At 41.4% G+C, this 72,089-nt stretch overlaps 2 protein-coding genes across 3 annotated transcripts in view; both read right to left on the reverse strand.

Moving 5' to 3' along the window:
* Positions 1 to 14,775: 14,775 nt before the first annotated feature.
* On the reverse strand, positions 14,776 to 31,416 carry LOC308106085 (kelch-like protein 21). Of its 2 annotated transcripts, none has more exons than XM_080457102.1 (12): positions 31,360 to 31,416; positions 29,058 to 29,339; positions 27,315 to 27,449; positions 25,903 to 26,094; positions 24,243 to 24,386; positions 22,350 to 22,518; positions 20,945 to 21,091; positions 17,685 to 17,813; positions 17,310 to 17,501; positions 16,800 to 16,928; positions 16,668 to 16,679; positions 14,776 to 15,908 (listed from the first exon to the last, which is right to left on the reverse strand). In XM_080457102.1, the coding sequence occupies exons 2-12, from the start codon at positions 29,325 to 29,327 to the stop codon at positions 15,805 to 15,807; spliced, it is 1,623 nt and encodes a 540-aa protein (XP_080313228.1). In that variant the 5' UTR covers positions 29,328 to 29,339; positions 31,360 to 31,416; the 3' UTR covers positions 14,776 to 15,804. The 2 variants fall into 2 exon arrangements, with proteins under 2 accessions (XP_080313228.1, XP_080313227.1); XM_080457101.1 differs by having other exon boundaries at positions 16,502 to 16,679.
* A 24,286-nt stretch (positions 31,417 to 55,702) lies between these two features.
* Positions 55,703 to 72,089, reverse strand: part of LOC308073402 (ephrin type-A receptor 6-like) — a gene marked incomplete at both ends in the record, with an annotated part of 339,472 nt that continues 323,085 nt past the window's right edge. The window contains 6 exons of the mRNA XM_080412276.1: positions 55,703 to 55,817; positions 57,234 to 57,383; positions 58,636 to 58,829; positions 63,490 to 63,639; positions 65,631 to 65,840; positions 67,627 to 67,688. Coding sequence (XP_080268402.1) covers positions 55,703 to 55,817; positions 57,234 to 57,383; positions 58,636 to 58,829; positions 63,490 to 63,639; positions 65,631 to 65,840; positions 67,627 to 67,688 — 881 coding nt within the window. The remainder of the gene's footprint in view (positions 55,818 to 57,233; positions 57,384 to 58,635; positions 58,830 to 63,489; positions 63,640 to 65,630; positions 65,841 to 67,626; positions 67,689 to 72,089) is intronic.

Below are 72,089 nucleotides of genomic sequence, written 5' to 3' on the forward strand. Positions count from 1 at the left end.
CAAGTCTCTGGGTTTTCTTCAGAATATGTATGGCTCTGATTTACTACGACACTATATCTATTATTACATTGGAGAGAAGTCCGTCCTAATTTTTTTGGTGAAAATCGCACTGTGTTTGCAGGCCCCACGAGGCCCTGGGCTCCCGTCCTCTCCCCTGCGTGAAATGTCGCTTGCGGGGAGAGGTGGCCACTTGTGCCATAGGATAGCTAGGGGCCATGCTCAGGAAGAGGCACCTTCCTGGGGTGGCGGCGGGGCGGCGAGAGGCCCCAAATCCTGGAGGTGGGACGCCCGGTGGTGGTGGCCGTGGGTCCCTTTCCCCCCTCCCAGCGAGAGGGGAGAGAACCATGAAATCGGAGGCCACGCCGGCAATCGGGCCTATGGGAAGAGAGAGGCCTCCGGTCGGGCACGGCCGGGCACCCTGGAGGTCCTCGCCGGGCACAGGAGGATCTGGGCTTTGCCGTGGCCCCCCTCCTTTGAAGAAATTCTCTCCCGGGAGTATCGGCAGCTTTTCCCAGCCCGTATATATGGGCTGGGGCTGGGGACGGAACGCAGGCAGGCCGCCCCGGATGGCGGGCCTGCCGGCGGGCCTGCCGGCGGGCCGCTAGTTGCTGTGACCCAGGAACCAGGCCGCCCCGAAGGCCGTGGAACACACTACATTCTGACAGATTGGCACTCGTAGCCCGCCTCTTGCAAGGGCCCCACAGGCACCTCATGTGCTTCGGTGGACGCTGCTTGCAGCCTGCGGGCCCAACCAGGCGCAGTGGAACCAGGTGCGGAGGGGCCCCGGCCTGTCCTTCGCACTCCACCGCGGCCGACCCCGGCCTAGCGAGACCGAGACGCCCCGTCTGACCTAGTTGTCCTGCCACGGACCGCCCGAGGGCCCCCGCGGTCGGCCTCGCCTCGAGCCCTATCACGGGCTTCGGCAAGGAGATCCGTTTGCCGTGGGGGCGCGAAGGCGTGCTCCGGAGACTCCGTTTCTCAAACCCTGCTTGTGTCGCGTACTCCGGCGACCGACAAAACAGCTGCGCAACGGGCCACGGGCGCCGATCCCCCGTAACATGCCGTCGACCTGGCTAGGGGGCAAAGGAGGAAGTGGCGACCGTCACAGTGCGCGCCGACAACCCCACGGCGCGCGCCTCAGCTGGGCGCGCTGTCGCGGCGGAACAGGAGGCCTACCTGGTTGATCCTGCCAGTAGCATATGCTTGTCTTAAAGGGCGCTGCGGACTTGGCCGTGCAGGCACTGCCAAGTGACCACGCCGGGACAGTACCTTATATGGGTGTAGACCACATAGGTGGCGCACGCAGGAGTTGAGTAAACCAAAGTTCCCGATAGTAGACCCGCAAGGCAAGTTACCTTGATGGGGTTGGGGGCGGGGGAACTTGACATGAACCTGCGAGCAGCTACGTATCTATGCTGGTCGTGCCCTGCGGCCCGGTTGTCCCGTAACTCAGCAGTGGCTGCGCCCGAGTTAGTCAAACGAGATTCACACTGTCCCTACCAGCTACCTAGCCAAACCATAGCCAAGAGAAATCGGCTCGAGCCATAGAGGGAAGAAGACATTGTTCAGCGAGGAAACATGACCCTGCTAATGGCCGTTATAACCTTTGCGGCAGCGCTTGTACAACCAGGTACCTGCGGTCCGTAGGCCGCGGGACCCTCCGACTTATCGCCCGCGGAGGGGCACTAAAGTGTGGGTCCGCGAGACCGGCCGGTGAGCCGGGTCCAACGCGCTAAGTCCATAATAGTCCCAGGGGCGCGCCTTGCCGTTTGTACCACCAGGTCCACGCGGTCCTTCAGCCGCGGCCTGTCTCTTAACTTAACGCCCGTGGAGGGGTGCTTAAGAGTGGGTCCACGGGACCACCTGGAGAGCCGGGTGTCCCCCGTCCCCCGGAGGCGGGGGTCCCCCGGACTGGAGCGAGTACCCAGGTTCGGGGCTCCCTGGGCCGGGTCGAGACCTCCCCGGGGGTCCCTGGCTGGAGAGGCCTGACCCGACCGGCAGACCGGCCGGGTTAAGCCTCTGGAGCCAGGGACCCCCGGTCCACCTCCGCGCCCAGGGACGGCTGTCGGACTGGTGGGCTTTCGGAGCAGCGGGCCGTCAGAGCTGCACCGCGTAGCCGACAAGCCAGGTACAAAAATGTTAGAAAATAAGCAAATAAAAAGCAAAAAAAAAACACGAAGTCAGGCTTCAGTATACACACCCTTTCCTTTCCAAGGATAGGATGATTAAAACATATGTATGTCTGTATTAGCCTTGATGATCGTCTTTCTTGACCGAAGGCTCTGTCTGTATTAGGAACAACTTTGGACAGGTGGAAAACTTTAGTTAAACTTGCAGAGTGGCGCATTACTTTACCTGAGTTACATCTTCTGATACTTGTACTTGAATGATGACATGAAATAATAATCCTGTTTAGTGTTTCACTACCACGAGCAAAGACTACAGCGCATATTAACGGCGCTGATCAACACACACGTTGAAAGGCTAGGACAAAGATACCAAGGATTCGACAGTGATGTCATTATGCAACAAGGAAGTAGGACGCAACGCCATGTTCGAAGTTGTTTTAAAGATAGCAAGGATTCGTCGGCGATCTGATGGGACATCACCGACGAATCCTTGGACATATTTTACCCACTCATTTATATACACCAGTTATATCAAATATTGTCGATTAACGTAACGCTTTGGTTAATGGTTAAAAATTGTAAAATAATCGAGTTAATATCAACATGCACAATGGAAACTCCAAAGCCAATTATAATGTTAAACAACATTAAATGTGGTTTAACATTAGAAATTAACGTGGATTATAGTTGGCAATGAAGAAGGATTACAAACATCTAGAACGTGGATTTATTTTTGTATAGCTGTCCAATGAGCATTGACTGGGATTATACATCATAATCATGGAGGCTATACATTTAGGTAAGAAAGTATGAAAAAAGTCTTATTTAACGCTGGACAACTACAAACGTACTAATGACGTTGGCAAACAATTTTGCGTTCGGGTTTTTCGGAGGCTCGGGTTATGTACGGGTTCGGTTCTTGTATGTCACGGTTCTATACGGGTCGGTTTCCGACAGCTCTCGGTGCTGTTCGGGTCCGGATCTCAATTTCTAATAATGGCCCGGGTCCATTCGGTTACGGGTATTTTTTTCGCGTGTCCATTCGGGTATCGGTTCTTCATATTGGACCATAGGCCGGGTCCATTCGGTTCCGGGTAAAAAAATCACGGGTCCATTTGGGTTCGGGTATTTATATTTGACCCGTGAAGACCTCTACCATACAGCCTTAAATTGTGACGACGCAGATTATTTTTCAAAGAATCACATTTAGAAGCCAAGCTAGCCTCCCTCTGTAGCAAGTAAGCTAGCGCTCTGTCATGTAGCATGCTTCTGTCCTCTGTTTCGCTCACTCTTTGTTCTGCTACGGTGACTCTCTCGTCCTTTCAGCCATGGAAGACTCCAGTCTGTTCAGCGAGGTTTTTGTGTCCTTATAACTATTCTCCTGTCGGAGCTTTCTTATCTCCGTTAGCAACTCAGACTCCCCACCGGTACTGCCGGCAGCCATGGCTTGCGTTGGCCCTGTTATCTTTAGCTGGGTTAGCTTTAGCTGCCTTGTGTTTGGACGCGGTCCTGACTCTTCCGTGTTTCCACTGCTAGAACTCTTCTTCATCGATTTCTTGTCTCTCAACATTCTTTAGCGACCATATCAGTACATTTCCTTCATCATTTGTTAGTTTTTACATTGTTTTTAGGGCTATTTTAATAGGGCTCAAGCCTGGATTTGTCTTAAGGCCAGGCTTATTTTATTCACCTTTCGTGAAATAGTGCACTGCTCTGAGAGACGAGTATGATTAATGACAAGTGGAAGTAAATTTGAGGACTGTGGTGAAGCGGTATGCTATACTTGTGAGGACCCGGTAGCTTAGCTAGGCTTACCTTTAGCCTGGTGGCCTCCGTCGGAGGTCACTTTTTAAACCTATTTTTTATTACTTTTAAGGACATTTTTTAAAATTTAACCTTCAGGGGACTTATTGCCACATCTATCACCTGCACACCCAGTGGAATAATTTATAAATCGGACTTATTGATTACTTGTGATTACTACAAGCCGGCTGCGGCACCGCCGCTAGAATCTTCCCACTCAGAGGAAACAGCAAACGCCCGAAGTAACCCACGGTGTTATCATGACAAGCTGTCTCCTACAGGAACGGAGAATCAAGGAATTGGAGGTGCGTATCACACTGCTACTTGGAATCCGGGAGGACGAGGACCTTATTGATAGCCTGGCTGCTACAGCTACAGGTATAGCCTCCGCTATCCTGGTGGATCCCACGGCTGGTTCTCAACCACTGAGCTTGTTGGAGGAGCTTCAGGACATGGATCCACAGTTCGGTGGTATTTTCTCAGGGGAGGAATTCCCGGAACCTGGTACAAAACCCAAGCGACCCGGTACTAGTATCACTGCAGCGGCGGATTCATGGACTGTAGTCCGCCCCAACGCCGGCCGAAAGCGAAATAGAAACTCCACAAGAGCTGCCTCTCCCCCTATTCCTCTGGCGAACAGCTTTGAGCTACTGGGCACTCTGTTGGAACAAGGTCAGTCCACCCCGAGGGCAAAGAGAGTCAGGGGCAGGACCTGGGGCAGTACCATGCCTCCACCCGTATTGCATGGAGATGTTGGGGATGTTGACCCCTCGCCAAACAGCGAGGTGGTAGTCCCTGACCACCGCGGACACGTAGGAGATGTTGGGGATGTTGACCCCTCGCCACACAGCGAGGCGGTAGTCCCTGACCACCGCGGATACACGGGTGCTCACGTTGGGAATGAAAACCCCTCGCCGCAGAGCGGGGTGGTGGTTTCCAACCGTTACGCACGACCTGGCGCACGCCCTGCGCGCCATGTGCGGCCCCGTCCTCTGTACACCCGATCCCCTCCGCCTCCCCCACCACCACCACCTCCCCCACCACCTCCCACACCACCACCACCACCACCTCCCCCACCACCTCCCACAGTGTTAATTATCGGCGACTCCATGGTCAGAAACATCCAGATTCCCAACGCCATAAAGTACTGCTATCCAGGTGCAAATACACAATTTATTCTTGACCGTCTCCCCATTATTCTAGCCGCTATCCCATCCACAATAAAGCAACTCGTCCTGCATGTGGGAGTAAATGACCAACAGTCGGTAAAAACGAGGAATAACTTTAAAAACATCCTCGATCTTCTCCTTGAAAGCGGCAAACAAATCTTCATCTCAGGTCCAATTCCGTTGCTGCGCAGGGGGAGGAGCGATTCAGCCGGCTGATAGACTTGCATTATTGGCTTCAGGCGGTTTGTTCCTCCTGCGGCATTAATTATATTCATAACTTTCACCTGTTTTGGGCACGTACAGACTTTTACTCACGTGATGGCCTGCATCCAAGCATACAGGGAAACAATTCTTTATCATTTCATATACAGCGCATTCTGCACTCAAACGCTGCCTGACTGGGGGACTGTTGCAATCCTGCACCCCCTCTCACTTTTATCATCCCTGTTATAATCACACATTATAACAATCCTTCGTTTGTGCGCCTTCCAAGGCATGTTTCAAGGCCAGATGGGTTTAACAACTTTAATTTAACAGCAGTTACCCTGCAGCCCTCTCTTACTGCTAGACCCACATCCAACACGCTGCATCCATCTGAGTCTATCCCAGCTCCCACTTTAACGCCACATACTTTTAAAAATAGAAAAGGCCTGGGTATAATGCACCTTAATATTAGAAGTATTTTAGCAAATGAAAGGTTAGATCACCTAAAAATTTTGGTATCACAAACTGACCCTGATATTTTGGTTTTAAGCGAAACTTGGCTAAAGGAAGGTGTCTCTGATTCTGAAATATCTCTAATTGATTTTAACTTGTTTAGAATAGACAGAAATGCCAGAGCTGGTGGAGTGGCCATTTTCATTAAATCACGCTTCTCAGTTACTGTTTTGAAAACCTTAACTATGCCAAATTACTTTGAATTTATTGCTCTTTTGGTTAACCTGGGGCCAAATAATTATATTACTGTAATTGGGGCTTATAGACCTCCCTCTGCTAACTCCGGAGCTATTGATAAACTGGCAGAATTGATTTCTAAATATAGTACCTCTGAAATTTTATTTTTTGGAGATCTAAATTATAACTGGTTAACAAATGCTTCTGACTGTCTGAAGGTCATATGTGGTAATCTAAACCTAGCCCAACTGATTACTGAGCCTACCAGACCTAATCTAAATAATATGTCACGATCAACCTTAATTGATTTAATTTTAGTAAATAAGCCTGATAAGATTACTGCTTCTGGTGTCTTTGATCTAGGAGTAAGTGACCACTGCCCAATAGCCTGTATTAGAGATACACATGTAAAGAAAGCTCACTCAGAAATTGTAATAAGGAGAAATTTTAAACCTTTTAAACGAGATGGCCTTCTTATCTGATCTTCAAAATAGTAGCATTGCTATTCTAAACATCATGGATGTAAATGTAGCACTTGATCATTTTATACAAGTTTTTAACTCTATTGTAAATATGCATGCCCCTTTCAAAAAGCAAAGAATACAAGCTAGGACTAATCCTTGGTTCACTTCAGGATTATCATCTCTACTTCAGGCAAAAAACAAGACCTGGGTTTTAGCCAAGAAGTCAGGAAACCCCTCTCATTGGCTTGCTTTTAGGCAACTGAGAAATGCCTTCACATCAGCTGTAAGGAAAGCAAAATCGGATTATTATCTAGATGCTATACTTCGATGTGATTCTAACCCAGCTAAATTCTGGAAAACTGTAAATTCAGTCAGAGATAAAAAAGGTACCTCACTACCTGCACATGTAAACGTCGGTCAGTGTGTCTTTTCTGACCTAAGCGATATATGTACAGTTTTTAATGAACATTTTGCTGCTGCAGGTCACCTTTTTGAAAATGAGGTCATAGCAAATGAAAACTCTGGAAGCACACATGTGGACGTTGTGAGCCATGTCTCTCACATTGAGAGACATGACTCTCATTTCTCTCTGAAGCCTTTTATATATAATGATATTTTTACTGCCTTGCTCTGCATTGATCCGAAAAAGTCAACTGGGGAAGACTGTTTGGATCAATTTTTTCTTAAATTAGCTGCTCCATTAATTTCTGAGCATATAACACATATTTTTAATCTCTCTGTGTCAACATCTCACCACTACACAAAGGTGGAGTTGGAAATGACCCAAATAATTATAGGCCAATTTCCAAGCTTTCCTGCTTAGCGAAAACTCTGGAGTCATTAGTAAATAAGCAGCTTAAAATATTTTTATCAAACAACTCTGTATTAACCCCACTTCAGTCGGGTTTTAGAGCTAAGCACAGTACAATCACTGCCACTACCCTAATTGTAAATGATATTGTTTCTGCTGTAGATAAAAGAAAACATTGTGCTGCAATATTCATAGATTTATCTAAAGCTTTCGACACAGTTGATCACTCATTACTCTTAAATATACTACACAGCACTGGGTTTGATAGAAATACCTGCACTTGGTTTCAGAGCTATCTGACTGAGAGATCCCAGTGCGTGAAAGCTGGGAGAGCCCAATCAGGGTTCTTACCAATTTCCAAAGGCGTCCCTCAAGGGTCAATTCTGGGCCCTATTTTATTTACCTTATATATAAACAACATGGCTTTGTCTCTGGGTAGCTGTCAAGCCCATTTTTATGCAGATGACACCATCCTTTATTGCATTGCTGAGTCTGTCCAGCTGGCAACTGAAAAATTGCAGTTGTCATTCAATGCTTTTCAGGACTCCCTTAAAGAGCTGAAACTTGTACTTAATACAGGAAAAACTAAATACATGCTATTCTCTAGGGCCAGGGAAATAGATTATAATAGCCTACATATTACTACCTCAAATGGAACCATCATAGAAAGGGTTACTGAATATAAATATCTTGGAATCTGGCTTGACGAAAAATTAACTTTTAAATATCATCTAGAAAATCTTGCCTGCAAGCTCAGACAAAAATTGGCTTCTTCTACAGGAATAAAGCTAGTTTCCCAATGACCTGTAGAAAAAGAGTCATTGAAGCTGTTGTTCTCCCTGTTTTAGACTATGGTGACGTCATCTATAGGAATGCTTCCCCTTCTACCCTCAAGGTTTTAGATTCAGTTTACCACTCTGCTCTGCGCTTCATTTCTGGTGAACATTTTAGGACCCATCACTGCATCCTATATGACAGGGTAGGTTGGCCATCCTTGGCTGACAGGCGAAACAAACATTGGTACCTATTTATTTTTAAGGCAATTGATGGGACTTTGCCATTATACATAAACTCTTTGATGGAATGGAATCCTGGAGCGCATGGGACACGCTCAAATAACTGGCTGACGCTAAAAGTCCCTAGGGTAAAAACTGAACTGGGGAAAACAGCCTTTTGCGTTAGTGCCCCAACTATGTGGAATGACCTGCAGCTGAAATTTAAGATCAGTTCGCCCATAACATGGTCAATTTAAATCTTTGATTGCAGATCTACCCACAAATGTCTGTAACTGTTTTTAATTTGTTATTGATATGAATATGATGTTGTATATATTTTTATATATGTTGTATTGATGTTGTACTGTGCTGTATCTCGACGACACTGCAAATGAGGGCAACCTCAATGTCTTTCGAGAATAAATAAAGGTTTGAATGAATGAAAAAATTAGTGGACATGCAGTATGTCAGTGGTTCTCAACTTTCGTTGGGACCCCCAGGGGGGTCCCCACATTATTGGGGGGGATGATTAGCTTAATGTGCAACATTGTTTTCTCACTCAACAGTTATCAAACCAACATACAGTATAGGGCATAGCAGTGGCGGATATTTTGTGGTGCCACAGATCGAAAACCCATTACATTTTCCCATAAAATAAAAATACTTACATTAATTATTCTAAGCCTGGAACCAAGCCACGGAGAACAGTTGACTTAACTGTGTATTAAAATATATATATTTATCACAGACTATATTTATTTAGGCTTAAGAGCTTAAAGTGAGCTGAAGTGTATTTAAATGTTTGTTTTTTGTCACTGTCCTGATCATGATTATTGTGGGATCGCTAAAGCGATCACACTAATGTTATTGCCACTATTTATTGTGGGATCGCTAAAGCGATCACACTACTGTTATTGTCAACACCGTTTTTTGACGGCTAACTAGTCCTTCATACTTTTAGCTACAAACTCCGTTCCAACTCTTCAACGTTCGGCCTACTCAGGACATGTCGGCTACCATTTGAATTTTTGAAATAATTTGTACTTTTAGAGATATTTCACTTTTTACTTCTAAAAAACTCCCATTCATTTCAATGGAGAAATTCATACTTTTAGATAGAAACTCCGTTCCAACTCTATAACGTTCAGCCTACTTAGGACATATTGGCTACCATTAGAATTTTTTGAAATAATTTGTACTTTTAGAGATATTTCACTTTTTAAATAGTAAAAATACTTAAAAGTTGATAAAAAGAGTAAAAATACTTAAAAGTTGTAAAAATTTGTAAAAGCTACTTTAAAGTAAATACCTTGAGTAAAAATACTTAAGAGTACTTATATTGAGTAAAAATACTTAAAAGTACTCAAAATGAGTAAAAATACTTAAAAGTTGAAAAAAATAGTAAAAATACTTAAAAGTTGATAAAAAGAGTAAAAATACTTAAAAGTTGTAAAAATTAGTAAAAGCTACTTTAAAGTAAATAAAGTGACTAAAAATACTTTAAAGTAAGTACCTTGATTAAAAATACTTAAGAGTACTTATACTGAGTAAAAATACTTAAAAGTACTCAACATGAGTAAAAATACTTAAAAGTTGAAAAAAATAGTAAAAATACTTAAAAGTTGTAAAAATTTGTAAAAAATACTTTAAAGTAAATAAAGTGACTAAAAATAATTTAAAGTAAATACCCTTTAGAACCTTTCAAACCTTTAGAACCTCTTAAACCTTTAGAACCTCTTAAACCTTTCAAACCTTTCAAACCTTTCAAACCTTTAGAACCTTTCAAACCTTTCAAACCTTTAGAACCTCTTAAACCTTTCAAACCTTTCAAACCTTTAGAACCATTCAAAGCTTTAGAACCTTTAGAACCTTTCAAACCTTTAGAACCTCTTAAACCTTTCAAACCTCTTAAACCTTTCAAACCTTTAGAACCTTTCAAAACTTTAAAACCTTTAAAACCTTTAAACCTTTCAAACCTTTAACTCTACTAACACTATCAATACTCAATACCATCAACATTCTTAGCGATCCCACACTGTTTCTTCAGGAACAGTACCTTCTAGTTATTTATATACTATATTCCCACCGTTTTTTGATGGCTAACTAGTCCTTCATACTTTTAGCTACAAACTCCGTTCCAACTCTTCAACGTTCAGCCTACTCAGGACATATCGGCTACCATTTGAATTTTTGAAATCATTTGTACTTTTAGAGATATTTCACTTTTTACTTCTAAAAAACTCCCATTCATTTCAATGGAGAAATTCATACTTTTAGCTAGAAACACCGTTCCAACTCTAGAACGTTCAGCCTACTTAGGACATATTGGCTACCATTAGAATTTTTGAAATCATTTGTACTTTTAGAGATATTTCACTTTTTAAATAGTAAAAATACTTAAAAGTTGATAAAAATAGTAAAAATACTTAAGTTGTAAAAATTAGTAAAAGCTACTTTAAAGTAAATAAAGTGACTAAAAATACTTTAAAGTAAATACCTTGAGTAAAAATACTTAAGAGTACTTATATTGAGTAAAAATACTTAAAAGTACTCAAAATGAGTAAAAAATACTTAAAAGTTGAAAAAAATGGTAAAAATACTTAAAAGTTGAAAAAAATGGTAAAAATACTTAAAAGTTGATAAAGAGTAAAAATACTTAAAAGTTGTAAAAATTATTAAAAAATACTTTAAAGTAAATAAAGTGACTAAAAATAATTTAAAGTAAATACATTGAGTGACAATACTTAAGAGTACTTAAATTGAGTAAAAATACTTAAAAGTACTCAAAATAACAATACAGATACTTTAACACCTTTCAAACCTTTAGAACCTTTCGAACCTTTCGAACCTTTCGAACCTTTAGAACCTTTAGAACCTTTAGAACCTTTCGAACCTTTCGAACCTTTCGAACCTTTCGAACCTTTAGAACCTTTAGAACCTTTCAAACCTTTCAAACCTTTAGAACCTTTCAAACCTTTCAAACCTTTCAAACCTTTCAAACCATTCAAACCTTTAGAACCTTTCAAACCTTTCAAACCTTTCAAACCCTTCAAACCTTTCAAACCTATAACACTACTAACACTATCAATACTCAATACCAGCAACATTCTTAGCGATCCCACACTGTTTCTTCAGGAACAGTACCTTCTAGTACTAAATATATCATACAAATTAGAGGTGCACGATATTGTTTTTTTTAAACCGATAACTTCCTGCTCCTCAAGACCGATACTAGATAATAAATAAAAATATATAAACTAACATTTAAAAAAATCATAAATATATATATTTAAAATGTATATTAAAGCAGCTATGTGTATTATTTGGCGTTGTATGTGTTACAACCATAGACTGTATAAAAGAGATGGACAAAGCCTGTCTCTCTTCCGTATCGGCCTCATTGTAAATATGTCAGGCTGGCCCCTTGTAATGGCATGGGATGAACAGAAGTGACGTTATAGGGCAAGTAGGGGGTGTTGGTCCAGTTTGGGAGGCCATGGAGCCTGAAAGGGTCTGGGTAGGCCGGCTTCATCGCTCCTCCTCCTCCATGGTACCATGGTCATCTCAGGCTAATGATGGAATAATGTAATGTTAAACACTAAGACAAAACCTTACCCTTAACCTTACATACATTCTCATTACACTTTACAATAATAATTGAATATTAATAACATGAAAAGCAAGACATTAAGTAGGCTAATAAGGTCCCAGTTAATAACAACCAAGAATGTGACTTAATTGAAAAAGTGTAGTAAAGCAAACAAATGCAACTAACTGCATAGGTGAAATTAACCCAACAAAATATAAAAAGGTTTGTTTATTTCAGAGCTACTTCTTTTTGGAAAAAAACATGTTCAATGCAGTTTGAAATATGTCAAACTGAGTTACAATATCAAAACAGTGAAGGTAATCCATGAAATATGGCAACAGAATATAGGCAAATGTGTTAATGGAACGACAAGACAACTGTGTCCACACACTAATGTACTTATCCTGAGCCTGTTGTCCATAACAAAGTCTCTAGACAAAAAACTCTTTCATATGTGTGCGCTCATGACATTTTAGATTATACAGCTGAGTAAAACCCTTTCCACATTCACTACAAGGAAAGGGTTTCAATCCTGAGTGCACAAGCCTATGTCTTTGTAAATGATGTAAACGACTAAAAGCCTCCCCACACTGATCACAGGGATAGGGTTTCAATCCTGTGTGAATACTCTGGTGTCTATTTAAGATGGACGATTGAGAGAAGCTTTTGCCACACTGGTCACAGTGGTATGGTCTCTCTCCAGTGTGACCTTTCTTGTGTTGATTTAATATAGATTGTCTTGAGAAGCTCTTCTCACACTGGTCACAGTGGTATGATCTTTCTCCAGTGTGAGTTCTCTGGTGTCTTTTAAGGCTGGACATTAAAGTGAACTGTTTCCCACACTGGTCACAGCAGTGGTGTTTTGGTTTAGCCAGACTCCGTTGTCCCTTTTCTGCTGGAAGGACAGGGAAGCCAGGCAGAAGATCCAACTCTGGATTGAAAACAATGAAAAACGGGAGATAGGTGAGAATCAGAAACATGCAGTAATGTTGGCGTTTACAATTGCATTAAGTTGGTATGCATCCGCAATCTCCAACCTTCCTAATTGGTGTGTTTTATGAAGAAAATCATTCAAACATAACAGTTTGTCACAACATGGTCATTTATCTTCTTTTCTTTGGCCCCTTTATGATGGCTAATTTGAAACAAAACTAACTACCATGACTGAATAATAATACATGAGGCAGACATACTGTATATCCATAATGTCCTAAAATGAATACAATTTGACTTAAAAGCACTTGGATTCTATAGTGATAGTGCATACTGTGATATATCAAAATAGACAACAGAAAGTGTAGGATTGAGAATAAAGGGAACATTGACACTTTCTGCAGTAAAACAGGAGGAAATATGTCACAGAAAAAGTAACTTACCGAGGTGGTCTTTGGGTTCCTCCTGTTCAGCAGAATTGTTCCTGGTGGGCTGGAGAGAGTTCATCTTCACCTGAAGTCTGGAGTCCACAGTCAGTTCTGGTTGAAATGATTGATATCCTGGAGGAGTTGTAGATTAATGACAACAACACACTCTTCTTATACTAGAGAGCGTGGGGTCCCCTGGGCCTGGGAGAACAATAGAACCATCTACCCACCAATCACAACCTAACATACACACATGTTGTTATATTGACATTCATCCCTTTACAGGGACAGACAAGTCAGTGGGGGGCCCTTAGAACTTCAAAAGGGTTGTGCACTGAGTTGATTGATTGGGCCATTAATAGTGTCACACTCGTCAGTGCTCTCTCTAATCAATCAATGAATACATCAAAGACAGCAAACACTTTAATACCATTCAGAGAGGGGGGGGTGGTGGTGTACACACACAGATCTGAAAAGCTACCTAGTCTGCCTTTAAGTTATCTGACGCTATTCAGCCTCATAGTATGTGAGATGAGCTGTGGACAGAAACCCAGACAGGGGGAAAATATGATTCCTTGCATTACAATAGGGCTTTGGGGCTCGGGCCCGGACTATGTTTCTCAGCACCATTGACCATTGGTTGGGTGACATGCCATTTAGTTGCTGTTGGGTGGAAACATTGTATGTCCAAAACCTTTACTTTTCAGGAAATCTAAAAAAAATAACCTGTGTTCCAATGGATCCAATGTAGGTATTATTTAGTCACAGATCTACAAGCTCACGTGTTGCATCATGATGCATTGTGAGTGTGTACATCTGCTAATGTTGCTACTTTTGTGACACAGTGGTATGACAAAGTAGGGCATTTGAATTTCCCAGCACCATTGATGCCAAAATGTAATGGACCTAATGACCTTCAGTGGACCTTAATGGAAACGAGCTCTGAGCTTATCTGGGTTATCCTTGTAGCATTATTTTGTATAAATCTGTGCCACCGTGCCTTTTTTTTGACAAACTGACAAATTGATTGAATAAAGTATTCAATCAATACATTTATTAGAGCTGGTTCCATGAGCACACACATTCAAACGGGAGCGTACCTATGTTCCCTTAAGCTCGCATCACCAGTCTTTCCACCTCGGAGGAAAGCCTGGTCTGCGTTACTAAAGACCCATATGATCCGGTCTAGGCCACGCCTACTGAAAAAAAAAAAAAAAAGAATCCTCTTTCCGGATTCTGCCCATCCGGTTTTGCGGTGCCGCTTTGTTTTGGTTCCCCAATCCCTATTTAAATGGAATAGAATTTCCCCGTGGGATAATACAGACGCTAAATAGTCTCCGGATAGTGCACGCACATTTACATTTTAAAAAATAAGCTAAACTATGCCGCATCAAGGATTTTATTAGGACGGACCTATTTGGGGGTGAGACGTCTTTCCGGTTCTGCCCATCCGGCCACTTTTTTTTTTTTTACTTCCGCTCCCGACCGGGTCATATACCCGAAAAGGAATGCTGCCCAGGCTAATGTTCCCTCACAAGTTAAAACTAACACGAACCCCAACCCTAACTCTATCTAACTAACCCCAAGCCTAATCCTAAACTGAGAGAACATAGGGCTGAGGAAACATAGGCATGACCTCATTCAAACTGCCGTTATTTGAAATGGATCATTATTATTTTAACCGGCGAAAAACAGAGACCATTTATGGGATACGGAATTTAACATTTTTATTAGAACGTGTCCCATACAGTGTTTTTGATGCAGCAAACTATTACAACATTTGTTTAACTAATATAGATATTTTCATGGCCAACTCCTAAAAAAAGATAAGGAAAAAAAACCTGTTCACTAGGGGTGTGCCGATACACTAAATTCACGATACGATACGATACACGATATTGAGCTCACAATATCGATACGATATATGGCACTTTTTTATCATGAAAATATATGGGGGGAAAAAAAGCAAATGCAAACAAATACTTCTGTTTTTGCATTATTATTATTGCAAAAAAGCGTTAAAAAAAATCGAAAAGATACCTATCGTCACGAAAACGTATCGCGATATATCGTATAAGTATATCAGCTGGGTCAGCTTGCCATAACTCCAGGACAAGAAATATGCCTGAGTTAAGTATAAGTACAGTATCTGAGATTAATACTTTTTTGTTCCGTTTTAAGCATTACTGACACTATCTACATGAATTAAGTATGGTATGAAAATTTTCTTTTAATTTAACCAAGTATCCTATAATAGCATAACTAATTTACGTCTTTTTATATTTATGTCTGACATTTGTAACAACAAAACCGCTTGAAAATTGGCGGAAATTAAATTCAGCAAGTTATGATTGTGTGCATAGATCTCCTGCTTCAATAGACATACATTGGGCATGAGTGCATTAGGAAGCATGGCTAGACCCAGCACGACGACGCTCCAATGAACAGCAGTGGCAAATGAGGTATCTACGTGTATTTATCTGTGGGGTTTGACACCCTGGAATTGCTTTCTGTCATCTTCCCCACAGTTCAGAGGTACGGTATCAGCTGTGGCAGGTTGGTTGGCCACGTGTGCATCCATCCTCATCCTCAGAGACACACATATGAGATGCCTGCTGTGACTGGTGGGCATCTCCCCCACAATTTCCCATGTGTCTGTCTCTTCGTAGTACCGCTCAATGGTGTCGTGATACCTGCATGGAGAGAGACCAGTAACCATGAACAATGTCTGGTGTGGATACACAGCAGTGGTGTAAAGAAACTAAGTACATTTACTCAAGTACTGTACTTAAGTACACTTTTGAGGATTTTTTACTTTACTGGAGTATTTCCCATTTTCTATACTTTTACTTTTACTTCTACAAATATTGTACTTTTACTCCACTACAATTATTTGAAAACTTTAGTTACTAGTTACTTTGCAGATATAAATTATGATATTATGGAACATACATTAACCACTTTAGCCCTATTTTATACAGAGGCTATTTGAAAATAGCTGATCTACAAGCTCACAACGCATCACGATGCGACGTGTTGTGAGCTTGTAGATCTGCTATTTTCAAACATTTTAGTACTTTTACTTTTGGTACTTTAAGTATATTTTGATGCCAATACTTTTGTACTTTTACTGAAGTTAATTTTGAATTCTGGACTTTTACTTGTAACAGAGTATTTCTATTTTGCAGTATTGGTACTTTTACTTAAGTAAAGACTTTGAGTACTTTTTCCACCCCTGATACACAGCCATTTTATCCCAGGCTTTCATGGAGGAGCAGCCTCTTACCTCTTCAAGTCCTCATAGTACAGCCCTCCTACTACATATATCTTTCCTTCGACAACAGCCACGGCAGGACAGTGGCGTCGCTTTTTCATGGGGGCACACGTGGTCCACTGGTTGGTTTTGGGGTTGTAGCACTCTACATGACTTGTGGCATATGTTGAAACCTCACCAATCTCACCACCTATTAATACAAATGAAATAAAAAGGATAGTGGCTGTTGGTGGGCGCCGTTATGTGTTCACAAACTAAGTCGAAGTGAGTGTATTATGGGACTAACAACCAATAAGAACAGGAATTATACCTATAACGTAGATCTTCCCGTTGAGTGTACAGGCAGCTGGTTCAGTACGTTTCATCTGCATAGGAGCAACTTTTGTCCACACAGATGATTTTGGATCATACGCGTACACCTGTGCCATTCCATCACCATCTAGATTGAATAAAACACAATAATAACACATCTTTGGACATGCAAGTGATACGTTTTGGTTAAAACTAAAAGTGTTTTGTTAAAACATTTAAATCTCTATATTGTAATGGTAAACATTGCTATAGTGTTTGTTCAGTAACAGGGGTCTCCCTATTTCTCCAGCTCTTTAATAAGCAGTGTGTTTGTACACACAGACCAGAAATCTTACATAGTCGAGCTTTAATACTTATGTTAACAAAACAATATCACTAACCCTACCTTTAACCATTATGCTTTACATACATTTAATGCAAAAAACTAAATAAAAAACAACACCACCACAACCTCTTGAAACCCAGCAAGCTGAAAGCTATACTGTAGGTGCATAAACATGCTCCATACCAATAACATAGATCAGTCCATCTAGTGTGACTACAGCAGGACTGGCAATGACAGTTTTCATATCTGGCATTCTGACAGACTCCAGGAGCTGCCAGGCGTTGGTTTTGGGGTTGTAGCGCTCCACTGTGTCACTCATATCGATATCCCCGATGCCACCCACTGCAAACACATAGCCGTCCAGCATCACCATGCCTATGGACCATGGTGGCGCGTGGAAGAAAAAGAAAAACAGGATTCAAATTGATGACTATGGTTATATGCAGCCTCAGTGGTGGAAAGTAAGCACATTTACCCAATTTGAGGCAACAATCCTTAGCAGCTTAGCAGTTATTTCAAGACAAAGTTAAATTGAACGTCATGGTTTGACAGTCTTACTGAATGCACAGCGCGCCTCATTCATGGGAGCCATCTCCAACCATGAGTCATGAGAACGGTCATAGCACCACATCTTCCTACTGACTGATTCATCATCGAAACATCCTCCAGCCAAATACAAAGTAGAGCCTATGTTGGGAGAAGAGCAGAATTAAAACAACGAGTTATGCCTTGATTGTTAAAGAAATGAAGATTTTCAGAGCTCAAAATCCATTGCAATTAAAGATAACATGACATCTTTACTGTGGTGTCACCACTTAACAGTCCTAAACAACTGTATTCTGAGCCCAGCTTAAATCTGTACACGCACTACATTTAAAAAAATAATAATTTGGGAATCTGGAAGCGTCACACTACACGACAGGATACTATCAGGGCTGCCAAGTCCCACCCTTTGAGAGTGAGAGTCAAGCAATTTAACCTCTTCTCACGCCACACTTGCCATTCACACACAAATTTCACTTCTATGTAGTATTTCCATAACTTGCTGCTTGCCGTTAACGCCGTAGTTCGAGGGCAGGCGTGCTTTCAAATGCCACCACAAACTAGTCAAAATCCAAAGCACTGTTTCCATTGGCTCATCGTCCCGCGACTTATTTTCAAATAGCCTCTGTATAAAATAGGGCTAAAGTGGTTAATGTATGTTTCATAATATCATAATTTATATCTGCAAAGTAATTAGTAACTATGACAACATACACACTAGCGCGCTGCACGGTTATATGATATCAAGGCGATGAAGATACTTAAATATTAAATGTATTTGTATTACATAAACTGCAGACCGTCTGCCACTCTAAGTTCTTTTAGATTACCTTTTACTAAAGAACAGGAGAACTGTCTTTGTCCTTTTGATAAAGATTAACTGCAGGTGCGGTGGTCTCGAAAAACATAAAGATAGGCTGACAAGGAGACTCGCTCACTGCATGAAAGTATAGGAAAAACTCCTTAGACGAGACTTTCTTTATTTTATGATGCCCATAGTGTGCTCGGTGCTCAGTGAATTAAAAAGCAAAACGTTTTCAGTCCTCCCAGGACCTTCGTCAGTGCTATAATGTATATAATTATAGCACTGACGAAGGTCCTGGGAGGACTGAAAACGTTTTGCTTTTTAATTCACTGAGCACCGAGCACACTATGGGCATCATAAAATAAAGAAAAACATTTTCTTTAAGTCTCGTCTAAGGAGTTTTTCCTATACTTTCATGCAGTGAGCGAGTCTCATTGTCAGCCTAAGATTACCTTTTACAAAATGATGTCCCTTTCTCTTCTGGTCGATTTTCCAATGAATGGATGAGGCATCGCCACGCTTTTTAGTCTCATTTATTTGCAGAAACTAAATTGTAGGATCATATTAAAGTAGGTCTATGCCACCCATCTTAATAATATAATGTAAATAGAGTAGCCCACTAAATATAAATGTTAGAGGTGACTGGGGAGTCACTATATGACGCCTCATCTTTCAAATTAATTAACATGCCTCATCTTTCTAATTAATTAACATGCAAAGGTGCCTCATCATCGTCTTGGGTCATCTTTCTGCTATTGCAGCTATTGTTATGTAAGTACATCAAATGACATGTGAATGCATATGAGGTGAGTCACTATAACGCCTCACCATCGTCTTAAGTCATCTTTCCAATGCATTAACATGCTAAGGTGCAGCTATTGTTATTTAAGTTAATCAATTGGATAGAGGCAAGTCGCTATAAGTTAAAACAAACACAAAATCAAGACCTTGAAACTGCTTGAATTAAAGAGGCCCATAATCTCAGAGTTTGAACCTTTGAACCTCTGAACAAAACAAAGACATACCATTTATTTTTTGATATTATTGTTCTGTTTCTAATCTTGTTACAGTATCACAGAGAAGAAATATGGTGTTGAGCAAAGTTGCTTTTCATTATGTTAAGAGTTACTGATCATGCTGATGCTGTATGTTATTAAAGTATTTTTTGTATTCATTGACATTTTATAAATAGGCTGAATGTTTTTCTTTGTTACAATCATTTTAATTTCTACTCGTTGTGGTCAATTTTTAACACTGGATATAAAATAGCCGGAAACAGTTTTTTAAATTGCAAAAATAATTGGGTGGAGAGGCTGCCTCAATAATGACAGAATAAGACTGAATAATGACATCTGACAGTCAGTCTAATCCTAATGTAGACTTGGACCCGGTGTATTATAATATTTCTAGCAATTGATAATATTTCTGGCATGTTCCCTATTCAGAGTAAAGCAGAGAGAGAGCACGAGGAGGCCGACAGTGCAAGGAGAGCAGCTGGCATCACAACAGTCTTAATGTTAATTTAAATTGAGATATTCCTTTAAATCGACGTTAAAAAAGGGTATGCGGCTATAAGCATCCCCTCCTTTAAGTCTCACTCCTAACTTTTCCTGAAACTTGGCAGCCCTGGGATACTCTTATAAGTTTCTCTCATGAGAATATTCTAAACATGCACACACTACAAGATTTTAAAATGATGGGGCATCACACGCATCACAAGATTTTATTCAGATTATCGGGCTTGCCGGAACAACCCAAACGCAGCATCTCGAGCCATTTAATCCCATGTGATCAAATGCAGAAGTAGCTGACGTAATACCATGCCACATAGCAACAAGCCTCAGCTGTCAAACACACCCACCACTCAAAAAAAAGAAGAAGCTCAACACATTCATTTCACGTTTGTCTCCTCTCGTCTCTCTCACGGTCGACTCACCTGCAGTGTTGATTTCGTCGACTAAAACTATGACGAAAAATGTTTGTCCGCTCCCTTTTTTCTCTGACGAAAACTACATACAAACTAAATAAAAACTAAGCTATGATGACTAAAACTACGACTAAATATTTTGACAATTCCGTCAACAAATAAAAACTAGACTAAAATGTTAGGGAGGGACTAGTGGAGAATTTTTATTTTATGTTTGGTTGCGCTCAGGTGTTGAGCTCTGAAAATAGCAGATCTACAAGCTCACAACGCGTCGTGCTGCGACGCGTTGTGAGCTTGTAGATCTGCTATTTTCAGCATGCAACCAAGTGTAAAATCAGCCATTACGACGCCATCAAGGCACCGCCAAAATACATTATAGTCGACTAAATCAACTGTAGATTTAGTCGACTATAATTTTACATTTAGTCAACTAAAACGAGACAAAAACTAAAACATTTCAGATGACTAAAATATGACTAAAACTAAAAGGATTTTATTGAAAAGACTAAATCAAAATTTGACGTCAAAATCAACACTGCTCACCTGATACAACCAGACCAGACAAACACACATGTGAGGGCAGACATCCCAGAGTCCTCCATTGACGTGTCAGGGGATCAAAGCATGCAAGGCTGAGAGGCAGGTCCTCATCGTCAGCGTCTCCTCCCACCATCACTATCACTTCACGCACTGGGTAGTCACAGCACAGTGAAAGATTACCATGGCACAAATCACCAGTCGTTAAATGAATCCTGGAGAAAATTGGTCTACATTTGAAAGTTATAGTTAAAGCTGCACTATGAAACTTTCTTGTTCCACCCCAGATTTGAATCGGGGTCTCCTGCCTCCCAAGTGCTGACATTTTTACCACTGAGCCAATAGAGCCTGCCTGCTTGCTCAGGGGAGGAATTAAATTTTCGTGTCAAACCAGAAACAGGATGGTGTTTAAAGTTGTGTCCAACATAGACACAGGATCTAAATGTCTCAATAGAAGAGCAGGGAGACCAAATACAACCACCCCAGTTGTATAAATTATAATGTATTAACATATTCGACCATACAGATTGTACAAAATAACATTTTATTCAGTTAAAAAGGTGACATAATATAGCTTTAACTAAAACTCAAAAATCTACATCAAAGCTTGAATTGTAAAATAATAAAATGATGCAATACTAATTATGAATCCCACCCGAAGAGCAAACTAAACTCTTGACAAATCCCAAAAATGCCACACCAAAAATAATTAAAATAAATGCTATAGAGCACCGAAGTCTGACGTCACTGCCACTAGAGGGCACTGTTCCACGGGTTTGTGGCTTTATTTTTTGTGTTGAAATACCCATTTGGGAATCTTAGATCACGTCATATAAGAACTGTGTTCCAAACATAAACACACCACCCTGGCGTTTTTGTCAGGGGGGTGGCTCTGCGTCGTTTATGATATTCATTCATATTTGATACAGGCTGTTTCTGGCAAAAATTGAATGAATTCTGCCTTAAAAGTCTTAAGAACTACTACTTCCGGGTCTGAAATCACTGTCCCCTCAGCAGCCGCGTTCATGGGAAATGTAGTCTTTGGGTTGTTTGACTCGTTTCTAGTGTTTATATTGTGTTACTCTTTGGGTAAATGTGTACATTTACACCTTCAGTCGATGCTTCATATCCATATGAGTAAAAACGCCAGGGTGGTGTGTTTATTTTTGGAACACAGTTCTTATATGAAGCGAGCTAAGATTCCCCAATGAGGATATCAATACAAAAAGTAAAGCCATGAACCTGCAGAAAGCGCCCTCTACTGGCAGTGACGTCAGGACTTCGGTGCTCTATTGACTAATCGAGGAATTTGTCTTGGCACTGGAAACTCCTCTTTGGATAAAAGCGCTATATAAATGCACCATTTACCATTTACCAGTAACAGCATGCATGCGTGTGTGAGGCAGGGTACCTGTGGACCAGCGTTGCTGTGCTCTGTGGCTGAAGGGCAGCAGATTGTGGTTCTTGGCCTCAGAGAGGAGCCTCTGACAGCCCTGGGATTCTTTCACCACGTCCAGACACTCCATCACATCATGGACGTAGGAGGGGCTGATAAAAGGCAGACGGATCTGTTCCAGCACCTAAAAGAACAAACAGAACATTGATTATATATAGACTCATCTGGAGATTCGGTGAACAGCATTAACCACTTGAACCCCAGCATCCACACTCTGGGGAGGACATTAGACAAACATAGCAGATCTACAAGCTCACAACGTGAGCTTGTAGATCTGCTAAATTTGAAGAAGGGGTTTGGTGTAGACGGAAAAAAATAACTGTCCAAGTACAGAGCCAACTCAGGTCCAGTTTAAGTGGTTAAACATTGTCTTCAAATCTCTGCTTCAGGAAAAGGTGAGGAAACAAATATGTACATATGCCACCATGTAATACTTGGGGTGTAGAGTAAATCAATATATATTGAAAAATGTTGATCAATCAATCAAAATGAGCAAAAAACTATTGGAATCATGACCTTAAAATTGAAAATCTAAGTAAGTAAGTTAAAGTTGGATGAAGTTGAAACTCTAATTGCTATCAAGAGCTTGAATGGTGGCACCTTCTGTTGAAAAAAATGCAGACTGCAGTGGGTAGCTTGTCTAAAAAAGAATATTGCCCAATCTTTTACACTCCATATACTGGAGATGTGACAAATAAACTGAAGTTGAAGGTAAAGGTAAAAGAATAGCCATGTACCTGTCAAACTACTTCAAAAGAGTGAGAAACGCCCACGGGCACAACACCAGAGGGAGCTCCACTGATCTCATTCCCCTCAGATTCAGCACAAACATGGGGATGAATTCATTCTATAAAGAATACATGACATGGATGCACCTGGGACGTATCATCAGTGTTGTAGCCTGGGGTCATAGGGTGTTTCGGGTCTCGCAACATACACCCTCGCCCAGGTGACCCAGCCGGGGTTGATCAAGCCCCAACTTACGTCCCAGGTAGCTACCCACGGTCAGTCCTATAGGTAAAGACAGGGCCAATCAGTTCGCTTCTCCAGAACTACTCTGGCGGAACTCGGGGGAGGCTCTGGCACGTGGAGGGGCTAGGCTCTGGGTGTGGCCTCCTGGCCGGTCTCCTCCTTCGTCTCACCAGGTCCAGGACCTGAGCGCTGTACCAGATCCTCTGCACCATCCCGATCCAAACATTTCCTTCTGGCGTGATGGTTCCTTGGGCCGATACCATAAATTGGGCCGTCTACTGGTATTAGCTCCACATGCGGTTTGCTTGAATGGCCTTCCTAAAGGCCTCACCATGGGTTTGTTGGGCTTCTTCCTCACGGAAGACACAGGCTGGGGCACTAACCCATACTGCTCCCGGTATGCCTACATTCCGGCTGTCACCCGGCTATCCGGTGGTCACCAAACTATTCCTGGTTGTCACATAGTCTAATTCCTATGAGCCACGGTCAGTCCTATAGGGAAGACAGGGCTACTATTATGTCACCAAAATGTGGAATGCCCTACCACCAGCCATCAACAAGTGTGACTCCATACCCTCCTTTAAAACCGGTTTAAAAGATTACCTGTCTGCAACTTGCAACTGGACCTAGACAAGTCTTCTAGCTTGTCAAAATAAATTACCCCCACACACAGTTTTTCTGTACATATACTTTTATTGCTCCTACAGTAGTATTGGTGATTTCTTGTTTGTGTCCTTGTGTCCTTTTATGTCTTGATGAATTGAACACATCACAAGAAATATAAACACATTTCAGGTCACAACGCGTCGCATTGCGGCACCTTCTTTGGAAACAACTGCTCTAGAAAATCAGGTGAAACGCTGAGAAGGGACTGACCTTTTCAAAACTATGTATGTGGGTGGGACACTTGTTCAGCCACAGCATGGCAGCCTCCATCACCATCTCCTCTTTAAGGACATTGAGATCGTCACTGGCAAGGATCTCCGTCAGTTTGTCCACAGAGAGAGAGAGGAACGCTTCCTAGGGGCAGAAAAAAAGTAGAAAAGTAGAAAAAAGAGACCATTTGATACAGATCTGATTACCGTAACTCAGTGGCACGTTCACACTTTATTGACTGGGGTGGCCCTCTTAGGGCGTGCAGGCGACAGAACAGCATTAATTGACATTTTTGCCTCTCGACTATATCTACTTAAAAAACTAAAATTAGTGTCTTATTGTGTTTAACATTTTTGTAAATAATAGCCTTTTTTCCCTTCCATTTCAAATCATTACACGCAAATCAACGTTGTATATGGAATGAACGGAAGATACACGGATTCATGCAGCATGAATACAATAGGCTAGATATTAAAGTTTAATTGAAAAGATGGCAACATGAGTGTGTGGCAATAGATAAGAATAAAAATAGTTTCAAGCGGACCAAAGTCTGAGGAAGAGCCTGGCCGGCTCGAAACGTTACCACTTGTAAACGTATTTGGGAGCAGCAATTGGTGTGCGGACTCTTTTTTTATTCTCATCTATTGTTACTGTTTTTGGTCTAGCACCCAACCTAGTAGGTTTGGATGTGTGTCTTTTGGCTGTTTTTCAGTTTTTCTTTCAACATGAGTGTGGCACCATTCTAATCTTTCAGAGCACATAATTTATTCATGGTCGGCCATTTTCTATATTCATGTTTTGAATTCATGCATTCAAATGAACCCCATGTAAAGACCATGAGTCATGACTATAACCCGGTTCTTTACAGTGTTGAATTTGAGTAGCCACAACCATAGCCTTTGGCAATGAAACTACTTCTGACCGTCATTTTTGTCTTCAGGAAATGCAAATACTAGTAAAGTAATACTAAAACATTTTAACTTAACCACTTAAACCCCATATGGTTGAGCAGAGTCTCTCAGGGCTCTATACTAGTGTATTTTCTGATTTCTGTTATTGTGGGGAAAGTTTTCGCAGAAAATAGCCGATCGACAAGCTCACAACGCGTCGATCTGCCATTTTCTGAGAAAGCTTTCCCCACAATACGGATGCTGGGGTTTAAGTGGTTAAGTACAGTACTAAAGTAAATGTACTTAGTTACTGTCAAACAAGTTGGGAAATGTATGGAACGGATGCCTCAATAGGCTCAAATTATGCACAGCAGCCATATTGGAAAGAAATTGGGCCGCTTCCTTACTTCCATCACAGGTCTTACCAATTATACTAACGAAGGCTCTGTTCCATTCTGGTCAAACAGTCAGGGTGCTGATATTGTGCATGGTGGCTCACTGGAAACACTCTGCTACACCAGTGGCCAGTGGGTCTCAAATGGTTCCTTGAAGGGGTCCCAAATGGGCTCTAACGGGTGTTTAACTCCTCTGAGAGTGTACAAATGAACAGAGTTATGGGGGTCCTTGAAATTTTAAAGTTTGAGAACCACTGTGGTACACTAAATGGAACAGAGCCTTCATTAGAATCATTGGTAACACCTGTGCAGGAAGTAAGGAAGAGGCCTAATTTCTTTCCAATATGGCTGCTGTGCATAGAGCCAATCTCTGACCTGCTGGTAGATGACGCTGAAGTGTTCCAGAAGGTAATCCATGCTGCTTTTCTCCAACATCTGACAGGAGTAAGCCTCAGCCAAGCAGTGAATGGCTACACAGTTGTTCTCGTCCATGTGACTCTCCATGTAATGACAGCAGGCCTCTTGAACAGCTGTGACATTCAGCAAGTTTGATGCTGCTAGCAGGGCCTAGATCAAATAAACCATTGGTTCTCAAAGTGGGGTCCGGGGACCCCCAGGGGTCCTTGAGGGAGTTCCAGGGGGTCCCCAGCTAAATGATGGATAGTTAGGAACCAAATGGACCCTTATGGGTCTGTAACTCTGAGAGTGTACAAATGGACCCTAACGGGTCCATTTGGTTCCATTTGTACACTCTCAGAGTTAAATGAACATTGATTTTACAATATGAATTGGGGTCCCAGAGATAGAAATGCCATAAAATAGGGGTCCGTAGCCAAACTGGGGGTCCTTCAATTAAAATGGTTGAGAATTGACTGCTAGAGCTGTAAAAATCATCTCTTCTGGGGGGGTCCGTGGCATATCTTTTCAAATAAGTGTCAATTTGGGGGTCCTTGACATGAAAAAGTTTGAGAACCACTGAAATAAACAACATATTGTTACTGTCGGGCAGAAACCTCATATCTCCACAATTCAACGTTTTCTTTTGTTTTCATGAATTAATGCCCTACTTCGTCATACTACAGTGTCACACAAAAGTAGCAAAAATAGGTGATCTACAAGCTCATCTTCATCAGGTCAGTATCAGTTTTAGTTTTGTCCATTGTCATAAAATATAAAATAAAAAACTTCTCCATATTTCAACCTGTGTCGTTTGTTGTTGTTAAATAATACCCTATACTTTGTCATACTTCAGTGTCACACAAAATGTTTTACCAAAAATGTTTATCTGTGGAACAGAGGGGCAGGGCTTAAGCAATTACAGCCTGTCCCTATTGGCCTTGTAAGAGCACCCACCAAGTTTGGGGCGTTTAGCACGCTGGGATCTGGAGTTATGGCTGTTTAAAGCCCAGTCAATGGGAACACAGAGGGAGTGGGGCAATGGTGCGCCGTGGTCCCTGGGTTGGCTATTCTGATGGCAGACCCCTGATCAGGTGGGGTGAGTGTGGTGCGGATCGGAGCAACGTTGCGCCTCGCAGGTCCACATGTTACGTTTGTGAGGTCCACCAACCCACTAGGCAATTTTAATATATAGAAGGATATTGAACCAATGAAAAGTATTATTAAGAGCTTGTGATTAAATAATAACTACATTGGATCCATTGGAACAGACTTTTTTTCCCCTGAGAAAACAACAGTTTTGGACATATACCGTACAAGGTTTCCACCTGACTGTGACGATATGTTTTAAGCAAAAAAGATCAAAATTGAAGATGATCATAATACAATACCTGCACATTTGTTGTGGAGATGACCACCGTTGATGTGTAGGCAAAGGTCAGCAGCATGTCAACCATCTGAGGTTCCACTCCATTGAGGATCACCCTCTCCTGTTTGGACTCCATCAAGTCCATTGTAAACATTGCCTGTGCAGGTTGAAAAGGTTATTGGTTGACTTAGAAGATTTTTTTACTCCTCAGATACTTTTTAATTTAATACCTAAAGAAAAGAAAGAAAGAAAGAAAATAAAGAAAACCATTACTGCATCAAAAGTAAACTATACTATAAAAACTGGTCAAACATTGGCCAAATTGTCAAATGGTAAAAGAAAGAGGCAAAAATGCAGAAAATAGCCGTTCTACAAGATCAAGCTTGAAGATCTGCTATTTTCACAATATTTATCTGTGGAACCGAGTCAAACTAAATGCTTGTCAGGGTGGTGGGTCCCCAGTTCAAATATTATTATTTTGGAGGGGTCGCGGTCTGAAAAGGTTGAGAACCACTGGCTTAGAACAGTGATGGGGCCCAAGGACCACTAGTGGGCCGTGAGGATACTGCAAGTGGGCCCCGAAATCATTGGTAAAAACCCAAGATTTTAATCATTAATATAAATACTAAAAGCAACAAATAAATGGCATAGTATTTTTTTTCACTTTAAGACCTTGAAAATTGGTTTTCATTGTTATACCAATAAAAAAACTTAAAAGTATACTATAACGGAACACAATTGATTGATTTTCACCCAGAAAAGTTGATAACCACTACCTTAGAACTCTTCAAGGCAGGGCTGAGCGATATGATTTCAAATCAATGTCATTATTTTGATGTGATTATTCCAAACATTTCCCTCGAAAGTTTCCCTCAAAGAGTGAAGATAGGAGATTTAGCTCACAACGCTTGTAGATAGGCTATATTCATTATTTCTTTTACACCACCATTGTACAACAAAGTATTTAGATCTTAATTGTACCCTTCCTATACCAACCCAGTGTAGATTCATCGAAAACACACATTACTTTTTTCATTCAGTGTAATTTATCTTTTTATATGAAGAAAAAAACACGCATTAGAAGGCCAATATCAGTCACTAGAACCAAGTACAGGTGTTTAAGATGAATCTATTATGGTTATAATGGTGTGTGAAGTTACAATGGGTTCATATAGGAAGGGGATGTGTCTGATAAAATGAATATCAAATATCTAAATAATGAATCAAGGTACTTAACGCTGTCTGGGGTCCTCACAAAAAAGGACCCCAAAACAACACAACACAACACAAAAACACACACACACACACACACACACACACACACACACACACACACACACACACACACACACACACACACACACACACACACACAGTCATCTGAAACTGCTCTGTGCCAGGGACCCCCATACAAGATAGATATCATTTTAGGGGTCCTTCACATGAAAAAGTTTGAGAACCATTGATTTATAGCAACATATATATTTTTTTAACTGTTAGGATTTAGAAGACATGTGTAGAATCCCCCAGAAGCAAAGATTTGAGTTATAAATGTTCGCTTTAAGAATATATATTCAGAGATGTGGACACTTTTTATGATTTTTCACAAAATAGCAGAACTACAAGCTCGTAGCACGGCACTCGTGCCGCGCTACGAGCTTGTATATCTGCTATTTTTTAATAGCCAAAAGAAATCAAAAAATGACACACAGATGCGTTCCCGGTCTTAAAGGGTCAGCAACAGCAGGTCCATAAATGCATTTACCTCAAAGTAAGAGCTAAAGGAGGCTAGAACATTACGGTGAGAGGGGAAGTCCTGTCCCCGACAGCACAGAACCACATCACAGAGAGCATTGTCGAGTCGAAGACGGTTCAGACCCTCCAAGACTTTGTTGGGATGAGTGGTCTCCACAAACACAAAGTTGTCACTGTCCACAGAGGAGAGCGGTACTCTGGTGTCGTCCTCCCGAAGTTCAAAGGCAACATCCATAGGGCAGGGGGGTAAACTGGCATCGACTGGATTCACTTCAGCCATTGCTATACCAGCCTATATGATAGAACGAGAGGATAAGAATGTAAATAGTAAAACAGACTTAAGTTACAACTGTTTTTTTCCTCGTCTATTTTTGATCCCCCCAGAATAGGCATGCTGGGGTTACTGTGTAAAGCTGTGTAAGTTCTGAGATTGAACGTGTGAAAGTCTCTTTATATGTAACTTAATACTTATACCGCACCTTTAATGAACAGAATACTTGTCAGTGTGACAGCAATACGATCACATTATGAGATAGTGTAACCAAGTCCAACATCTAGGGCTGGATATTGCCTACAACCTCACGATAGATACGTATTACGATACAGAGGCCATGATACAATATGTATCGCGATACGCGTTGATTTTGAATACTGTAGTAGTAGTCTCCTACTAAATTTACTTTTGCAGAGTCCTAGACAACCGACTGCCGATGTTTTGACCAATATATTGTCATAAAATGTAAAGTTTCCAAATCAAATCAAAAAACTTAGTTGATAACATTTAAAAGCAAGTAAATAAATAAAAATAAAAATAAAATAACTAATGTTTTGATGGATAAATGCAAAAGATTTAATCATTAATAAATGTAAATGAAATATTCTCTTTACATTTTTTGTTTTGGTCCCAGTCATCCCACTATTTATTTCATTATTATTTTACATAGAGTATTCATTCATTAATTTACTGCTCATTCCTTACCCTCCCGATGTATATCTATCTCTACCTGTCCCAACCATCCTAATCGGCCAATGACTGCTATTAAACAAACACGTTCGCCACATTGATTTGTTTTTAGGTGTCAACGTGAAGTGACAACAACATTCTTACATTCACACGAGAACAAACAAACAGCTTCCCTGAAAACATTAGCCCTGATACGCCATACCTTCACCGGGTGAAACAACACAGCTTCCACCATAGGAATTGCATTAGGGCATTGGTTCTCGAACTTTTTCATGTCAAGGACCCCCAAATGTACTTATTAGCCCGCGGACCCCCATTTGAAAAGATATGCCAGCCCAGGGACCCCCATAAGAGAAGATTTTACGGCTCTAGCAGTGATTCTCAACCATTTTAATTTGAAGGACCCCTAGTTTGACATGCATTAGGGCTACGGACCCCCATGTAATGGCATCTCTATCTCTGTAACCCCAATTGTAATATTGACAATTGTGTGAAGATATATTACTAAGGTACACAAGGTACACATGTAATATTGGCAATTGTGTGAAGTGTGGATATTTCTTTAGCTGTGTTGTAGAGGACAGTGGCCACTACATTTAAGTTATATCCATTTGTGTTGTAGTTGTGTAGTGGCGAGGGCCACTGCATTTTACTGCATTTTACTGCTTTTATTTTATTTTATTTTTGTTTGCTTTATTGTTAAATTGGTTCTAACTGTAATTGTATCCTTGCTCTGTAAAGCACTTTGAGCTGCATTTCATGTCATGAAAGGTGCTATACAAATAAAGTTTATTATTATTATTATTATTAATTCAATTCATATTGTAAAATCAATGTTAATTTAACTCTGAGAGTGTACAAATGGAACCAAATGGACCCGTTAGGGTCTGTAACTCTCAGGGTTACAGACCCATAAGGGTCCATTTGGTTTCTATCCATCATTTAGTTGGGGACCCCCTGGAATCCCCTCAAGTACCCCTGGGGGTCCCCGGACCCCACTTTGAGAACCAATGCATTAGGGAACGCACACATTGTTACATTTAATGGGTTTATTTCGTCATAGCGCTACACATGGTGAAGTATTGTAACGCAGGTCATTGCAACAAACACTGGTCTTGTGAAAAATGAAAACGGGGCCAAATATTCTAAACTTTCCACGATTCTGACAATAATCATATTCTGTGAGACACAGAAACTAGCCGTCTACCCGGAAGACGCCATTGTAACGTTAGCATCCGGGAGCTAACGATGCTACAGGGAGCAGCAGTAACATTACAGTTCAACATTCAGGTCAAAATAGATAGTTTGAATGACAATAAACACGTTGAACACGTTGTGTAATTTGTACCTCGTTTATGAGACGTTTTCCACCATGATGTTTGTTACAAACCACCTAGAAAAACTATAAACTCAACCTTACTTCCGAGTCAAAGTGCTTCGCGCATGCAAATGAAAAAATGGGAGACACTGTTGCCTTAGTTTCGCCCCCTGGTGGATGAGGTGTGTAACTGTCAGTGAATAATGATAGATAGATAGATAGATAGATAGATAGATAGATAGATAGATAGATAGATAGATAGATAGATAGATAGATAGATATTGTGCATATCAGCGTGTTTTCTGTAGTCCTGGAGTTTAACCTAAAATATATATAATATATATGAAAAATGTGTTTCAGAGCTGGTTCCATATAACCACTAAAGCCTATGTGATATATCATTAAAACAATTTACAGAGAGGCAATATTATAAAGTGTTTAATTTTCTCATTCAAATAATCAAATACACAGAACCTTAATGGAAACAAGCCTGTTGGAAACAAATCTGGGTTATCCTTTACCTTTTAGCATTCTTTTGTATAAATCTGTGCCACCATGCCTTGTTTTTGCAAACTGTTAATAAAGTATTCAATCAATCAAATTACTAATCAATCAATCAAATTACTAATTACAACTGATGTATTGCAAACATGAGACTCAGATATGTGCCTTGTGTTTCATATTTGCCCATTTTTTACATGAAATTCTCAGGCAAGGAAAGTCCTTTCTTCATTTATGAAATTGCTTTGCATGATCTGTTATCCTTTATTCTGGCTTCTACTACCATCTAGTGGTGTGTTCAGTACACTGCAAGTGACATTAACGTTGAAGCAACTGCACCTGGGTGCAAACTGCAAATCAAGTTTTGCATCCATGTAGCCCCCCCAAAGGGATGGGCCTACTAGTAGGGGGTACTAAGCACAAAAAATGGCCAAATCGTTACGCGGCGGATAAAAGCATGAAATTTGATACAGATGTCCCTTGGGTCATCCTAAAACATCCTAGAAGGGGTGCCCAAAAAAATCTCAAACAGGAAGTGAGTTATGGACAAAATTCAAAATGGCCATCTAAACTGTTGACCGTTGACTCAAAAGACACCAAAAGAATCTCCAAAAAGCATAAAATTTGGCACACATGTCCCTTGGGTCATCCTAAGACATCCTAGAAGGGGTGCCCAAAGGAATCTGAAACAGGAAGTGAGTTATGGACTAAATTGAAAATGGCCGCCTAGCTTGTCGATTGACTCAAAAGACAACTAAAGAATCTCATAAAAGCATACAATTTGGCACACATGTCCTTTTGGTCATCCTAAGACATCCTAGAAGGGGTGCCCAAAAAAATCTTAAGCAGGAACTGAGTTATTGACAAAATTGAAAATGGCCGCCTACAGTGTTATCCATTGACTCAAAAGACAACTAAAGAATCTCATAAAAGCATACAATTTGGCATACATGTCCCTTGGGTCATCCCAAGACATCCCAGAAGGGGTGCCCGGAAAAATCTTAAACAGGAAGTGAGTCATTGACAAAATTGAAAATGACCGTCTACAGTGTTGTCGATTGACTCAAAAGACAACTAAAGAATCTCATAAAAGCATACAATTTGGCATACATGTCCCTTGGGTCATCCTAAGACATCCTAGAAGGGGTGCCTGAAATTATCTGAAACAGGAAGTGAGTTATTGACTAAATTGAAAATGGCCGTGTACAGTGTTGACAGACGATGCAAAAGACACTCATAAAAAATAATCTCATATAAAAGCATGAAATTTGGTACAAATGTCCCTTGGGTGATCTGAATGCATCCTAAGGGGTGCCAAAAAAAGTTTTAATAGTCTCTCAATGGAAAACACTCCTCCCACACGGGCTGCACTGCTACAATATTCAAATCGAGCAGCCAATCTGGCATTTGGTCCAGAAGCCTGAAAGCTATGCAATCTCTACCATCTCCTGACAAATATGGATGGATTAAAGTCGCTGATTCGTGGACACCTTTATGGACACTCTTGCCAGAGGCTGCTTAAGTTTGTAGAGAACTCAAGTGTGGCTGCAAAGCTGAGCCCTTCTGTTCGAGAAAGTGTAGATGCCGGGATGCTGGGTTACCTTGCAGAGCATTATGCCAATGTGCTGGTAATTGCGAAATGGCACACATGAATACATGTACTAGTTAATAAACACTAATCACAAAAAAAACAGTAATGATCAAGAAGAAAATACATGAGAAGATAGTGTAAAACAAGCAAGAAGATGTAGAGTGCAAAATAAATAAGATGCAGAGAGTAAAATAAGAATATGCAGAGTAAGATAAGATGCAGAGTAAAATAAATAAGAATATGCAGAGAGTTAGATAAATAAAGAAGATTCAAAGAGTACAATAAAAAAGATAATGCAGAAAGTAAAATGAATAAGTGATGTAGAAATGAAAACAGAAGGTAGACTACAAAATACGGCAGGTTATGCACTGCATAACCTGTCGTATTGAGTCTGCATAATATGCAGACTGCCATGGTCAACTGTTTAAACAGCCATTTAGAATTTCTTCAACATGGTCCCTTCCTAAAAAGTTTAATAAACAAGCAAATAAATAACCTCTTCTAGGATATATTAAGAAGCACTCAATGTACGTACCAAATTATACACTTTTATGACGTCCCTTTATGTTTTATTTTGTGTCAACTGCTTTAGGCGGTCACTTCCTGTTTAAAACCTTTTTGGGCACCCCTTGTAGGATGCGTTCAGATCACCCAAGGGACATTTGTACCACATTTCATGCTTTTATGAGATTCTTTAGGTATCTTGCATCATCTTTCAACACTGTAGGCGGCCATTTTCAATTTAGTCAATAACTCACTTCCTGTTTCAGATTATTTTGGGCACCCCTTCTAGGATGTGTTAGGATGACCCAAGGGACATATGTGCCAAATTGTATGCTTTTTGGAGATTCTATAGGCTTTTTGAGTCAATCGCCAGCACTGTAGGCGGCCATTTTCAATTTAGTCAATAACTCACTTCCTGTTGAAGATTTTTTTGGGCACCCCTTCTAGGATGTCTTAGGATGACCCAAGGGACATGTGTGACACATTTTATACTTTTTGGAGATTCTTTAGTTGTCTTTTGAGTCAATCGACAACACTAGGCGGCCATTTTCAATTTGGTCAATAACTCACTTCCTGTTTAAGATTTTTTTGGGCACCCCTTCTAGGATGTTTTAGGATGACCCAAGGGACATCTGTATCAAATTTCATGCTTTTATCCGCCGCGTAACGATTTTTCACTTAGTACCCCCTACTATACGGCTGCACGGGACTCTTGACACCTTACAATGGCCAGTCACAGCTTTTAGAGTTACATGGTAGAGTTAACAATTATCTTTCTTTCTTATGTGCCCAATTGCACATAACTTGTATTTGATATTGTGGGAATGAGGAATTAGTTTTGCTGTACAGTTCAGCTTATCTGGTTGGGGTCCCAGAGGTTAAAATTCATCAAAAGAAAATTAAATGCTGCCAAATTACTGTAATATCTTAATAAAATGTTGCTGAATATTAATTTAAACATTACAGCAAACAGCATCATAGCAATGTGTTAAAGGTCAGAATGCCTTTTTATTTATTGTATGTATTACTATTTTCTTTCCTGGTATGTTGACCCTGAGCATCTTGACACATACCCAGGCGGGCATTGAGTTACAAAAGACTGAGGACCCCTGAATGCACATCAAACTGGGGGTCCTTGAAATGAACCCTCGTGAAGTCTTCATATTGTGTTTAAAATGACCCACCTCCACTAAACCCTAAAATAAAGCAGCTGAATTACATTTTATACCCCAAGAGGCCCGATCTTGCACAGCGCCATAACCCTTATGTCTAATCTTATTAGGCATGTTTTTGTATTTTGAAAAACATTTTCAAATTGTGAAAATAGCTCATCTACATCTACGTGTTGTGAGCTTGTAGATCGGCTATTTCCACAATTTTGTGCCATTTAAAGCCTGAATTTATTCAGGCTTGGACTTGTTTCATTACCTCAAACTTCTAACAATCGACGTATTTACTAAAGTAGAGGTTTACTATTAATATTATCCTTGCTTATGGTACTGTGCATAGGTGTACACATATAAACAAGATAATACATGTATAACCTAAGCAGGTAGCAGAAATGTGTAGGAAGTAGTAGGCCTACGGCATACAATTGGAGCCAGTGAACAGCAATGTTACTTAAAGTGTATAATTTGCAATTAGTTACACTTATTAGTTACTGCTCTTAAAAAGTAACTGAATTACTGAGTTATTGCATCATTAAAGTAACTTTTGCTATACATTTGGTTTCAGTCAGTTCAACTCCTTTGTTTCATTGGACACACTTTAGTAGTGTGAAAATATTCCTGATCCATGTCTGCACTCAAGTTAAATTAACACTCCAGATTTAATGAACAACACGCCCGTCTGTTCATTGGATGACAAATTGTCAGCCAGCTGCAGAATGTCATTTCAGCCAGTACAACTCTACTGAATTCAAATGTTTGTTAAATAAAAAAAAACACCATAACATGTTATTGGCTTGCCGATGAATGGATCTGCATTTAGGTTTTTACGAGGGAACACACTACACCTCCACTATTAATAGGGTCCTTCAGAATCCCCCAAAGCACATAAGATCATCCAAAACAACAGGTGGGTGGTGGGGTGGTGGAGGGTGAGCACTAGCAGCAATCTAAGAAACAGCATATATCTAACTACACGGTATTGGTAATACAAGTTTGTGTAATGTCAATGTTTTGGGGACGTTTCAACATAATCAGTAGTTAAACACAATTCATATTTAAAAACTTTCCAGAACTTTTCCAGGCCTGTAACCAATAGATTTCTAATTTAGAAAATGTTCCAGGGATTTCATGACTGCTGGTTCCTATGTTGTTCACAGTAAGTACGATATATTTAGAATGAAAGGGAGGTGAACACACACACCTTTGGATAACAGTTCTGTTTTCTGGTTATATAGTCAACACAACACAAAGGACCCACTGTGAAATCTTTATTTTAAAAAAAAGAACAGAAAAATGCACATCTCTTTTTTTAAAACAAAAACAAGAACAGAATGATATACATCTAAATAAAATATCTATCTGTGAGGATGTGGTCACAGAACCTTTATTCCCCCTATGAGGGCGGATTCTGCCAATGCTTTTCAAAGAGAATTTGACAGTTTAAACAAAATAAACATACATGTCAACACACAGTGAACAGCTACAGAAATCTTCTAACAGCTCGTCAGCACTTAATTGCAGCATTGTTGCATGCATGTATTAATGAACACAATAATGAATATGCATGTTTAATCACTGACGAATGTGGACAGACTTTGATGCTCATATTCTTCTACATGAAACATATGAGCTGCAGGTAATAATAAAAGATGAAAAGCAAATAAGCTATTGGGGAATCCATCATCTTTATTGTGTACATTTAAATTGGAGAATTAAGTGTATAGACGTGTTTTATTTAGACATGTTGCTATTGCCAGATTAGATTATGTGGTTCCTCTGCTTTAACATCTATGACTTGTAATTTTCAACCTTGATTAGAATGAATGACAGTAAAATTGTATGTTTGTGAAAACAGCAGCTTTAAAGAATTAAAGTATTCAACTTCTTGCCATTTCCAGATGTCCATTTATGAACAAAGAATTTCATACAAACTTTAGCTAATTGTGTTTTCCCTTTTTATGAGTAGTTAAGTGTCTGCCTAGAGAAGGCCTGTGAATGAAGCATTTGCCACAAACTGAACAAGCGAAGGGCTTTTCCCCTGTATGACTCCTCATGTGCATTTTTAGAACATCCATTCGAGTACAGCCTTTTCCACAAACTTTACAGCTAAACGGCTTTTCCCCTGTATGAGTCCTCATGTGTACCTTAAGATTACTCATACAAGAAAAGCCTTGGCCACAGACTGTACAGGCAAAGGGTTTTTCCCCAGTATGAGTCCTCATGTGATTTCTTAGAACGTCCATTCGGCCAAAGTCTTTACCACAATCTGTACAAGTGAAACTCTTCACCCCTGTATGAATCCTCATGTGTGTTTCAAAATGATCCTTTCGACAAAAACCTTTGCCACAATCTGAGCAAGTAAATGGCTTTTCTGTTTTTTCCCCTGTGTGTATCCTCATGTGAATTTTTAGATTTCTGGTGTTAACACAGCCTTGTCCACAAATAGTACAAGTAAAGGGCTTTTCCCCTGTATGCCACCGCATGTGTTTTTTCAGATCACCCTGTCCACTAAATCTTTTGCCACAAACTGTACAAAGGAATGGTTTTTCCCCAGTATGAGTCCTCATGTGCATGTTTAGATCACTCATCCTAACACAACCTTTACCACAAACATTACAAATAAAGGGTCTTTCCCCTGTGTGAGACATCATGTGTGTTTTTAGATGACTCACGCCACCAAATCCTTTGCCACAAGTCACACAAGTAAAGGGCTTTGAGGGCATTTCCCCTGTGTGAGTTCTCATGTGTGCTTGCATTGATAACTTTCGACCAAAACATTTGCCACAAACTGTACAAGTATGTGACTTTTCCCCTGTATGAACATTCATGTGTATTTTAACAGCACTTTTTTGATTAAAGCCTTTGCCACAGACTGTACACTTAAAGGGCTTTTCCCCTGTGTGAGTCCTCATGTGATTTGCCAGATGACTCCTTCCACTGAATCCTTTGCCACAATCTGTACAATTAAAGGGATAGTTCCCTGTATGAATCATTGTGTGTGCGTTCAGAGCTCCCATGTTACTAAACTCTGTGCCACACTGTGTACAACTTAAGCTTTTCTCTGTATGAACCCTAGTTATATATATTACATCCCCAGAAATGCATATCCAGATATGCCTTTCTCCAAAACCTTTGGCCACACTCTGTACAATCATAGCTTTTCTTCTTCTTTGTATGAATCTTAGTGTGTGCTTTTAAATTTCCCCTTCGACTAAACATTTTGCCACACTCTGTACAACTAAACATTTTCTTCCCTATGGGACTCCTCAAGGATTTAGTTTGTTTTGATGATTTCAGGTCCTGGGGCGGCTGTGCTTCCACATCTTGTGTATTGTGTGATTTCAGTGTGTTTGAAGCTGACTGACCTTCCCGGGTCTCCTCCCACTCATCACTGTCTGCAGGGTCAGATTCAGAGCAGTGTGAGGAGAAGAGATGGTCGTCGCCAGATGGTTGTGATTTTCCACAGTCCTCTAAATCAGCTTGTGTTGTCATGTGTTGAGTTGAGGTGCTGGCTCCAGGCTCGGTCTCCATGTTTTCATCATCATCTTCACTTTCCACTGCTTGTGACGTCAACGTTGACCCATCAGCCTCCTCTGGTAGCTCCTCCTGATTTTCTTTATTTTGTGGAGGCTCAGGTTCCTCCTGGTCCAGACCGGCGCTCCTCTCCTCTTCAGGGTAAAGCTCTTCAGACACAGGGAGGTGCAGGAAGTCTAGGCAAAATATAAAACGAGAGAAGAAAACATTGAACATTGGATTTTTGTTATTTTTTCGTGCCGTTGTTCCTCTGTAAATAAATGCTCTAATACATGTCTGAATCTTAAGTATATCTGTATTTATCAAAACAGCTGCAATCGATCAAATTTACCAACACATTTTGACTGTGGTAGTCTGTTTGGTACGGTAATGTTTGAATAGTTCATAGCACAACTATGATAATACATGATCAGAACGTTATCTACTCAACTTCCTTAACACTTGATTCGATCCTCAAATCACGTGGGTTTTTATGTCTTAATCCTCTTAGTCTTAACAAAACATCAGCAGGTACTAATCAATTTTTAAAAGGTAGGGTAAGTGATTTGCAATTATTCAAATAATTGCAAAATGGGCTATGTTCTGATAGTACTCGTTACTATAGAGTGTCCTGTCCATATAAGGAGTCTCCCATGTCTCTCCAGCTCTTTATTAAACAGAAAATGCATTTTCAGAGCTCTCTCCTGATTGGCTTAAAATGTGTCACCTACCTGAACATATTCTGTTTACTAAAGAGCTGGAGAGACCCCCGTGATTGAACAGATGCTCTGTAGCAATGATTACTATAAGAATATAGTACTTTAACCTTTAAAAAAAAAATATATATCACTTACCCTACCTTTAACCAATAATCATCATCATCATGACATGTGCCTGAGAAATGAATCGTGTTAAGACATCAGAGGGCAGCGGCAACTTGTTGAAGGTACATGGTTACATTCAACAAGTTGAATTGGCGACTGCCAAAAAATATTTGTACAAGAAAAGCATTGACGTGTGAGAACAACACCTCTGTCCCTCGGGGGACACCCCAGCCCCCAAAACATACAGTGCCACGACAGCTGTCAACGAGGAGCACAGATGAGAAAACACAAATGGGACTAGACTTGAATGGTGATTTAATCTCAAAGTTCAAAACAGTGATGAGATTATATATCCTAGACTAGTGGTTCTCAAATTGGGGTCCGGGGACCACCAGGGGTCCTCAGTAAAATAAGTTAATATTCTTCCGCCAGGTCAACTTGGTGCATAGAAACCATAGGAAAAGAGCAGACCGGTGGTATGTGTGACCGTGTGATCGAAACGTTGAACTTGCAATTAACAGTGCTGCTTTATCTTGAGTTATGCCTTTTTTATGTCAGCCAACTACATATGCAGACTTTAGCCAAGTGTGCCAGCACGTTATAAGCACAAATTGACACTTCGTGGACGTAAAGTTTGTGCAAAGACTGCCTGCCGATGTGTCTGGAGGACTAATAATCCTCAAGCATGGCCATCAGCTGAGATCGAGAAGAAGAAAAAAAACACCATCTGTGAGGAAGTGCACAGTATGGTATGGTTAACTTAGAATACTATGGAAATAATACCAGTCAGAGAATCCTTTATACCAGAGAGTTGCATATTAAAGGAACTGAGTCGAGCATAGGCTACAGATAATGTGGCAGTTATATCTGTATATAGCAGGTGGGCTAGGCTCACGTATCAACAAATTGTCAACAGACAACACTATTAATCTACTGTCACCAGTACGGCTAATACAGTGCAAATACATCATCCTGTAAACATATGAACACTGAATAAAAACAGTACTGCATCTGCAAAGTAGCCTACTTAAGCCAATAAAACAACTAAACTAGCAGACACTTGCAAAGTAAGCAAAACAAACAATGTAACTAATGTATGTATTAAGTGTCACAGCTTGCTTACGTGTTATATCCTACACACACACACACACACACACACACACACATGTGGTTGTGATAGGCAGTCATAGATAGACATTATTGTTATTGTAGTTTGATCGATTTTCAGAGGAAAAAACTATGCCCGTTAACTCTTGCAGGGCAGAGCAGAGATCAAAGAGAGAGAGCTCCATCCATGTTATCACCTTATTAATGCTGTGCTATAAATACCTGGCAGGCTTTCGTTTCATATACCATCTACAATGCCTAATGCCACTTGTATGCAAATGACATATCCGTATGAGAACTCAATAAATAGCTTGATGAATCAATCGGATAAAATAAAACAATATTTTTATTAATCAATATATCAGAACTGGGCTGGCCAATCAGGGTGGCAAGTGCCCCCCATATAAAATCGCCACTGGATGAGAAAATGGATTAATGCTCAAGTCAGAACCATTAAAAGTGACTTGTCCAACGGACGAGTGATTTTTTTTTTATTAACTTGTCCTTATTTGATAATCACTAACGGCCAACCGTTAATGTTGAGCCCTGGAAACTATCCCAAAACAACTGAGTAAGTTCCCACATCATTTTATTTACCTATTTGTCTTAAACGGTCCGAATAGCAGATGACAACTTGTGAGAAAATCATCCGACTGATACGCCCATTGTACAAAAGGCTCTAGCCGTGGCCCAAATGAGCCAATTGATTGCCATGGCAACCCCAGCCTAAGCTTGATTTGGCAAATTCCCCAAACCTGCCATTTGAATAGATAGTCAGTCCACTTTTCACTTATGTTTACCATTGCACAATGACTTTTCCATATTGGCACAAAAAGGGACACAGACCGACGTCCGACGGTTATAAGCTTTAACATCTCCAAGAATGCTGATTCACTGCTACTCAGCAGCAGTGAATCAGCAAGCAAAACGAGGAGTCATGTCAGCCGTGTGGGAATACTTTGTTTAGAAAAAAAAGGGGGAAAAAATAAAAAAAATAAGCTACAGCTGAAGGCAAACCTTGTCATGCACAAGATGCACGTGGTGGCACCGACGCGGTTTGGTTTAATACGACCAACCTCATCAAGCATTTATAAAAGCATCACAAAAACATACATTAGGAATTTCTCAAAGTTGCAGAAGCGAGGAAGCAACAAGTCTCTGGTTTTACCTAAATGCAAAGATCAAAAAGTATGCTGCCTGCCTGATATCAGTCAGATTAGAGACATAAATATACAGTATCGGATCGGTATCGACCGATACTCAAGGCTTTAGAATCAGTATCGAAAGTGAAAAAGTTGGATCGGGACAGCAATAGTACATCAACCATACATACCTATCCTGTTCAACTGTACTACAGGTTGAAACATTGCATCAAACAGTCCACGTCGCTCGGCCATCTCTCGCGGTTCCTCCGACATCGCTGAATATCTTTTGGAGGCCATCTCTCTTGATACCGTAGATCTCTCTCTGTGGTGCTCTGTGGAAATCACCATTAGACAATATATATATATTTAGTTATTCAGCAACCTTACATACCATAGTCAGAGAAGATCACTGAAGAGCTTCAACAATGCACTGCTAGTTTTCTGCTCAATAAAACTGGGGGCCATGCGTAAAACCTTTAATCCACTATGATGGAGAGGTATGAATCATGATTACGTTTCACAGAAAATCTCCCATTGATACAATACAGAAACAAAACAAAGAATTTTAAATTAATTGTTAATCGTTTGATTTAATCAAGTAATTTCAGGCAATTAACACATTCCATGCCAGAGTTTAATCTCATAATGTACTCACCAGTGCCAGCGTTTTATTGTTGTTTTTTAGTTTTTTTCATGTCGCCACAGACCTCGCTAAATAAGTTAAAAGTGCGCGTTCATTTGGTTCTAAACACACAGCGGATCCGTGAGAAACGGCCAGCGAAAACAGTTTCCAAATCCGTGCCGCCATCTTGAAGCTACAGCCGATCAACGGTAAACAGTGATCAGCGAGGAGAAAAACAACAACCGAGAAAATCGAGTTTTAAACAGGATCCCAGACAGGAAGCGGATACGATCGAAAAAACCGGAACCCGAATAATTCCGTTTCCGACCGGAAACCGGAAACGGAAATGGATCAAAAAAATTCGGAAAGTGCACCTGGGGCGATTACAATGGGAATCGGCGGTTCGCGTAGATCTACGCGACTGGCACGCTGCGGCTTTAAATAGGTTCGCGTAGATCTACGCGACTGGCATGCAATGTGTTAATTAGTACTGAGCAATATGGCCTAGATTTGATATTTTTCTTTTTGATCCAGTCTTTAGAGTAAACTAGAACAAATTCGGTCACACTAAAATTAATGAACTAGAACAAATTTGGTCACTTCCTCCAACGTTATCGTTCCTCGAGGCGTTCATTTTCAAAGCCTGGTGACGCAAGGTTCAGTCAATGAATGGATCAAATTAACCTTTTTACTATGTGAAAACCATGCACTGTGGAAGTACCGACATGTTTTGCTCCTCCGTTAGCAGTAGTGACTGGTGAGTCGTTTTTAGATCATGGACGTGTGAGGCGTGCGTGCGTTCATATCTCTCTCTCTCTCTCTCTCTCGTGTACATACCCATCCTGTACAAGTGTACGACGGGTTGAAACATTGCATAAAACAGTCCACGTCGCTCGTCCATCTCCCGCCGTTCCTCTGACATTGTTGAATATTTCTTGGAGGCCATCTCTCTTGATACTGTAGATCAGTTTTTGTGGTGGTCTGTAAAAATCAACAGTAGGGGAAAGAAAACAAAAGAACATGTCATTCAGTAACCTTATATACTTTAGTTTACAGAGAAGATCACTGAAGAGTTTCAAAACTGCACTGGTGGTTTTCTATTTTTCCCAAAAGAAGGTCAATTGGAGAGCTAATTGTGCGGTCAAAACGTATAAATTACAGTGCACACTTGATTTGATAATTGTTGTCTTCTTTATATTTTAGGCAATGTATAAGTTGCCGTCTGTGAAACTATAGTCCCTTCTTCCTTTGCATGTAAAGAATGTATAATGCGAGCAAGGCACAAGTTAGTCTACCCTACTCTGAGTCCACTGTTTACCGGTCAGAATTTATGTGGAACAGAGAGAGCGGCAACATGTAAAATACAACTAGCCCCGGCGTGTGGGCGTGTTTGTTTCATTCGGGTCGCTGTGAAGCGTTTCAAAAGCGATGCAGCCGAGATGCTTTGACGGTTCAAATTGTGTGTGTGTGTGTGTGCGTGTGTAAAAGCAGGGAGAAGGAACTGGCTGCTACAGGTATGTATAAATCTGCAATACGCCTCAAGCTGACTGTATAAAACAAACCTTTTATTTACTTCTCTGGACTTACTTCTCCAGAAGATGGTCACATATTTCAGCAGGTCACCAATTTCACCGTAACACCGCCATGCTGGAGGACAGAGGAAGCAGAAATTTGAGTATTGGAATTTGGCTTTTGAGTTACATACCAGTTAGGGTCCATTTGGTTCCAAAAACTATCACGTCATTTGGCTGGAGACCCCCTGGAACGACTATCAAAACAAACCATCACCCCCCGCTGCTGAACTATTAGCTTCATCAGTGGGGTGAGCGGTGCTTCAGACCGATGTAGCGCTATTTCAGCAGCACAGGGACAGCATTTCAGGGCCGTTACTTGTTATATCCCTAGCCTTGGATCAAGACTATCATAGATGTATTTTATCGAGTCTGACTTTTACTTTCGTAGCTACGACAGTCTTGGCTATCACCCCCCAGTGCGTCCTACACTTTCACCAGTAAAGCCTGTACTTCGCCATACATGAAATCAAATGGGGGGTGCAGGCCAAGACAATTTTATCAGACGTCTTGGGTCTGAGAGGCTAAATCTCATCAAACGGTGGTTCCGTGGCTCAAATGCTGAATAAATAAATAATGGACCTTGATATGGAAAGAGTTGAAAACCACTGCTGTGAAGTACAGTGGAAGTAAGTACATTTACTCAAGTACTGTACTTAAGGAAAAATGTGTGGTATTTTTTACTTTACTGGAGTATTTCCAATTTTCAGTACTTTTACTTCTAGTCCACTACATCTCAGAGGCAAATATTATACTTTTACTCCACTAGAATTATCTGAAAACTTTAGTTCTTAGTTACTTTGTAGATTTGGATCATTATCACAAAACATACACTAACCACATCAGCCATTTGAAAATAGCAGATCTACAAGCTCACAATGCAACGCATTGTGAGCTTGTAGATCTGCTATTTTCAAAAGATTTTTTTTATGCGACATGGGAACATTCTGCATTATCAGTACTTTCTACTTTAGGTACTTTAAGTACATTTTGATGCCAATACTTTTGTACTTTTAATCGAGTACATTTGAATTTACTTGTAACAGTATTTATACATTGCAGTATATTGATACTTTTACATAAGTAAACAATGTGAGTACTTTTTCCACCACTGGTCTGCTGCCCTCTCTGGTAATGAATGAATGAATGAAAGGACTAGCATAGCATAGCTAACAGAAACTAGCCGTCTATGGAAAACGCCATTGTAAGGTTAGCATCCGTGAGCTAACGATGCTACAGGGGGAAACAGTAACATTACAGTTCAACATTCAGGTCAAAATAGATAGTTTGAATGACAATAAACACGTTGAGTTGTGACTCACCGCTGAGTGTAAATTGTACCTCTTTTATGAGACGTTTTTCACCATATGTTTGTTACACACACCACCACGCTAATAAAAACTACAAGACCTTACTTACTTCTCTTCCGGGTCAAAGTGTTTCGCACATGCGCATTAAATAATTCAGACACCGCTGGCATAATGTCGCCCCCTGGTGGAGGAGGTGTGTAACTGTTACTGAATAATGATAGGTAGGCAGACAGACAGACAGACAGACAGACAGACAGACAGACAGACAGACAGACAGACAGACAGACAGGCAGGCAGGCAGACAGACAGACAGACAGACAGACAGACAGACAGACAGGTAGACAGGCAGGCAGACAGGCAGGCAGGCAGACAGACAGACAGACAGACAGACAGACAGACAGATAGGTAGAGTGGTGGAAAACGTACACAAATGTTTTACTTAAAGGGATACTTCACTTTCACATAAAATAAACATTAAAAATAAATATAAAAAAAAAATGAAAGAAGTTATGGCAAAATAAAGGCCCCCTCACACATTAGTAGGACACTCTAATGCGTGAGGGGGCCGTGATTTTTCCATTACTTTTTTCATTTATTTTTAATATATTTTTTAAATGTTTATTTTATGTGAAAGTGAAGTATCCCTTTAAGTAAAAGTCTCAATACTGCAATGTAGAAATACTCTGTTACATTGTAAAAGTCCGAAATTCAAAATGTACTTGAGTAAAAGTACAAAAGTATTGGTATCAAAATGTACTTAAAATACCAAAAGTAGAAAGTACTCATTATGCAGAATATCCCATTTCACAAGTTTTCAAATGAATAAAAATCTTTTGAAAATAGCAGATCTACAAGATTGTGTAGATTGTGATCACAAAGCATTGTGAGCTTGTAGATCGGCTATTTTCAAATGGCCGAAATGTATATAGGGCTGAAGTGGTTAATGTGTGTTTTGTAATAATAATCTAAATCTACAAAGTAACTAGTAACTAAAGTTTTCAAATAATTGTAGTGGAGTAAAAGTACAATAGCCTATTTGCCTCTCAGATGTAGTGGAGTAGAAAAAAAAGTATTTAAAATTGTAAATACTGAAGAAAGCAAAAATACCTCAAAATCTTACTTAAGTTATGCCTACAGTACTTGAGTAGTTCATCTAATTGTGTTGCCATGCCTCATTTATATATTGTTGTTGGTCTCTTGCTTACTTTTTACTTTTTATATTGGAGTGAGACTTTCAAAACCCACTTGGAGTTTTTTCCCCCCTCTTCTCCTTTTTTTCCCCCTCTTCTCCTCCCCCCCCCCCTCAGCTGTACACATTTATAAAGGGCATTGTCCCTGTCTTTTGATGTTCTATCGTTGAATTTCATCGCTGTGTTTTTATCACATAGGCTCTTAAGCTTCCTCAGTGCGAAAGCAAACTAAACTTCAAGCCTGTCAGTGAGTTGTGTGTGTGTGTGTGTGTGTGTGTGTGTGTGTGTGTGTGTGTGTGTGTGTGTGTGTGTGTGTGTGTGTGTGTGTGTGTGTGTGTGTGTGTGTGCGTGCGTGCGTGCGTGCGTGCGTGCGTGCGTGCGTGCGTGCGTGCGTGCGTGCGTGCGTGCGTGCGTGCGTGTTTTGAAGATCAAATTTTTTGTTAGTTTTTTTGCTTGGATTGGGATAAGGGGGGCCGTCACATTCGGCTCCTATAGAGCGTCGCAGTTCCCGCCCACTTCCTGGTTTTTCGTGGTGCCGGAAGGAACAACTCAATGCATTTTTCCCATTGACATTTCCAAAAATATTTATATATATTAATTTAAGCCTTGAATCAAGCCATCATGACATGACATGAATCATGACCATAAAACGTTTTTTTCTGTGATTTATTTTATTTTATATTTAATTATATGATATACTATATTTAATAAATACCCTTTGTTTTGCCGTTTTCAAAAAAAAATAATCACAGAATCAAACGTTTTATGGTCATGATTCATGTCATGTTATGATGGCTTGATTCGAGGCTTAAATTAATAGATAAAAATATTTTTGGAAATGTCAATGGGAAAAATGCATTGAGTTGTTCCTTCCGGCACCACGAAAAACCAGGAAGTGGGCGGGAACTGCGATGCTCTATAAAGCCTTTGTTCTCCTGCAGTTATGGGAGCCTAATATTCAGATGTATGAGTGTCAGCCAGACAAGCTAACTCTATAGTCTGCATGCACATTATGCTCCCTGCAGCTGTGGTACTTTTTGGACAGTTTCACTTGCCATATGAAACGAGGAGAATGAAGGCGGGAAAGTTGCCTTTTATTAAATAAAGCGATGAAGTTTCCCATAAGCTTCTCCAACTCCTGTGACTTTCTGCACAGTAGCTAAACAGAAAAGCAGTGAGACCGAGACGGTAGTCTAAGGAATATTACACTTAAAAAATCCTGAGTATCCTGAAAAAATATGACTAACACATTTTTACACTGTTGAGTTAAATTCATACTCATGTTGAAATATATGCTCAGTACATTGTACGTTCTAAGTTCATTGTTGAGAACAAGCTTGTGTGTCATATCCCGATGATCTGCAGGAAAAGGATCGTTGAAGCTGTCTTTATGTCAGTGTCGGATTACTGTGATGTAATTTATAGAAATGCTGCCCCTACTACTCGTTTACCCCTAGACACAGTTTATCACTCAGCACTTAGATTCATTACTGGTGAAAGCTTCAGCACCCACCATTGTATCCTCTACGACAGGGTAGGTTGGTCCTCCCTCTCTGAGAGGAGAAATAGGCACTGGTATCAGTTTATTTTTAAGGCTATTGATGTGAAGTTACCACCATACCTCACATTGCTGTTAGAGTTGGGGGAAAAAACACTCACCATTCCCTCGACGCGACTGGCTTACACTTGAGGTTCCACCTGTTCAGTCTGAACTGGGAAAATCAGCCTTTTGCTTTGATGCTCCCATTACATGGAACACTCTACAACTCACGCAAAAAAAATGAAAGTCCCAATATCCTATGGACAATTTAATCACCTGCTCTTAAATCTCCCTACCTCACCATGTAATTGTTTTTAAATTAGAAATGTTTTGTTATGGTTTTATTCTTGTTGTTTCTGTGTTTTATAGATGTATGTGCCTTAATTGTTGATTTTTGTGTATGTAATCTCGACAGCATTGCAAATGAGGGTAAACCTCAATGCTCTTTTCGAGAATAAATAAAGGTTTCAATCAATAATTTAGAAGTTTAAATTATGTTCCTTGGGAGACATGCAACTGTCTTAGTGATAAAATATTAATCTAAAAGACCAAACTAATTAATCAGGCTTGTTCTTCACTTGACATAACAATATATTCCATTATGAACTTGCGTTACAGTTCACCTTTAAGCACTGGTGCCCCTGGTGGGATACTTGTATGATGTTTCACTTTGACTTTCTAACCTAATTTGTAAAGCAAGCCCAAGTCCCTCTGTGTACTGTGTGTATGAAAACATGCTGCTTTGTTCCTGCTGGAGAGGCACGTGGGGACTATGGGGGGCATTCCATGACTGCCTGAGTCAAGGTGCCTTTCCGAACCGTCATATGTAGTTTCAACTCATCTTGTCTTGGAGCCCAACATTAGCACACTCCATTCGGTGTTTTAACTTATTTTTTCTTTTTATTACTCTGGGGCAATTAAGCCGTCTAGAAGAAGTGTCTGTCTGTCTGTCTGTCTGTCTGTCTGTCTGTCTGTGATACTGTATTTTTGGAATACAGCTGAATGCCACAATGCACGCACAGTGAATTATAACGCATACAGTATAGCTGAAAACCATAAAAAATGTAATCTTATAGTAGTATGTCGCTGGAAAAATGACAAAATTCATGCTATAGCATGTTGTTGAAAATCATGACAAATATCATGCATGATAGTGAAATGATACTGACATAATATTGACCGTTTCTTGTATGTATTCATAGGTATGTTCGCCCTGGGGCATGGATGAGGGTGGGTGGGCAGATGTTACTGTTTTGATGTATTGCTGTTGTTTTTGTATGCGTTTTATGTCTTGTATTTTAAATACAAAAACAAAACAAAAAAACACCTAAAAAGTATGCAGTAAAATAAAAAAACAACAGTAGTCAAACACCGGTAACAGTTCACCTTTATTTGCAAATAAATATCCGCTGTAACGGCCTCTTACAGTGTGCAAGATCTACCACATCTCTTTGGAAATTATAGAAAAATAAAATACAAGAATCATTAAGTATACTTGTACTTTGTACAAAAGAGCGTTCTACCATTGCTCAGCAGGTTAAGACATGCTAAACAGACAGCATCTCATATTCAGTCCATTTCTGCAGTGTGTGTGTGTGTGTGTGCATACTTGTACAGTATTACTATACTTGTGAGAGCTAAATTTCGTTGACCAAAACTATGACAAAACAAATCCTCTGCATTACGATGCCATCACGGCCTGCCAAAATACATTTTAGTCAACTAAATCAACTGTAGATTTAGTTGACAAAAATCGTTTGATATTTAGTCAACTAAAACTGGTCTAAAACAAAAACATTTCGGATGACTAAAGGTTGAGGTCAGTGCAGGATTAACGGAAGGGATTTAGGTGCTGAAGCACAGGGCACCAACCTTGGGGGGGCACCAAACGGCGGGGAGAAAGTAAAAGAACGATCGCCGAAAAGCGCAGAAATTTACAAGCATCGGCTGCTGAAGGAGCGCTAAAACGGTGAAACGCGCCGGTGAAGCGTCAATTTTCCGAGCCGCACACCCCCCCCTCCCAGTGTTAAGGATGAGACATTTAGAGTTTAGATTTAGGGGTTAAGATTGGAGTTATGGTTGATATATACATTTAGTTGTGCTCCGGTGTCGCACACCGAACAATTAGCAGATCTACAAGCTCACAACGCATTGTAGCACGACACGTTATGAGCATATAAAAATGGCATATAAACAAATAAAAATGGCTTTCATAAAATCACCATCCAAACATCATGTTGATGTCCTCACAAGTAGAGTAATACAAAGGTGTGTGTGTGTGTGTGTGTGTGTGTGTGTGTGTGTGTGTGTGTGTGTGTGTGTGTAATACAAATGTGCATGTGTGTGTGTACGGGTGTGTTCTGCATGTGTGTGTGTGGCACTGTTGCGGTTGTAATGACTTATGGTTGTGAAGCTGCTGTTATGTTGACGCTCTCTCTCCCCTTTCCTGTGTCTCTCTACCTTCATGTAGACACCCTATTGCACACACACACACACACACACACACACACACACACACACACACACACACACACACACACACACACACACACACACACACACACACACACACACACACACACACACACACACACACACACACACACACACACACACACACACACCAATGAAGCTATTGCCTTTTCCTGCCAGTACTCCACTAATCGGTTACATTACATTTCTGTAGCAGTGTGTCTCCTTGAAGTAGAAAGGTTTACATGTTGACCTCAATGACAAAAAAACATATCATCAAAGATATCATCAAACTACTGCTGAGCCCACGGTTCTTTTCATTCCAAACTACAGTACTACTATGTACAAGTACATCAGTTCCCCGTATACCGCCAATCAATGGCAAAAATCTCTAAATCAGTGGTTCTCAAAACGTTTTTAATTTCAACATAGATGTCGTTGTCGGGCAGAAACCTTGTATCTCCATATTTCAACTTTTTACGTTTTGTCGTAAATCAATGCCCTACTTCATCATACAAGAGTGTCGCACAAAATATTTTGATTTTTTGTAAAATAATAATAAAAAAGGACTTTCACGGTTTCCACCCGACAGCAACAATGTTATGCTTTGCGCGACAAGTGTTGACCGACGTATGTGTCGCAATCGACGTCAAAATGACCAAAAAAAGGAGGGAGTCTTACTTTACTGTTTTTAGTTACTTTTTCTGTATTGAATGTTACATTTACACTATTTTTGGCATATTTCAAGCTGGCCCAACGTTGGGACAGCCGATGTTCAGATCAAGATGCACTGTACTACCTTTCTGTCAAAATGGAAAAACTAATCAAAAACTATAAATAAATAAAAAAGGAGGGAGGACCTCGCATAATCTCTGGAAAGGTGAAAGGTCGCAGGACGCCTTCATAAAAGGTTGAAGTGTGAACATGTGATTGGTTGGGAAGACCAACTTAAGATCCGAAGACTACATTCACTTCCATGCTTACGTTTTGTGGTGACAAAACGTGGTTGGCGAGTCGCGGACATCGTGAACGCTCAAAACTTGGGACGATCGATGTGAGACCCGTAGTTCGACACTTGTCACTCAAAGCATAAATCGGCCTTTTAGGTCACGGAACTCCACAACTCTCGGAGTTACAGAACTTCAAGGGTCCATTTGGTTCCTATCAACAATTTAGCTGGGGACCCCCTGGAACCCCCCTCAAAACGGACCCCTGGAGGTCCTCCGGACCGCACTTTGAGAACCACTGCTCTACATGATCACAACAGAAGCTCAGACCTGGCTCAAACCAATAAAATCTATGAATCCGCCCATATCTGGGACGGACTGATTTCCCCCCGGCGTGTCCGGCCAACACACATGTCTACAAAGTGGTCGTACCGGCCATCTATTGATACAGGAAATGATCCAAGTATCTTGAACGTATTTCAGTGAATCCTGAAGAACCATAATAATTCCATTTGATACTTATTTTTTTACCGACGAGGGACAATATTCAGTGCAAGGTTATTATAGTTAATTAAACAAAATAACTAAAAATAACTAGAATTGGAAAAACTACTGAAATAAAAATGAGAACAAGGCTTCAGAAAAACAATAACTAACTGAAACTGCATTGTGTGTTTACAAAACAAACTAAAACAAACTAAAATCATGAAGACATTTTGCTTATGTGACCAATCCACATCGTCGCAGTCGGGCACATCTCCGTATTTCAAATATTATATTTTCTTTAATAAATCAATGCTGTTGAACACCCTTTACGTCTGTCTTTGGGTTTTACAACTATTGAACCAATGAAAAGTATTAAAAAGTGCTTCTGACTAAACCTCCCAACTCCAATGGATCCTCAAACTGTCTGTCAAACCTCCTAACTCCACCCCCTCTCCCCTGCGTGGCACACAGAGAAAAGATTTTTATCATTTCCTGAAAAGTTAATATTTTGGACATTGGTTTCTTCCCGACAGCAGAGATATTACAAAAACGAATCAAAACAAAACACAAAAACCAATAAAAACGAAACTAAAACTAAGCCTTTAAAAAAAGAAAAGAAAAACTAAACTTAATGAAAAAAGCTAAACTATACTAACCTTGCAATGGGGTGAACATTCATATTTTAAAGATAGCAGAGGTTGTGTTCTTTCTTGGCAATGCATTAACATAAACACGGCATAAAATTCAGGCTCAATCAGTGTTGCCAGATGTATGATAATTATCGTATATTTACGATTATTTTACCCTCTGTACGATAATGCCCAAAATGTTCCAAATGTACGATAATTTCGCCTTATCAACAAACAGGTGCATGAATTTACTAAATTCCCTGGCTGCTGATTCAGAATCCGGTTTGGCTTTTCACAATACGGATTGACAAAAGTCAATCTGATCCTAGACCTGTACTTGAAGGCATTAAAACCCCTTTCCAGTCCAGTTCCAGACTTTTATTTGGATAAGGTCCAGGACGTTGGCCACTTCCAACTGTGTGTGTGTATATGTGGTGCGTTTTTTCTCAAGCAGGTGTGTCATACACGGTTGTTTCTTACAATAAAAAAACACAACACTATTTCTGTGAAATTACATATTTACACCCGTGATTTTTGGGGATGTGTACAATAGTTTTCTTTAAAATACACACATTTTAAGCCTTCGGTACGATAATTTAACCACTTAAACCCTATATGGTTGACCGGAGTCGACCAGGAGCTCTTGAGAGAGGTGAGCTTGTCGGTCTGCTCTCACCACAATACGGATACTGGGGTTTGAGTGGTTAACATTTCCCATCTGGCAACACTGGGCTGAATATGATGACTGCAGGTTTAGTGGCTGTTACATCTCCAAACGGACGTAGAGTGATGGTCTATTAAATTCGTTTCTCACAATGGATTTACATGGTTTGGACCCACGTCTGACGGTTTAGCATGTGACATATATGGACAGAGGCGTTCTCCTCCTTAAATAGTCTAATAGGTCCTTGAGACGATTAATCATTCCATGACTCATAATCTCAACGTTTACTGAGGTGACTGCATATAATACTGTATTGCTGATTTTGGAATAGAATTTATAAATAAATAAAATATATATTTCCTTAAATAAGATCCAGATTTCACTAGGGCTTTCACATACAGGACTGCACGTAGATAGATACAGTATTAGGTTATGTTTTTTTCTTTTTTTTATAATAATCGATAAATCGCCTATACACGTTTTTAAAAAACATTCAATAAATCCTCAAGACTGGCTTCTTCGCTCGCTTTCTTCAAGTATCAGCGTTGACCAGGAGCTCTGGAGAGAGGCTAAGCCAGTGGTTCTCAAATATCTTTAATTTCAAGGATCCCCATAACTTTGAGTGTGTACAAATGGAACCAAATGGACCCTTACGGGTCCATTTGGTTCCATTTGTACACACTCAGAGTTACAGACATGTATGGGTCCATTTGGAACCCTGCCAAGGAACCCCAGAGGGTCCCTGGACCCCACTTTTGAGAACCACTCGGCCAAACAATGCAAACGATAGCTTTGTGACAAGTCATTACACTCTGAAAAAACAAAACAAAAAGAATAACATATTATTTCTCAAAGGACCAACCCTGTTTGATCGTCCATCAGATTTAGCAGCTACATGGGCACAAAACAGAGAGAAAATAAAACCCAAACAAACCCGACCGACCGAATAAATAAACCAATCTGTAGATCACATCTTTCCAAAATCTACATAGTTTCTCTACACAGTAAAACCCTCAGTGTTTATTTAAACTCAGAGAGCATACACAGGGACATTTCTGGTTCCCATTTTGTGCCATCTCTGAGTTCAAGGGATACTTCATCGCCAAAACGACTTTCTTTCTATCAGTTACTAACCCGGTGAAGCCGTGAATTCAATGGAGAATTTTGGTTCATGTCACATTCCTCCACAGTGAACGGCAAATCCAAAAACGAAGAAAATACTTGATTAAACCGCACTTCACTTCACTCGCCATCAGTTCTGAGATGGCCCTCCCATGTGACATACAAGTGTTTTTGGAAGTACTGAGTATATTATGACTGATTCGAGACACACGGATTATACACGGTAAGCTGTGTTGCAGTTTCTGTACAGATTTTTGAAACATTTTTTCATGTTTTTCATGTTTTGAATTTGTCATTTACTCTGAAGGAACGTGGCAGCAATAAAAACAACTCCATGAATTCAAGGCTATACAGGGTGACAAGTCATTTTTGGGGAATGATTCCTTTAAATCAGTGGTTCTCAACTGTTTCTGTCTCAAAAGCGTTCACGGGCCCACCCATCCGACAACACGGCAGCCGAAAGGCAGGTGGAACCGACATAGCATACTATAAGTCAGTATACTAATGGTCCATTTGTACACTCTCAGAGTTACACACCCATAAGGGGCCATTTGGAACCCCCTTAATGAACCCTGGACCACACTTTGAGACCCACTGGTCTTGTAGAGTGTTTCCAGTGAGCCAACATGCACAACATCAGCACCCTGACTCTGTTTGACCAGAATGGAACAGAGCCCTCATTAGTATCATTCCTATCAAGAAACGTGAAGGAAGTAAGGAAGAGGCCCCGATTTCTTTCCAATATGGCTGCCGTGCATGAAGCCTATTATATTATATAGCCACTTGCTATACCCTCGTGGCCCACCAGTGGGGGCCCCCGGTCCACAGGTTGAGAACCGCTGCTAATAAATGAACACTGAACATTTTGACGGTTTACCGTTTACGTTAATATTTCGCCGCTCCACACAGGAAGTTACTGGTGCTGCAACAAGGCAAAAATACATTCCCCTTGAGTGAGGGTGGTTGGGGCGGGGCCAGTCTCTGAGAGTCTGTCTGTCTCTGCCGACGTCTGGCGGAAGTGGAAGGGAGGGGGGGGGGGGGGTTTGGGGGCGGGGGGAGGGGGCTCCTAGTGGGGGGGGCATATAAAACAGTCTCCTTTGATATTGGACGGGAAGGCGGCTCGCTATAGCTATAGTCCCAATATCCAATCGGCTTATAGACAGTCCTTGAGGCGGCCTCTCTGTGTGTGTGAGTGTGCCCATGTGTGTGTGTGTGTGTGTGTGTGTGTGTGTGTGTGTGTGTGTGTGTGTGTGTGTGTGTGTGTGTGTGTGTGTGCGTGTGCGTGTGTGTGCGTGTGTGTGTACATGTGTGTGTGTGTTGGGGTGTGGGTTTTGGGGGAAGAGGGGGGGGGGGTGACTGAGGCACAGGCTGTGACTGTCTGTCCGTCTGTCCGTCCGTCTAGACTTCGCTCCCGTCCAGACCGTCTGTCCATGCGTCCCAGTGCATGATGGGATGCGGGGGCGGTCTCATACATGGAAGCCTTTCTCCTGCTCCTGGAGCAGCTGGAGGCGCAGCGTCTGGATGCTGCTGACGATCCGCCTCTGATGCCCGATCAGGTCCACCCCCATGCGCCTGACATCTCTAGGGCGAGAGGGGAACCGCACACACACGCACGGACATAAACACACGTACACGCACACACACACATGGACATAGACACACACACACACGCACGGACATAAACACACGCACACGCACATAGACACACACACGCACAGACATAAACACACACACGCTCACACAACACACACATGGACATAAACACACACGCAGGCAGACACACACACACACACACACACACACACACACACACACACACACACACACACACACACACACACACACACACACACACACACACACACACACACACACACACACACCTTTGAATAATGTGTAATTGAATCTTTCCTACAGTATGTTAAACAGGTCTTATTAACAAAGACATCATAATTTTGGATTGTGAAAGCCTAAGAAAGGGTTGAAAGGGTTGTGAGTTTTTTTATCGGCTATTTTAGCACATTCGTCAAGCGATTATTATACAGGGTTTAAGCACGCTGGGCAAGACCTGGGATGTTGGTTGTCTAGGAAGTTGACAACCGGAAATGGTTGAATTTGGCGGAAGTACCGCCCAAGGAAATGACGTTGATGCTTTACAAATCTTTTAACATTCTCCGTGAAAACGAGTGTTGTGATTGGTCGAAAAATATCGTTTCCGGGGGAAACGGAAATCCTGTCCACTCAGGACTTCCTAGACACTCGCTGATTTAGGTCGTGACCAGGCTCTTCTCTTCGCAGATGAGTGAGGCTGGGACCGAGGCTAGGGTTTAAGTGGTTAACCCTGTCTGAAAATGACTAGTGCCAGTGTTGCCATGTCCGCTTATTATAAGTGTTTTTTTTTTGCCTTGTTCCTAAAGCGTAGTTGCTTACTAATGTTGTTTAAACCAGTGATTTATGAAACATTTTCATATCAAGGACCCCCACATTAATATGTATTTGTCTGCGGACCCCCATCTCATAACATTTTGTGCTTGGTATGTGTATACTATGTGAATACATCTTACAGTATTCACTGGTCTTATATCTCTTGCTTTTAACCACCTGATGGCCCACTATTTCCAAGTTCTGAGGCCGCCATCTGGTGGCCAAAGAAAAAAAGTACATCTTTTAAAGTTTAAAGAGTCACTGATGATAAGCCAGTGCAACAGAGCAAAACATATTTTAATCCTAACCTCACACTAAAACCAAACCTTAACCTCACTACGCTTAAACCTAACCTCAAACTTCCACTTGGAAGCCCTCTACTAACCATTTTATCCATTGAAAACGTGCTAGCGTATCTCCACGACCACGCGCATGTCGTGCAGGGAATGATTATCGTATCTCTCCGAAAAAACCTAGAACACACCACTGGGCAAAACACTAAAGAAAGAGGGGGTCCTGTGGTGATGCAGCCCTGGTGTCATTTCTCACTGACGATGTGTGTTGTATACTCACTCAATGCTCATCCTGGCCACGGAGTCCAGGGAGTCGCAGCCCGCTGCCATGAAGTTGTTCTTGTACTGACTCATCTTGATGGAGTCCAGCCAGTCGTCAATGGAGATGAACATGGGATAATCCATCACCTCTCCCGGAGACTCTGGTAGACTGGAACACACACACACACGAACGAACGAGAACACACACACACACACACACACACACACACACACACACACACACACACACACACACACACACACACACACACACACACACACACACACACACACACACACACACACACACACACACACACACACACACACACACACACACACACACACACACACACACTTAATTTGGTCATGCCTCTATTCATACAGGCTGATGATTTTATTCACGCTGAGAAATTGACTCGTCGTTTCGGAAAATAATAAAGTCACTTCATCACCTCCTTATAATCGCACTCGGTGTGCATGTACTCACAACACAAACAGCAATTCTCTTTGGGTCCAAAATAAACCTCTGCAAGGCCGACGGCTTCACAGTAACAGTGGGTGACAATGTGATCACAAGAAAAGAGGAAATTACATCCCTGGGTTACATTTTAGAGGCAAATCTTTCCAGTGAAAAAATGTACACTAAAGTAATCCAAAAATGCAATCATAGAACAAGATTGTTGTGCAGGATATCCTCACTGGTTAGTAGGAATACATTGAGGACTCTAGCAGGAGAACTCATCCAATGTCACTTCGACTATGCATGCACCTCATGGTACCATAGCACCACAAAGGCCTTACAAACAAGGCTCCAGAGACATCCCAAAACAAACTGGTCAGGCTACTGCTTGGCCTTACACCTACAACTCATCTAACTCCTCCTCACTTTGCTAGGGTGGGATGGCTCAGGGTAGAGGACAGAGTACAGCAACTAGCAATGAGCCTGGTCTACAAGATCTACACCACACAGACACCCATGTATCACCTATCAAACTACATCAAAAACGTCAAAGACGTCCACAAACACAACACCAAAGGGAGCTCCACAAATCACGTTCAACCCAGATTTGGCTTATATTTGTTCTACTGCTATGCCACCAAAATGTGGAATGCCCTACCAACAGTCATAAAAAAGTGTGAATCCTTACTCTCCTTCAAAACCGCTCTAAAAGAGCACTTATAGGTGGCTGCAGTTTGGAACTGGCCCCTGTAAAAAATCCAAACCTATCACCAGAAATCAACCAGAAAGAAAAACAAGTAGTCGGATTTCTTTAGGTTTTTATTTTGTGTGTGTGTGTGTATGTTTACCTGTGGATATCCTCCACCAATGGGAACAGAGTGTTGGGGGTTTGTATGTGTTTACCTGTGGATGTCCTCCACCAATGGGAACAGAGTGTTGGGGGTTTGTATGTGTTTACCTGTGGATGTCCTCCACCAATGGCAGCAGGGTGCTGGGGTTGCGGATCACCTTGTCCAGGAAGGACACCACGTCGGTGAACTTGGGCCGGTGGCTCCTCTCCTTCTGCCAGCAGTGCAGCATGAGCTGGTGCAGAGCCACGGGACAGCCCATGGGGGCAGGCAGCCGGTAGCCCTCCTCTATGGACAGAATCACCTGCACAGGGGGACGCACGCACGGACAGACAGACAGACAGAGATTTTAATTTAGCTGAGAATTACAACTACAATTTAGGTGTTAGCAGATGCTCTTATCCAGAGCGACTTACAATAAGTAAGGTAATTACATACATAGAATGCAGAGAGACACTGTAGTGCATCAGTAAGCTAGGATCACAGGTTAAGTCAAAGAAGTGTGCATTCACAATTTCCCAGTTGTCTTAACCACTTTCTACCTGCCATCCCTATTTTGGGCACATTGTTATAGATGAAAAAAAAAATGTTAAATTTTTTTAAGACATAAAAAAAATTATAAAAGATGTTGAAGTATTTACACAATCGCTATCGTTGAGATATTTCTATGCATGGAATTACAGCAAAGTATAACATAGGGGTGAGAAATTGCTACTTTTGCACGAAAGACGAATTGGAGCATTAATTACGAAAAAGAAAAGATAAATAAAAAAACATAAAACATTGAATACAAGTTACAAGGTTTCTATCTTTCCGGTAGGGGGATATATTGTATTCCTGTCTGATGTGAGGTGGGTTTAAGTCCTGCTGTGCTGGCATGAGCAGCATCCATGTCTGAGACCCCCTAAGCCTCGACATCTCCCATTTCCAGCAAGGATAAACGTTTGTTTGTTCTCTCAAGAGGGAGAGACGTTCGTCGCTGTCGGGCAGAAACCTCGCATCTCCATATATTCAACTTTTCGTGTTTTTTTTTTTTTTTTTTATTCCAATGAATTCCTCCCCACACACATCTCCGGGGTGTCACTGCTGTTGTATCCTACCGACTCACCTGCCAGTGAGGAGCCCCCACTGGGAGGACGTAGAGCCTTTGTCCTGCTCCTCCCGCCCAACACTCCCTGCTGACAGGTGCCGCCCCAGCCAATAGGAGTAAATGCAATGACCAGTATCACCCTCCCTGCGGGACTTCCCTCCCCAAACACGAGCCAATTGTGTTCGCATAGACGTAAATCGTGTTCGTAAATGTCCCTTTCTATCTAGGACCCTGGGAGCTCTTCCCTGGTGTTGTCACCTCCAAGCCCCAAGCCAAACTGACCCACTACACCTGTAGCATGCGGCCTGCCTTTTAACCAGGTGGGATAAACCAAGCACAATGAAAGTCATTTGTATCCATTGTATCTCAAACAAAGGCAAAAAAACAAGGCCTTGAGTTAATCTACAATTACAATAAATATTTCAGGCGCCCAAACACACACAAGCGACGCACATTAAGTAACACAAATTGTCGATCTATAGGCTCTCAACGCGCCGCTATTTAAGAAAAGAATAAGTGAAGAATATTCTTTGCTATTTCAATTTTATTTACCTTTTAAAGTGAAAGTGGTTAAGTGTGGGTTTCATGAATATTGAACCAATGAAAAGTATTAACAAGATATTGTGACACAATGATAACTATATTGGATCCTTCAGAGCAAGCAACAGGCAATATTTGTTTTGATTTCCTGAAAAAGTAACCATTTTGGACATACAAGGTTTCCGCCCTACAGCAACGCTTGGCTTCACTCTGCTCTGCTCTGCTCTCTCTCTCTCTCCTATGCTACACGTGTTACTCTCGCCCGAGGTCAGTGTGTGAGCCAATAAGCTCCCAGAAAGGCAACCAGCTGGCGTACAACAGGCCTACACTACATGAAGCCATGCTATAGAAGTACAACAGGCCTATAGTACATGAAGCCATGCTATAGAAGTATAACAGGCCTGTACATCAATCCATGCTATAGGAGCTCAAAGCCAGCCGATGATTTGAAGTCTTAACGTTCGGCACACCTCTGTGTATCCGTGTGCCATATGTAAGAGAAGTGTGGGAACGTGGAGAGCTGTGTGTGTGTGCGTGCGTGTGTGTGTGCGTGCGTGCGTGCGTGCGTGCGTGCGTGCGTGCGTGCGAGTGTGTACTTGAGTTACAATACTTGTGAGGGCCTTACTGTCCCCCCACAAGTATTGTAGAATTTGTCCTCACAAAAAAAAAATCTAGATCTGCTATTTTTAGCTTTTATAAGTTTAGGGTTAAGAATGACAAAAAGTGTAAAAAATGGCATTCGTAAAATCGGCACCCTGAAAGTTATGCCCTCACTATTATAGTAATACAAATGTGCGCTCGCGTGTGTGTATGTGCGTGCGTAAGTGCGTGTGTGCCTGCGTGCGTGCATGAGAGTTGTGGAGGCAGCACACTGTGGCTTGGCCCAGGCTTACGCCGTGGAAAAGCACTTCTAAGCAATTCCCAAAAAGCACAAAATCCCCCCGCCAAACCCTGAGACTTTGTGTGTGTGAGGGAGGGATGAGGGGATTAAGGAGGGGTTTTCACACTCAGTGAGGAGAGGGATGAATGTCTTCCTTCCAGCCATCGTTCCAATCCCCTGACCGCAGACCTGGGATCAGCCAACCTCTGACTGCACTGCAAAGGTCTCTCTCTCTCTCTCTCTCTCTCCTTTATGCTTTTATCTCTCTCCTCACCTCAACCCCTTTATTCCTTTTCAGTCATTCTCTGTGCATCTCTCATTTTCTTGGTTTCCATCTCACCATCCACCAAACACAATTGGACTTTTGAAAATGCCAATTCAGTGCCCCGGCTGCTGCCCCTTCATAGGACAAAGTGCCGTGTTTTTGTGCCCGTACGCGCATCGTCTGTTTCTCTCATTTATTTCCCTCTCGCCACACGGAACCGCAGCAAGCACATCGGCGCTGTCAGGCAGAAACTTTGTATCTCCACATTTCGTGTTTTTATACTTTTTCATAAATTAAATGCCCAGTGGTTCTCAACCTGTGGGCAGGGGACCAATTCTACAGGTCTACAGTGGCTCAGGTGGTAGAGCGGCCGTTTGGGAAACGGAAGATTCCCGGTGTCATATAGGGTAGCAAATGCGCCTGCGGCCCAGTGCAGGCATTACGGTAAATGCAAGGCGCCAAGCCGACAGGAAGTGAGCCTTGGCTATTACATGTAAACACTAAACAGACGCAGAGACAGAGACGTATGCTATTTTGTATCGCCAACCTTGTTGTGAACCTCGTTCAGTTCATACGATTTAAAGAGGACTCTGTCCACCTTTACACCCGGTTCAATGTTGTGAATTTTTGCTATTTATGAAACTTTTTGAAAACTACAATGTCATTCACAAAATATAGGGACTCCGGGTTGAGTTAAGTTGGCTACGTTTAAATTTGTATACATATTGAACCAAGTAATTAACCAAGTATTAACAAGAACTTGCACTCAGGTAAAGTGCCTGCCCTCCACCGCGGAGGTTGTGGGTTCGAATCCACCGTGGTGCATCCAGCTTTGTCGAGCGTCTACGCGAACACAATTGGTGTTCGGGGGAGGTAAGCGGGTGATATCACTGCACATACTCCTACGGGCTGGGGGCGGCACCTGTCAGCAGGGAGTGTTGGCCGGGAGGAGTAGGACGTAAGCTGTATACGTCCTCCCGGTGGGGGCTCCTCAGTGGCAGGGGAGTCAGCAGGATACAACAACAGTGCCAACTCACAAATGTGTGTGGGGAGGAACTAATTGGCATAACAACTACATTGGGGAGAAAATGGGTGTAAAAAGCAAAAAATAATAATAAATAAATAAAAAGAGCTTGTGACTAAATAATGGCTACATTGGATCCATCGGAACACAGGTTTTTGCAGATACAAGGTTTCCGCCCGACCGCAACGATATCATAATCATAAAAATGTTGTTTATTTATGCCATTAGTTAGGAAAGGGCTACAGTACGATCATCACTTCGTTCCCATAAACCATCGTAATGTAAAATGTGTATTCCCCTATGGGCTGTCAGGACCAGAATGTATCGTTGCATAAAAGTCAGTATGAGCCAGACGAACGAGCGCTAATTTGTGTGCAGGATTTATGACTATTATTACATGCACCATTAAGGCCGCTAAGCTGCCCCCTTGAGGATGATGTGTGATCAGTTTAGAAATGTCTCTCAAGTCTCTATACTGCATGTTAACCACACTGGATTTTCACGCCACTACGCGGCCTGAAAATCCAGTCCTGTATTGTGCCGATCAGAGCAATCACTGAGTTATGGTCATAGTGTTAAACACTGATGTAACACTACTGTGTTTTCATGGCAGACTTCTGAAAAGTGTTTGTGCCAAGTTTGGTGCGGAGTGGAGCAACGGTACGCCTCCCAAGTCCACATGTTACGTTTGTGACGTCCACAGTCCACTGTCCACCCATTAGGCAATTTTAATATAGGATAGACCCTAGTCTAATGTAACCAGACCAGTGGTGGGAAACTTTGATGATGGAGAGGGCCACTATATTTCCACACTCACTCCAGAGGGCCACATTGCATGTCTCTCTGTATTTTAACTTTTATGTCACACAAAAGTAGCAAACATAGCCGATCTACAAGCTCAAAAAGCATCGCAGTGTGACTCGTTTTGAGCTTGTAGATCTGCTATTTTTGCTATTTTTTAATTGGAATCCAGTTTTCTTTGGTGCTATTTTTTAATTGGAATCCTGAAAAGTAGTTATGCTTATGTTAACTTCATTAACTTAAATAAAAATACATTGGACATAAAAAAGACAATAGAATTTTAATACTACTCTGGCGTCTGTATTTCCCCTGAACGGGATCAATAAAGGTATCCATGTGTTCATTGAGCGCATGCGGTACTCACGTCCTGATTGGACATCTCCCAGTACGGCCGCTCGCCGTATGACATCACTTCCCACATGACGATGCCGTAACTCCACGCGTCGCTGGCTGACGAGAACTTCCTGTAGGCGATGGCCTCCGGAGCGGTCCATCTGATGGGGATCTTACCCCCCTGTTCTCACACACACAGACGCGCACACACACACACACACACACACACACACACACACACACACACACACACACACACACACACACACACACACACACACACACACACACACACACACACACACACACACACACACACACACACACAGTATTGAGGGTTTAACTGGTCAAATGTCTGAAAAGATAATGTATAGACAAAATCAAACAAAAAACGATGTTCACAACGACGGTTTAAAAGTTATTGCCAAGAAGCATTGTTATAAAAGAGATATAATCTACCAAACACAAATTTCCTATATCTTTTTATTCAATTACTTCATCATACGGCAAAGAGCAAATAGCCAATCTGCAAGCTCACAACATGTCGCACCATGACACATTGTGAGCTTGCGGAGCGGCTATATTAGTTTTTTGTTTTGTTTTGTTCTTTTTATTTTAGAAATTCCTTACGTTTGACATTATTTTAGAACGACATGCCCAAAATAGGGCTGCCTTGGTGTTATATAATGTTAACCGTCAGCACTACAGCTACGTGCACTTTATTTGTGTATTCTGAGAAGCGCTGGTGAATTAAATTAAACACCACTCGCCTCAGAACAACACCTTGTGAGCATTTTGCAACAGGCCGGCATGAATACATCATCACCTCATGAAACATAAATGAATGACATTCCAGTCAAAGGTTTTTTCCATCCCCTCCAGCACCCGCACCCCACCCCACCACCACCCACACCCCACCCAACAACAACAACAACAGGGTGATTTATTTTCAAACTAGCCTTTCAAAGCAAAACAGCGCTTTTTACAAACGTCAGGCAGAAGGAACAGCTATGTCCTGCCTGCCTGCCGGCTGGCTCACGCCATTAAAGGTGCTGTATGCTTTATTATGGTAATACACATTAAAAAATAATGTTAGAACCCTAGGCGGCAAGCATTTGCTCTTGGAAATAAGGCCAATACGGAAGTCATGAAAGCGCTGAAGCTCTCATTAATGGCCTAGAAGGTGTCACTGATTCCCTTACTCCGTCCGCAAAAGAATATTCATTCCATTGGAGTCAATGGTGACCTGACGCAACTTTATTACCTAAACTCTTTCATAAATACTTTTTTTTCAATCGCTAGTTTCAAATCTTCTTCCCGCATCATGATTATGCGTTTTTGTAAATTGTGGTCCCATTCATTTTAAATTTGACGATAAAGCGGGGTATGTTTTCGAGGCTTGCGATTGGGTTCTACTGAGTGAAGACCCAGCCTCGCTCCACTTCCATCCAATAGCAATCATCCAAAAACACGCGCTTCTTGATTATTCGATTAACCCATTCAATCCGGGAACGCATCTGTGTCATTTTAAATTTGAGCTATTCAAAAATAGCAGATATACAAGCTCATAGCGTGGCACAGAGTGCCGCACTATGAGCTTGTAGATCTGCTATTTCTGAAAAATCTTGAACCTTTTGTGCAGATCTTTGAATAAATTATTTAAGCGAACATTTGTAACTCAAAACTTTGCTTCTGGGGGTCTCTGGAACAAAATATTTTACAAATGTTTGCTTTAAAAATAATATAAATATTCAAAGATTTGTACACATTTTCACGATTTTTCTAAAATAGCCAAAGAAATTAAAAAAAGGTCTTAATAGAACATAATGGCTCAGCCCAGGTCAGAATGCCTGTGGACCGGCATGGCAGTGGAGGGCTCGTACCGTGGTAGTTGTATGCATGGCAGTGGGGGGCTCGTACCGTGGTAGTGTATGCATGGCAGTGGGGGGCTCGTACCGTAGTAGTGTATGCATGGCAGTGGGGGGCTCGTACCGTGGTAGTGTATGCATGGCAGTGGGGGGCTCGTACCGTGGTAGTGTATGCATGGCAGTGGGGGGCTCGTACCGTAGTAGTGTATGCATGGCAGTGGGGGGCTCGTACCGTAGTAGTGTATGCATGGCAGTGGGGGGCTCGTACCGTGGTAGTGTATGCATGGCAGTGGGGGGCTCGTACCGTGGTAGTGTATGCGGCCTCGGGGTCGTCCTCCAGCACTCTGGACAGGCCAAAGTCGGACACCTTGCACACCAGGTTGCTGTTGACCAGGATGTTCCTGGCGGCCAGGTCCCTGTGCACGTAGCCCATGTCCGACAGGTACTTCATGCCCGACGCGATGCCCCGCAGCATGCCCACCAGCTGGATCACCGTGAAGTGGCCGTCGTGTTGCTTGGTAGAAAAAGGTTGGAGAGAGGGGGGAAAAAAACAGGGGTGTCATTTGGGGTTCCAGGGGATTTCAATTGCCACCCACCCCCTGGCTTTCGCATTTAACCTAAAAATGTGTCTTTTATTCATTGTTTCATCCACCTCTGAATGATTTTTTTGCAGATGAATCTGATTTTAGATCAACACTAAATTTAGACACTTGCTTACTTTCTTTACTTTCAGCAATCATACATTCATTAACTCATTTTTTGTCTTTTGGTCTTTTTTTTTTGTCTTTTTGGTCTTTGTTTATCTCAAAGGAACTAGGAGATAACGCTATCCAAAAAATTGCTGCTCCATTCACTTCAATGTTAAAAAACAAACGGAGGAAAAATGCACCTTTTTCGTGGCACTGGGACGACACAGTCTGAAATACCGTAAATTTCGGACTATAAGCCGCGACTTTTTCCCCATTTTTCAACCCTGCGGCTTATATAACGGTGCGGCTTATCTATGGATTTTTACAGCTAACTGCCACTAGGGGACCTCCTAAATCTATGGATTTTACACCCGCGGCTTATAGTCCAGTGCGGCTTATATATGTACAAATCATTCAATTTAGCTGCTGCGGCTTAAATTCAGGTGCGGCTTATAGTGCAAAAATTACGGTAAGTGTGGCAATGAAAGAGTTAAGAGACCACTTCACCCATTTTCAACCTATCGTCATATAATTGGTCCTCACTAATGCTCATTAAAATGGTCTGTCTGTGTCTCATAGGAGGGCTGTGGACAGTTCAGGAACCCGCGTACCAGTGAAAAAATGTATATTAACGCGAGAACAATGGCTTCCATTCCACTTTCCAGGAATAGAAAGCCTGCAGTTTCTATTAACTTGGATTCCCCATTGATGATGTCACTGGTAGGCGGGTTTCTGAACAGCCCTCCTCTGAGACACAGAGTGAATAGACAACAATTATACCATATTATAATGAGCATTAGTGAGGACCAATTATATGAAGATAAGGTTGAAAATGGGTGAAGTCGTCCTTTAATCACTTTAAAACTGGCCTCCCTATTTTGGGCATGTCATTACAGGTGAAAAAAAAGCAGATCTACAAGCTTGTAGATCGGCTATTTTAGCTATTTCAATCAGGCTTATGTGGTCACTTTTTTGCCACACTTTTTTATGAAATGACGCCAAAACATGAGAGAGAGAGAAAGAGAGGAGTTGAGTCTGAAGCAGAGAGAGAGAGTGTGGAAAAAGGTTAATAGTCGTTCAAGAAACCTCGCATCTCCATATTTTTTTATTTTATTTTATGTTTTAATATATAAATCAAGGACCTACTTCATCATAGAATAGTGTCCCACAAAAGTAGTGAAAATAGCACATCTACAATCTCACAACACGTCACGAAGCATCGTGTTGTGAGTTTGTAGATCGACTATATTCACTATTTATAATAATAAAAAAGGAGCGGTTTTGGACATACAAGGTCTCCACCCAACAGTGACGATATACATCCATATTCATGCTGCTGTGTTCTCCTCATCAGATTAAGGTCGCAGTACGTTCAGTCTGAACCTAACTAACACATGGGTCTTCAACAGGGGGTCCGGGACCCCTAGGGGGTCCTCAGAGTTACAGGGGGTCCGCCAAATCTTTGTGTGATAGGAACTTTTTTTTTAATTAGATCTGAAGCTTTCTATGAAATAGTTCAATCTGCAACACAATTTCATACAATGAAACACAATGTCATGTCTAACATGAAGGCAGTGGGTTTAATAGCTGGCATTAAAAAGTAAAAGTCACCCTGAGGAAGGAGTCCAGAGAACCGTTCTCCATGTACTCCACCACGATCATCACTGGTCTGCCTGGAAACACACACACACACACACACACACACACACACACACACACACACACACACACACACACACACACACACACACACACACACACACACACACACACACACACACACACACACACACACACACACACACACACACACACACACACACACACAGTGTGTTACTAGTTGTTAGGACATAAACACAGCTTTTATGAAGAAAACTAATTGAGGCCATTTTTAACCCTAAACCCTGAAGCTGAAAGTAGCAGATCTTCAAGCTGCACATGGAGCTTGTAGATTGCCTATTTTCGGTGTGCAACACCGGCGTGCAACTAAGTATAAATCAGGCATGTCTCCAGCCCCAACCCCTAAACCTAACGTCTAAATGTCTAATCCTATAGTCCCAACCTGAATCTTTTCCTAATTGTAAGTGTAGTGCCCCAGACAAGACCTGGCCACAACAGCTCTGCCAATCGAGCTTAGGTCTATTGACACGCACACACACGTGTATAAAACTACGGCATCGTCAATGTGCTTCAAAGCGTTGTAATGTTTTATTGCATCATTCTGACATGCAGTGCAATGTACTGTATGTACCAAACAGTAATCTGTTTAGAGACTATATAACATGTATTTGACATGGTGCAGTCAGACATACATCTGCCACACAGTGACGCCAACAGCACATCTCCACGTCTGCACCACAACACGACTTAAAACACTGTAAACCCCATTGCGACGTGTTGTGAGCTTCAAACGGAAGCCAGTGGTTGAGACCTGATCTTGTTCTGTGGGCGACCTCACTGAGAGAGCAGCGTTATTCCAGGAAAACATGAAACATTTTGTTACTGTATGAAACATGATCACAGTAAACTCAGTGTGTCAGAAACAGTGGTGGAAATTAAGTAACATAGAACATTAAACTCAATTACTGTACTGTGCTTAAAGGCTTAGTATGCAACTTTCCCATGTCTTTACCTAACAAAATGATTACATTTTTAACCCATCATTTCCCTCTATACAAGCAGTCATCAGCCACCTGCAGAAACACACTGCCCTCTGGTTTGTTTGGGTTGCTCAAAAACGCTCCAAAACAAACAGTGAAAACACCAAAATATAGCGAGAGGCCAATGAGTGTCTGCAGGTTTTTCTTTATTGTTTTGTTATGTAAACACAGTTACATACAATGCAATTGTACAAGTACAATTTTGAGGCATGGTGCACTTACTTTACTTTGAGTAGAAGCTCAAAATGCGTCACATTGCAACGCGTTTTGAGCTTGTAGATTAGTCTACACCAAATCTTTGAGATTTGGTGTAGACGGGAAAAAGGCGGCCCGAATACAGTTGTAACTCAAGTCTGTTTCACTGAGACTACAGGGTTTAAGTGGTTAAGAAAGACACTGAAAATGTAACAACTAAAATGTAAGTCAAATGAGACGACGCAACACATGGATAACCACCTTTTAGGCAGTGCCATGCTATAGGTTAGACTAGAGGAACACTCTTGTGGCTGTTCCTGGTTTGATTCCCTGGACTTGCGGAACAAATCTGGGTGGGGAAGTAAGTAAATGACCAACACTCACCCCTCCCCCAGCTCCCAGTACAACAGTATAAGACTGTGGTTGTACTGCTCAGTTCCCAGGTGTGTGTGTGTGTGTGTGTGTGTGTGTGTGTGTGTGTGTGTGTGTGTGTGTGTGTGTGTGTGTGTGTGTGTGTGAGAGATTGCGAAGCAGGGCATTGTTGAAAAAGAGCATTCGTGCTCAAGTGAACCTCCCTGGGATAAATGAAGAGTAAAAAAATATATAATCAAATACAAATACAACGTATTAGCTATGGTAACCTTGAGGGCTCCTATATCCTCTATCAACTCAGGGGCTTTGGGGTTATGCTGACCCTTCACCTCTTTCTAGCATCCGGGGGGTTAGAATTCAGTCCATGCGCTGGTCAAACCAAGGTCAGTCAATCCGAGCGGGCAGAGAACAGCTGTGCCCAGAGGGCACAGAGCTCAGAGAATGGAATACACACACAGAATGAGGCTTCTGAAGCCACAGCTTCGGAGGTATGTATTACAACAGTGTGTATTAGAACACTCCTGTAAAAACTACATAGGTGTAGGCAATCTGACCTCCACAGGTCATCATCTCAAACATTGCCTCATAATAGCCTTTGTCCTAAAACACACTGATACTCTCAAATGTCATTGCTGAAACAGGAGCGGTCCACCATATGCCATATTATTACACGGATTGGTTGAATGCTTGATTCCGATTGGTCAATCACTGAATTCAGCGGTCTGATATTTTTATAATAATGACCACTGAACTCACTAACAGACCGCTGTCTAATCAAAGAGCACCTGACTCACATCGATCTGCGTTGCTTGATGTTGTGCCTTATCCAGCATAGCAGCTATGTAAACAAACACACAATGTAATTTACAGCTAAACATTGCTCTCAAGAATGTTTTTGAAAAGGTCAGTCACCTGGCATAAATCAATGGAATGCTTTCATTACCGTATAAGCAATGAAATATTTTGTTTTGTTGTTACTCTTGGGTCAATGTATTAATAGTTTTATGAAGTAGCCGTGTAATAAGCGCCATAATCAATGGGGAGCGGGTCATTATCCCGCAATCACGTCGGGGTCTAATCACCCTGTCGGGGTTCACGTGTGTGTAATGAGGCGATCTCCATGAGGACAGCGATCACGGATATATTCCACTATTTTTCAAAGGTCAGTAAAATCGCTCGTTTTCGCTGGCAGCAGTGTCCCACTATTACTCTGGCAGTTGAAGAGTTAAGTTCACACCTCTAAACAAAGTTTACAATGCAGAGTGTCACCAGGCGTGAATTAGCATAGGAATGAGCCTGGATGCATATCGATGGTCCATTGTGTGACCTGCTAAATCCTGTAGTGTGACGTGCGCGTGACGTCATTAAAATAGCATACCACGAAAGTCACCACTGCACCACTGGTCCTTTATACTGAAACACATCATCCAATCAAAGCCATTCTCTCCCGCCGTACAAACACCAGAGGATGAAGCTCATTAGAGTACACGGCACCGCCGTGGCAGAATGAAGCACAGCCGTCCTGAACTAATAAGCAGAAGTTCTTTGCCGGCAGGATGTGTTGCTCCTGCGGCGCGGTGCGTGAAGGAAAACAAGCGCACCTGTTCCTCTGCCTCCCGTCGCCCGGTGTCACCTGTTCCTCCCTGCTCAGGTAAAGTGACAGTCACAGCACACTAACTCTCCCTCTTAATTAGTCTCCCAAGAACAACAACAACAACAGATGGACGGACGACAGCGAGAGAGAGAGAGAGAGAGAGAGAGAGAGAGAGAGAGAGAGAGAGAGAGAGAGAGAGAGACAGACAGACAGACAGACAGAGACCGAATGCAGCCAATAAACAAAATGCCTCTCTATATGACTGTGAATTGAGGCTGTCGTGCGTGTGCGTGTGTGAGAGAGAGAGAGAGTTTGGTGCACTGTTGGATAAGCAACCACGCAGAATGGCTTGTTCTGATGACTCACTCTCTATGTCAAAACCAGCTGTCACACTGTCATGTGCGCAGACACACACAGACGCACACACACACACACACACACACACACACACACACACACACACACACACACACACACACACACACACACACACACACACACACACACACACACACACACACACACACACACACACACACACACACACACACACACACACACACACACGTGACTTTGCTAGAGTTACAGAACTCTTTGTCATCCAGTAGAGTGAGAACTTAACTTTTGAACAGGAAGTAAAGATGTTACAGTATGTTTGTGGTTTGACATTTTTACAGTATGTAATGAGGGAGAATACAGTATGTAATGAGGGAGAATACACATTGTAAACTATAATATAATATACACTGGATTCATATAATAACAACTAATCTATGCCTACACACCAAACATGTGTGGTTTAGTAACAGGCTGGCAATGCATGTTTGGAGTAATTTCATAGTCATTAACCATTTTACCTTACTGCTGTACTTTAAACACACTGCGTCCATACGTTTGCACTTGCAGTAAAATAATTGATGAATGTATGTCGAGAGAACTAATTACAGTTCAAAATAAAATAGTATTTCTTATTTGACTTCAACATGAAAACATTTAAAACGTGTCATATCAGTCTGAATCAGAGCATTCTGCATCACTACTTTTCTACATCACCAACGTCTTTACCCAGGTGGAGGGCAGTGACGTGGCAGACCACTGGAGGGACCATGACAGATGCACTAATGAACATGCGATGATGCGATGCGAGAGTGCGGCCTAGCCAACACCAACTCGGGACTCCTGAATCGCTCCCCTCCACACTTTCCTGTCTAGCATCAAGGGCTCTACAGTGTTGTTAGCTAAACTGTCGCGCC

Source organism: Gymnoscopelus braueri, assembly GCF_963280865.1.
Source record: "Gymnoscopelus braueri genome assembly, chromosome: 18".
In the NCBI taxonomy this organism is placed as follows: domain Eukaryota; kingdom Metazoa; phylum Chordata; class Actinopteri; order Myctophiformes; family Myctophidae; genus Gymnoscopelus; species Gymnoscopelus braueri.

What these genes read in the sequence shown, in the direction of transcription:
- LOC308106085 (XM_080457101.1), bottom strand. Translation starts at nt 29,327, where the DNA reads ATGGCTGAAGTGAATCCAGTCGATGCCAGTTTACCCCCCTGCCCTATG. An exon ending in CCTTTAGCTCTTACTTTGAG is followed by an intron (nt 27,450 to 29,057) that starts GTAAATGCATTT and finishes CAACCTGCACAG; the next exon opens with GCAATGTTTACAATGGACTT. An exon ending in CGGGAAGATCTACGTTATAG is followed by an intron (nt 16,680 to 16,799) that starts GTATAATTCCTG and finishes TTGTATTAATAG; the next exon opens with GTGGTGAGATTGGTGAGGTT.